This window comes from Cupressus sempervirens, chromosome 4, assembly GCF_028749045.1.
Source record: "Cupressus sempervirens isolate cs-2001-9-10 chromosome 4, ASM2874904v1, whole genome shotgun sequence".
NCBI classification, from domain to species: Eukaryota; Viridiplantae; Streptophyta; class Pinopsida; order Cupressales; family Cupressaceae; genus Cupressus; species Cupressus sempervirens.
The window spans coordinates 651,003,018-651,075,106 of record NC_143121.1 but is presented as its reverse complement, the minus strand read 5'-3'; positions in this window follow the sequence as shown (position 1 = coordinate 651,075,106).

Genomic DNA, 72,089 nt, shown 5'->3' with positions numbered 1-72,089 from the left:
ATCAGACACCCATGGTAGGAATTTTTGTGTGAATACTCCCAAAATGAAGTAGCTGCTACTAACAATTTCCTTTTTCTTCTCTTCCAACACCTAGCTGGAACAAGTATATGTTGTCGATATATTTCCTTCTTTCTTCCTTTCCAATACCTAGATGGGACAAGTATCTATTGCTGAAAATAATTCTTAGCAATTAACTTCATCCAAGTGTAACTTTCATTCTCCTCCAAACTTGTACAACCTAATGCACCTACAATAAACTCAATAATACCATACAAATCTTACTTTGATACGACACATTGCTAACAAGATCCTCATTGAAATCATCATTTTTGTCTTTCAATTCTATCTCAAATTCAACATCCCATGATTCATAAGAATTTACCTCTTCCATTCCTTCATCTTTAATTCCTTCTTTCATGTCTTCAACAAGGCATATAAGCACTTTAATTGTTTGACCTCCAAACAAGGCACTGCTCTCTTCCTCTTTTGCTACATTCTTAAAATCATCTTCATCTACTTCAGGTTTACAAATATTTTTAGCTTCATTCTCTTCTTGTTCTTCTTTTGTATCACATGTTTGACACTCTACTATATCTTCTTTCTTTTTCACATCCAAATGATTATCAACATCTATTTTCTGATGAAGCGTTCTTCTCTTTCACAATTCTGCTTCTAACTCATTCATACACTTTTACAAATCCAAAAATATTTCTTCTTGCATTCTCTTTCTAAATTTATCAAGTCTAGGAATCCTCAAAATCCATCCAATCACAAAAGTCATCTTCTTCTTTCCCTTTTCATTAATCATGTCTTCATAAGAAAAACTTCATGTAACACAAGCACCTAGTACAAACTATCTCACAGTGAACAATATATCTACACTCTTAGTTAAAACCACGATCCTCATGGAAACTGACCCACAGTCGATAATATATCTACACACTTAGTTGAAACCAAGATCCTCATGCAAATTGCCCAACAGTCGATGATCTATCTACACACTCAATAACTTTGATAAAATTCACCTAGCCCAATGTCCTGGTACAAATTGCCTCACGTTCGGCTATTTGTCTACACACTCAAGAACTTCTACTCTAATACCACTTGATGAAGGTCACACCACCCTTACCAACTCACAACCAAAAATACAATAGTATGGAGACAAAGAGAAGATAAAATGCTTCACAAAGCATGTATTAATATTATACTTAAAAATCCTTAAAAAATCTCCAACATGAGAGAACTCCAACTTCTTACAATATAAGAGAGCTTCCACACTAAGAGCTTCTGACTAGCTTGCACACCAAGAACTTCTACACAAGAAGAGCTTGCAACCAAAGAGCTTGAACTCAAATAACTTTACCAAGAAGAACTTCCAAACTAAGATCTTACACACTAAGATCTGTCACCTCCATAGCTTGATTACAAATGCTCATATGCCTTGCTTATATAGGCACTTACCACCCAAAATATTACAAACACAACCAATGTAGGATAAAAGGTAAATGCAACTACCTTACAAAAAATATTAAATTTCCACGATTACAACTAAGTACCACCATGTGGTCTAATTAGAAAATTACATTGCCTTTGTGGATCACAACAAATATTAAATGCATTGTTGGAATTATGATATATTTGTCATTAGTGCAAACACTTATTCTATCCTAAATGCCTATCTTGCTCATCACTTAGTCTCAAGTATATACCGAGCATTCAGTGGTTACCTTATAAGTTCAACAGGCAAATAGTTCTCACCGAACATTTCAAAAGATATCGAGTGAAAAAGGTAAAAGAAGTTCAGCAGTGTTTACCGAGTGGAAAAGGTAATCAAAGATCAACAGTGTTTACTGAGTGAAAAAGGTAATCGAAGATCAACAGAGTTTATCGAGTGAAAAAGGTAAACAAAGGATTCAATGTTTACTGAGCTAAGCAAGGTAAACGAAGAAGATAATTTCTACCGAGTAACACCACATCTACCGAGTCACCAATGGCTACCGAGTTCCAAGAAATGTTCTGTGACTAGTATGAACCGAGTCTCTACTTCTACTGAGTGCATGACGATGCTAAGTAATGTAGTGGATGCCGAGTATCAGAAGGTCATCGAGTTAGTTTAGTGAACCCGAGTTTACTAATGGGCCAACTCAGTAATGTTTTGTTCACTAGTGTTTTGACCGACCTTGTAACTGTAAAATATTGGAATGGTATATATGTAATGTATGATATCATTTTTGAAAGATGAATAGATATATGAATATATTGGCATGAAATGAGAAAGTATTGTTTGCATGTGAAGAAGGTATTGCTATCAGTAGCAGAGCAAAAGGAATATAGCAAGGTCAGCATAAGGAGCAGAAAAGTTATATCTATCACACTAGGTGATCAATGCAAAAGGATCTTATCAGCAAACAAGTTGTAAGTAGATCCACTGTTTCATCCTAACTGGTGAATCAGTTTTTAAATCCTTTAACAAGGTAGACTTAACAGTCTTTTGTAAATCTCCTAACAGAGTGCATACTTCACTGTATGTTTGTAAAATCCTCTAACAAGGTGGATCTAGCAGTCCTACTTGCTCCTAACAGGGAAGATCACCAGAAGTGATCATTGTAAACCTTAACCAGCCAACTTCATACTGCAGTAACGAAGTTTTGTGGGCATCATCCCTACCCCAGTTTTACTTTCTAATTGGAAGGTTTCTGGGTCACCAAATCATGTGTTCATGTGTTATGAATGATTGATCTTTCATTTATGCAGTAGATTAGATGAATGAATGATGAATAAAATGCATAAAATTTTATGTTACTGATTCACCCCTCCCCTCTCAGTAACACATTTCATCCTGAATATTTCCAACATGCATGCTAGTGAGATTGGACTTTCCACAAACTTTTAAAAATGCCACCTACACACTTCGAGAAATGAAATAACACCCTTTTATATAATTTCTTTTTATGCCACCTATGCACCTTGGTACATTAAATACCTTTTTTCTCTTTTATTTTTTTATTTTTTATTTCCTCCAATTTTCATCACTTTCTCTTTCCTCCATTTAAAAAAAATGTCACTGTCCCCTTTATTTTGTGATGCAAGATGCTCTTGCATCATAACAATAGAATGCATCCTATGGAAGCTTATTGGCATTAAGATTTTAAGATTCCTTTTTCTTTTACTTTGAGTCTTATGGGTTACATGACTTTTTTTTTTCTTACATCCACAAGATTCTTGACAATAATTTGTAGCTCTCCCCACTGTCCCCATTGCATACTAACTAATTCTCATATTAATTCTAGAAAACCTTGATTTCTTTTCTTAGAGGGGGGAGTTATTTCTTATGTCACATTTATTTGTTTCTATTTTGGTGAAGCATAACAATAATTTCTTAATATTTAACACGTTATCATCTAATTTTTAAATGGGATTATTGACGATCATACATATCTTGCTAGATTAACCAAGATCCCTTGCTAAATTTGTCTATTTATGATAAGATTTTAGAGTGGAAATTTTATTTAGTATTTGGAAAGATCATAATTTTGCTCTCTTCGTTGGATTTACTTTTGACACCACTTTCCCTACTAGATGTATCTAAAAACATGTTTTATTCAAATGTATTGAGAAATATATGCATGCAAGATGATATCAATTTTTAGTTAAAGTGTTCCACCTATTGACTTTTCTTGATTGTTGGGATAATGCATCTTGCATTGACATGCCCAAGTTTCAACAACCTTTTTTTCCAACAAGGGATAATCCCTTTCTAAGGGTGTCAATGTGGAATCACATGCTTCTCAATATAGAACTTGTGGTCACATAACTCACAAATGGTCTCTAAGTTCATATTACATTTAGCTTTCTCTTAGCCTCATGATTGATATGCTTCTAGTAGGTTTAATAGTAGTAAGTTACCTTGACTTTCATTTTCTATTTCCCCTCCCAAGAATATTGTTCAACCTATTGTAAATGTGCAAGATGAATAGACTAATGATGGTTCTACTACAATCTAAGAACGAATACTACATGATGAAGATAATCTTGATACATGAAAACCAAATTATCCTAAACCCACCTCTTATTACTAATTTAAAAACTTTTATTAATGACATAAAAACTAAAAAATCCTAACCAACTTCTTACTACTAATCCAAGATACTTATAATTCTTAGTAATTATATATTTACATAAAATCACATTTCCATTAACATGGTACAAGAAAAAATGGAACTTCCATATTTCAGGAAAAATTGCATATAATAAACACATGTTTTTGTCTCTAATGTTAAAATCAATTTCCTTGAGCAACAATGGACAATCTCCCCTTTGCTATCTTCCAAGCTTTTCCAAACTTTAAAACATGTTGTAAGAACTTTGAATTGAGTCTTTGTATTCAATCGAATGATAAATTAATCCTTGTGTGGTATGTGGAGACAAAAATAAATATTTGATATTGGTAAATGTCAAAATCGAATATCACCCAACATTACAATTTCAGTCTCTCTCATAAGTGGTTATGATAGATAAAGAGCTTTAAGTGGGGTGACTTTAATGCAAAAATCAAAGATAACAACCCAATATGGATATTGATTGTCCTTTCTTACATTGATTGATAGACAAGACCTGCAGAAAATCGTTCCATTTGATTCCAATCCTTGTCATACATGTCCTATCTTAACTAACTCTGGTAAATATTAAATCCCAAATGCCAAAACAAAGACTAGAAGTTTTATTTCTTTTATCTTTCATTGATTTTAATTTGTTTTTTAAATTAAATAGTTTTCTAAAAACATTAAATCACGGGAGGACAAAACAAAATTGAGGAAGTCTACATGGATATAGACCAATAAATGTAGCCAACAAAGCATGAAGAAATATAGCTCAAAAAGATAATAAAGTATAATAGAAAAGGAATTTGGAGTGATAAAGGCTCTCAAGGAAGGTTTGGTATTAATATAAATATTTTTAACCATGGATTAATAAGTGGAATTTTGATTGTTAATTGTGGAAAACATATACATAAGTTTTTCAAGAAGTTTTAAAATGTAAAGTATTTCATTTATAATAGTTTTATATTTTTACTAGTGTTTTTTTTCTTTTGAGAATTGTAAGGTATATTGATAAGAGTATTTTTTTTTGCCCTTTAGAATATCTTCACAATAATTCGATATATTGCACATTTATTTTATTTTTCTCTTTTTATTCTCAATTTAATTCATTGAAGATTCTAAATGTAATAACTAATTGCTAACTAATATTTATTATGAACATAATTAATGTAATTATCACATCATGACATTGCTATTATTACTCTTTTAAATTTCATTTGTAATCCTTAGATATTTTCTTTCTCAAATTGAAACAAATTAATAGGTTTGGATTTGACTTGTGTTTTTAAACCTTGAACTCTAGATATTTAATTTTTAAACTTAAACATTGTTGACCACTTCATTATTTGTGATCAATCATTTTTATGCATGTTTTGTTGATTTACACAGTTAACTTTATTTAAAGACATCCCTTCACCCATTTAAAATATAAACAATATCATTGTTTAAGCATGTAAATATTTTGTTCATAGTGCATTTAAGTATACTTGTAAATTTTACCAGTGCATGTTTAGAGCACATCATTCTAGATCCATTACATGATTACCTCCTTTTATCAATCTCGATTCATTGTTGTTGGATTGGTCCAACTAAGGGTGTGACTAAGTAGAACTTAACCATCATAGTGCAAAATGCTTCCTAAAGAAGACAAATCTTTAAGAAAATTTAAGCAACAATAAATTGAGTGAGCAATTTCCATAATTCACATTCTATCATTTTAGAACCTTGTTTCATAGTTTGGATATTCATGTAAGTTTACTTCTATACTTATTGTACCATCTTAAAAAGTGTACACTTTCTTTCTAAGATTTTCTAAGCCCTCCTAAGTGTGGTTTGGTACATTAGGACCTCCTATTGCATTTAACAACTTAAATCAAGGTCTTTTCTTCTTCTTCCTGAATCCTATCTTTCTCAATACTTTAGGTTGGCATCAAGTTATATTCACAGATTCCCATTTATTCCTCAAATCATTAAAATCATGCTTTAAATGAATTTATGACCATTTTTACAGTATATCTCATATTTTCTCAATCCTTATAATATGTCTTAGATTCGAGAATTTAGCTTGAAAATCAATGCCTTGCGGTTGAGATTGAGGTCGACCTCATCTTGGTATGTAATTTTTGATTGGTGATTGGGCCCAATGTAAACTATTTTCATTTTCCCACCTTCTATAGTTGACCCTTTCATCTTGATCCTAGAATCAATATAAAAGGAGGCCTTTGCACTTCATTTGATCATCAATGAAAACTATACATTCTATGGGAAATCCACACCCAAGTAACCAAGCAAGCTTTTTCAAGGAATTCTTAAGAAAGCAAGGCATTTGTCATGATCCAAGCATTCACAATCTACATCATCTATCATGCAATTATTCCCCCTAGGTCTAGGTTATTTATTGGAGATAGTAGAGTTGGCCACTAAGGAGGAGATCCAATCTCATTGCATTCAAACATTCACGTTTGAGACAAAATTGTAAGCATCCAAATAGATGAAGTTTTTTCTTACATGTTTTAATTGGTTTTGGTGTTGATTCAAGGCTATTACATCAACATATTTAATCATATATTAAATATAACCGCATCAACATTGTTATGATATTCTTCATTGTTAGATTTAGTTCTACTACATAATATAATTTCTTTATTTACATCTATTTCAATTTAAGGTTGATTCCTTAACCAATGCTTGACCAAGGTAAGCCCCTCCGCACCAAAAAATCTCCTCCTTTCTTATGTAAACGTGTAGGTTTATAGGTCTTGAGATTAGATTCATAAATCTAGGGTTTCATTTTTTTATAGACTTTTCAAATTTTAGGTTTCTATGAAGAGCAAGTCAATGTCAACATCAACCTCATATTAAGAAAACTTGGACCCCAAAATCTGACCTTGACCTAAGACTTCCAAATTTTTTGGGCTTTTAGATTCTGATGCATAGGTTGCCAATATCATTCGATTTTATTTTTTCCTCTAGTTTTATAGTTCATGTATATGCTAGTATCTTGGTGAGGATTTCTTCCCCCTTTTTCATTTCATACCTCATTCTTATGTAAAAGCATTATGATTCCTTCTCTTAGGTAAAGGAGGAAAAAAACCAAAGCATTCTTACACCTAGGGAGATCAGACATTGGTACTTCCTCTTTGTACCAATCAGGTTTCCCTTGTGGAGGGATTGTGGTATTCCTCCCATTGTTGTAATGGTGGATTCTATTTTCACCATTACATTTTGGGGAACTTGCCATTTTTACACATTTTTTATTAGATAGTTAGGTCTTCTTTATTACATCATCTTTGAGCATTACATTTTTGAGAATTAGTTTTGTGTTTATCACCATAGAGCTCTCTTAGATGGCTTTGTGTGTAATCATTTCTATGGTTACCTTTATTATTCTTATTTCTCTTTATCATACGTATGAGGGCTATGAGAGTTTCTTTTATTTCATAATGTTTGTTACATTACATATTTTTCTTGCATATGGTATAATAAGATTAACTAATATAAAGTTTCTTAATAAGGCATATTAATATCTTAGACCACATAAGGAATTTTGTTAATGAACCTAATTTTGATCCTCATAATCATATGTCTCACACTCAAAATCGATCCCCATACTCGTAAAACCTTCCAACATCTTCAAAGCATTGTCTAGGATTAAGATGTTAGACATTTCCTAGATGAACCCTCTTTGCCATCACCTACCTTGAATAATCCTAGTCCTATCCCTCCCACTATTCCTCCACATACTACACATTCTCATTCATACCAAGATAAATAATTTCTCCATGTATCTTTAGAGATACTTATAGTACAAGATATAATATTATTGTTCAACAATGTTATAAAAGTTTGGGACTTGGTATTGATGAACATGGCATCAAAGTTCCCATTAATCCTCCTCAACAAAGACAAAAATATGGTATAGGCTTTTTTCCCCTTCATAATTTTCCTCTTGTATCTACTCCACCATGACCTCTTCATCTTCTTTTACCTACCCTCTCTCTACCCCCTCATGATACTCGTCAAGCTTTAGCCAAGAAAGTATATAATAATCTTATGTCTAAGCCTAAAATATGGTTTAAGACTTTTGTCAAAGATGATATTAATATATTTTCGTGTCCTTTTAATTTTGATAGAACCCGTTTTCTTTGTGACTTTGGTGGTTTTCTCTTATACATTCATGATATTGTTGAATAGGGTAAACTCCCTTATACACAGTTTATTTTATTTCTCCTTCATAAATTTAATTATTATTATTAATCCCTATTTGTTTATCTTCATTATTCCACACAATAAGTTTGAGAGAAACCCAATAGGTCATTCTCCTTGTTTCTCCTAAGTAGGGGAAAAGGTTCACCTTTTTCATATATTTTTTGAGGGTTCTATTTTATCCCTTTATTTTCATGTTTCTTTTTACATTAATATAATTCTTTATATTCATAGCCCTACATCCACTTAAGGGTGTATATTTGGTATTTTGGAGAAACCATTTTGGGAGCTTAACATATTATCCCCCTTTTCATTTTCCTTTTGCACATCCATTTCCCCTTGTGGACTTTCATCTTTTATAATATAATGTCCTTCTTTTGTATAGATTTGTTTTATTACATTCTTACGTTCAATTTTATCTTTGAATTAGAAGTGCATGCATATTATAAAAAAATATATCCTTAGGGATATTTTTTGTTTTCTCTTTCTTTTCCTCTATCTAGGATTCATTATCACTTTATGGTGCTTATTTGTTTTTGTTGTTATATGTATCTATTTGTGGTTTATGATTTTTTTTCATTGGCGAGAATAGTATCCCTTTCGAAAAACATTATCCTTTCCTTAGAATGCATATTCATATAAATGAGATGACCCCTTTAGATTGTATATTTTGGTATCCTTTCCTCTTCTCTATATGGTTTGTATTATTTTATGATACATTCTTAATTTTGACATGTGATACTTTGTTTTATGCAAGATATTATTGTCCCTTCTTCACAAATTATTTCCATTCCCTAGATTTGTATTTTTTTCATTTAATAGTAATCCATACTATCATTCTTTGTATTATTTTCTTTAGATGTGATATATATTCTACCACCTCATGATGTTTGGAATCATATATCCTATGTGGTATCTTGCCTTTGCACTTGGGGGGAAAGGATTCCTGTACATTCTTCTTTCTCTATTTTGTCTAAGGATCTACTTTCCTTATTATAGTGGAATTTATTTTATCACATGAAATTATTTTCTTACATACCAGAGATGTATATTATTGATCATAACCTCTTCTTGATTCTCCCTTACATACTTATAAATAGGGGAATAAATGTGTACATTCTTGTTCTCCTTTCCCTTTTTTTGTCTTGAATATTTTATCCTCGTTCAAACACTCCTCTTGAAGGTAAATTTCTTTCCAACAAGATATCTTCCTTTCATGGGTCTCTTCTCATAAGAGAAATATCCTTTTCCAATAATCTATTCTCTTAGACTATAAGAGTCAATCTTATCTAAAATTTTGGAATACATTATTGTTTAAGGATATATCTTCTTTATGGAAATAGGTATCCTTATTTCACTTCCTTATAAAGCCTATATATACATAGCCATGATAAGGAGGGGGCTTACATAAAAAATCCCTCATACTATACTTATTCATTTTTGACTTTTTTGTTATACACAATCCCTGGTAGGTATAAGTATCCCCTATCCATCCCTAGGATTGATATTCACACACACACACACACACACACACACACACACACACACACACACAAATAACAATCCCTTGTCCATCCACATAGACCACAAACATAGGATGTGTTGGAAATCTAATAGGGAAAGTAAGATACTGAGGGTGGGGGGCGGGGGGGGGGGATCGAATTATGATCTATAAAATTTAACACTGCATGAATAAAACTCACAAACACATAAAACACTTGACACAAAGATTTGGTAACACAAAAACTCTCCAAGATGAAGGTAAAACTATAATGGGAATGACACCCACAAATATCTTCACTACTACAACAATAAAGTGTGCCTATTAAGGCTACAATGTTTGATCACTTTTGATGATCTACCCTATGAGGTGACTTCCCTACTATAGGATTAAAAGACTATTAGGTCTACCTTGATTAAATGATTTTACATCCCAACTAAGTGAGTACCCTATTAGGAGATTTACAAAGGTCTGTTAGGACCACTCTGTTAAGAGATTTCAACCCTAAAACACATGTTAGAATGTACCAATACCTAATCCTTTAGTATGCACTTCAATTTAGATGTTAGATCTCCTCTATCCAATTTAATATCACCTCTTTGTGATTGATCTTCAATAACTCTACTCAAAACATGCATCTGAATAGGAGTTTCCTCCAATTTTTTCTTGACCAATTCACTCTCATCCTTAGGATTATCCACATGTTCATCTTCAATAGTGTTTGTTTCTTGTTGCTCACTCTCTTGAACCTTTCTTTGTATTGCTTCCTCAAGATTCTCAATGTCATCATTATAGTCTTCTTTATTATCCAAGTTAACCTATTTAGTCTCTTCCTGTTCATCGTCATCCTTCTTATCATGTTTAGGAATTAAGCTAGATATATTCTTCCAGCTCATTTTACTTTGTTACATAATATCTTCTATCTTATTCTTCAATACCAAAAGTGCTCGTTTCTTTGGCACAAATATGTTCTTGTACTTCTTTGTGGCCTTAGTGATTTGTTTCTTTGTCAATTTAGGCATTATTTGAGCTAGTGCAACCTATCTAATCTATCTTTTGGTCATTATTACATATTGTTACTTTTCATCTATCTTATTATACAACTCATTAGGAACATTATTTCCTATCTCTAATGACATATTCTTAAAAATTTCTATCATATCAACCAATGCTTCTACAATATTGACCTTTTGTTTTTCTTAATTCTTCATACTTGATAAATTTGAAACCTAATAAGCCAACACTACCTTTGATACTATCACATACCTTTGATACCTTTAAAGTATTTTGTTTCCTAGTAGCTCTCTATTGTAACTTGGGTAGTGTGTCAGGTACATATTCATACACATATACAAATATTTTGTAACCTTCTAGTTTCTTCTTTCTCTCCACATAAACTACCAATTTTTACATTTGCACTTTCAATCATTGTGTTAGTAGCTTTGTTCAAACATTTATATGCATTTCTCTTAGATGAATAGCCAAGGAAAATACATTCATCTCCTTTTGAATCAAATGTACCATTCCTTGCATCCTTATTGAATGTAACACCTACTTCCAAATATCTTGAAATAATTTACATTAGGTGTATGACCATACAAGAGTTTGTAGGGTGTCTTCTTCAACTAAACTCAGTTGAGAGTATAGAATGTAGTGCATATATCTTCTCTCCAAAACATATGTGCAATATCTTTTACAATTAAAAATGTCCTTACACAATCTACAATATATCTATGTCTTATCTCAACAATTCCATTTTTCTGTGGTGTCCTTGGCATAAAAAGTTATCTTTTGATACTATTATGAGCACAAAATTTAGTGAATTCAACATAAATAAATTCACCACCTCTATCAAATCTTTTAGACATTTCAATAGTTTACCAATTTCTTTCTCTACTCTATTCTTACACCATTTGAAAATATCAAAAATATTTGATTTTACATTCATGAACGTGGTAGTCATCCTCCTAGAGTAATCATCAACAAATAATATGAAGTATATGTCACCATAATAAATTTCTACTCACATAGGTGCACACAGATCAATATGCACTAATTCCAAAATATCATTAGAAGTGTGTGACTTTCTTGAAAAACTTGACTTTTTCATCTTATCAAGCTAACATTCTTTGCACATAGCATTCTTAGGTTTATGCAGATTTGATAAGCTCCCAATTCTTTTATTTCTACTAACCCTTACCATGTTCTCAAATTTTACATGACACAACCTCTTATGCCACAACCATAGATCCTTAACTTTAGAAAATAAACATGGATCAATAGTAGGATCAAGATAAAAAAGATTACCTTTTGTTTGTACTTCAGTTCCAATCATGTTTCCTTCATCATCAAAGATCTTGACTTTTATGTTATGAAACTCTAGCTTGTGACCTATATTTTTCAACTAGGCAACACTCAAAAGATTATACTTTAGTCATTGTACCCAGTATGCATCATCACATCTGATTTTATCATTCAACATTAATGATCCTCTACCTTTCAGTGGACATGGAACATCATTACCTAACTTAATAGTTCCACCATCATCAATTTCTTCAACTTTTTCCAACTTACTTATATCACCAATCATGCGATGTGAGCATCCACTACCTATTATTCATCTATCATTCTTTCTAACATGTGAAATAAGGGTTTTTTCACTCTCATACCTTTATCTATTGGGATCTTCCTTGATAGCAATATACATAATCTCAACTACTTCTTTCTCATCATTAGAACTAGACTCGGCGTGCTCTTCTTCAACAATGTAGCATGAATTCTTTCCTTTATCTTTGCAATCCTTGTTCTTTTGGTACTTGTGATATTCTTATTATTTCTATCACTCTTACTTTTTTTAGGATGGTTAGCTACAAAATGACCAATTTCATCACACTTAAAACATATCAAGGGTAATCTACCTTTTCCTCTTGATAATGTCTTTGCAAACAATGCTTCAATATCATTCATATCATCTTTAGATTTTGATTCAATTTTATCTTTACTACTCTTCTCTTTCTTCGAACTACCAATGGATAGTGAAGACTTCAAATAATTTCCAAGTGTAACCATATTGTTATCATAATCACTCAAATCAAATGCAGTCAACTAACCAACTAGACCACCAAGTGTCAGATCATTACCAAGCATAGCTCTAACTTCTTGAATTGATGAAACTTTTATAGCATAAATGGGTAAAATAGTTATGAGAGCTTTACTTACAATATCAAAATAAAAAATAACTCCTTCAACAACTTCAATTTCACTTTCTCCTTCTTTGATTTGATTCACATACTATATAGAATTCTCACCTTCTTTCATTCTCATGTCATCATACTGCCTCTTAAACTTTTGACTTTATCTCTTAGTACATTTGGATCTCCACCATGTACAAGTGCCATTTTTTCCCTCAGTTTTTTAGCATTAGCACATTTTTTGACATCATTAACTTCAAAATCATTTAGGGTAGATGCAATTTCAATGATTAGACTATTATGCTCTTCCTTTTCAGCCACTTGTTCCAAGGTCATAGGAAGTGGAGGTGAAGTATATTTATCTAGCCAGTATGTAGCATTTTCGCCAACTCAAAGATAGGTGTAGCCTCATTTTTTTTTTCTATGAGGAGAAACTTTCCTTGTTCACCTTTGGTACCTCTTTCTTACACATCTTTGAATATTTAGCTCAAGTTTCTTCAAACTTCTTCTTCCAAACACTATGCTCTAATACCAATTGTTAGATAACTAAGAGAGTAGGGGATGAATTAGTTTTGATCAATTATCATACATTCCTTTCAAACAATTTAGTACTAATTCAACTTCATAAACATCAATAGCAATAATTTGGTGATCTCATTCAACTTCACAATTCAATCTTATAATCAATTTACCTCAAATTGTTATCTCATTGTTTCTTTTATTACCAAGTATTAGAAATATAACTTAGTTTTTGCCTTACTATTATCTAGTTTTTACTGAGTTGTAGTATTAAGTAAATATCATGGAAATCAACTTGGATCATAAAAACATTCACATATTTGACACCATGATAATTTCACTCTTCCAAAGTGAGCTATGCTGAAAGCTAGCCTTGTCAAAGGTTTACATGCACATTTTTAGTGTGGCCTAGTTACAGGGTTTTATTACAAAGATCATCTAGACCTGATCACTCCTTGATCTTGTCTAAAGAGTAGCATGCTCCAAAGGACTTACAAGCATCACTAATCGATGTTACCATATAAGATTTAATAGACTTGTTAGGTGTACTCAGTTAAGAGAATTTTCTACTGCAATGGTAAGAAAGTAACACTAAAATGACCTATAAGATTAGCACTACCTTTCTTGTTTAGATCTATGTTCTACTCTATCTTCTTCCTTCTCTAATCTCTGCTTGGCTGATTCACTTCTTCACAGTTTCACTTTGCTCTAACTCTTCTTGATTTTGCTTCTTCTCTACTAACTTCAACTTGCTCCTTTATTTTATTTCTCCTTCTTCGCACAAATTATAAACTTAACAATATCAATCAACAACAAAAAACTTGTTCCAACATCTCCTTAAATAGTAAACTTTTTTGCTTCTAGATCCTTCCAGGTTTTGACATGTAGTCACATATGTAGATATCAGATTCAATGTACTTAGTGACTTATAAAATAGAACTTTCATTGAAATATGTGCTCATCCTTATCTTGTTTCAATCTCCATCATCAGATCTTCACTATATTTTTCTAGTTGTTGATCATGTAACAAACTTTGACTTGCGCCTCTAAACTTCTCAAACATTCTTTATTTTTACCATAAGCTAGCCTCAGATCTCATCTTTCTTAACTTTTTCTTCCACCACATACTCAACAAACATTACATTTCACTTAGGAAATACATTACTCGGTTAACATATAAATTACTCAGTTAACATATGAATTACTTGGTTAACACTATGGTAGCTCAGAAAATACTATACTCCTTCTGTCACCTTGCAACTTAGTGTAGCTTGTATAGCTCGGTGAATACATAAACTTCATAATTTCATTACAAAATTACATGATTGTAAAAAAATAAAACCAATATTACATTATCACTGCCCAACTCATTCAAGTTCCCATTGAATACCATACTTTTCAACTCTATCATCATCATACTTTCTTCAAATCCTATTCATCTATCAAATGAGATGACACTCTACTAAATTAGCATAATGTATAGCTGGCTAAGACTTTGATATCAATGACAACATAACAAATGATATGGCTCTTCCACATACATTCATATAATTCTTAGTTAAGAAGTTGGGGATAAAACTTAAGACCTACTTATATGTGGTCCATTTTAGGTTTCTTATAACAGAAATTACATAGCTTATGATTTTTTTAATCTTAGTTAAAGATATGTTTAATTACACATTTACCATGGTTGATGATACAAAACCTATTGTGATAATTTTCCCTGTGAATTATGCACATACTCTAAGATATTATTTTACATGATATTATTTGTTTGTACCTATAAGATTACCATACTATATCTTAAAGTCCCATAATTAAAATTGCGAATGCCTAATATATATCTAATACAAGGATCAAAAGTTGATCTATAGGAAAAGGCTAATAATTATCCAACTAGATCATTCCAAGGGCTTAACCACTATGAATTATACATCTCATCTCACTTATAGCCAACTTGATAAAACTATGTATATTAAAAGAAAATAGAGTCTTAACAATATCATCATGACCTAAGAATGAATGAGATCGACAAATTAATCAAATTAGTGGTCTCCTTCTAAGAAATGAATTTAGAGGGTTTTGACAAAATCAAAGACACTTCACATTACTTCTTCTTAGCACTCTCAACCTTCATCCTACTTTAATCTAGTTGGTCCAATTTTTTATCTTTTGATGAATTCTTTAACTTGCAAATAATGATGTTTAATATCACACTTTGACCTACTTTAATTTATAACACAAGACACTTTTTATTTTTCATTGTTATACTATGTGTTGGTTGTTAAAGGAATTTTCTATCTTATTGACAATGATGTATCATAATTATGTGTTAAATGAGTATTCATATTGGAAATACAATAGGGAAAGTAAACTCTAGTGGGGGGGAGGAGGGGGGGGGGGGGGGGGGGGGGGGGGAGAGGATGAATCAGTCCATCAAAACTTTAATCATAAAATCATTCACCAAACACCCATCTCACAATTTGCATGTAAATTGAAATACCTAGCTAAACATATTCATCCATAACATGAAAGCAAATAACATTCAACACATATATGACACAAGATATTTGGCTACCTAGAAACCCTCCAATGAGAAGATAAAACTAGGGTGGGGATGACACCCACAAATCCTCACTACTACAGTTCTAAAGTGTATCCAATGAAGGTTACAATGTTTGATCATAAACTATGATCTACCTTGTGAAAGGTTTTCCCTGTTAAAGGCTTACAAGATTGTTAGATCCCTATAAGGAGATTCCAACCCTATTAGGAGTTGTAGTATAATGTATGCAAGAAGAGCCCACTACCCACACATGCAATTGCAACTACAAGAAGAGCTCACTACCCAAACAAGTAATTTACTATTAGTTTCCTCTTTCCTCTATTCTATTAATCAAGCCAATCACTGTTAGACTTTGTAGACTAGGTCATGAACCTCGGATCCAAATATCAAACCTCAGATTACTCAGCAAAACCTCAGGAATGAAGTTTACTCCACTTCTACACTACTCTGCTCAACTTCACATTCCACACTCTCTACCGCTTAACATCAATCAAAAATAATATTTGTACACACTTTATGATAAAGGAAAATGTCCTTCATTTATACCGAGTCCTCAAAACAATTCCTTGAGTTGGCTGTTAGACCTTCTCAATTAATTATTATAGGACCACATTAAGAACATGTTACACTTAGCAATAACATTAATCTTTCACCTTGCAACTTGAATAACCTTCCATACAAATAATATTATGATGAGAAAGCTTAGCCATGTCATCAACAACATGTCTACTCGATGTCCTCAACCTTGATGCTCAAGATACAAATCTTCTAAGAGATATAACAAGTTTACCAGAACATGCCTCTGTAAACTCTATCTCAGAACAAACATTGCCAAAACTTACATAACTTCTTCTAGACTTATCCTTTCTTCTTTCAATGTTAAGAGCATATACTAGATAATCACAAGTATCTCCCATAACCTTGGGTAGTTATAATACTCAACTAGCCATCCAAACCGACTTGATCTTTTTGTTGTTCTTTTGTCAGATACCAAAGAAAACTACTATCTTGAAATCAATGACAAAATTAGTCATGAATGTAACATATCATCATAGTAGTACTCCCCCATAGGAATATCATCAGCATTCATGCTTACAACCAATCTTCTAATGGTCTTCCTAATCTTCCAACAAAACTATGATCTACCCTGTGAAAGGTTTTCCCTGTTAAAGGCTTAGAAGATTGTTAGATATTACCCTATTAAACGATTTCAACACCCAGTTAGAAGTCTTCTTGATTAAAGGACTTAAACTTACAATGATGTAATCACCTTGTTAAATGATTTATAAAATCCTATTAGGACTATTCTGTTAAAAGATTTAATTGATTCACCTGTTAGAATGTCTTAGCAATGATCCTACGGTTAGCACTCTATTGCCAGATAAAAAATCACCTCTTTCCTGATGTGTACTTGATCCTCTCTGATTAGATGTGTCACTTGTGTCCTCTAACTCCTTTCCTCTACTCACCTCTAACTAATTCTATAATGTATAACTCAATTCACAACTCCTTAACAACCATGAATGCTTAACTCCTCTCTTTACACATACAATGTTTTAGGGTTTGTCTTCCTTAAGAAGACTTAGATGACTTAGGGTTAGGTATGAATCCATGATTGTGATTCACCCATTTTGTTGCTTAATCCATCCCTTTAACTGATTGATTGCATGCACTACATAGAGATCCTCAATATAGATTCATTCTTATCATCTAGAATCATAAAACAATCCTTAGGTCAACTAAAAAATGGTTTACATAGTAGTTTGTGCCATTACAAACAACTATGGCCAAAACTATTTTACTTGCCACTTAAAATTTCTAATTCTCAGCATTCACTATGTCTTCAATGTTGTAACTTAGCCTTTGAATGACTTGACATCCATTGATCACTTGACATCTAAATCACTCAACATCAACTGTCTACTTGGCACTTGAGTGACTCGGCACTTACTGGTTACTCAACACATACTGTATATCTCGCTTGACATATACTATCTAACAACTTATGCTCGACATACATTACTTGTTTGACACGAACTAAGTTCTATTTTATAAATGACTTAATTGTATTGTCACTCATATGTCAAAACCAATATGAGATTAACAATTCTTATAAATTTTTTTCAAATAAATTTTCAATTGACTCTTTGCATATGATTTAGTTTTCTCGTAAAACATGATGACATTATCAAATAAGACATAAAGTTTCTTGACCATTTTTATCTACATTCAAGCTCTAATTTAATAGAAAAATATGCAATATTATATTGAATCATTTTCATAGCCTCCTGCCTAAGAATTTACAAGAAAGAAGAAAATCTTTAAATTTTTGGGCATTCCTTTGCATTCCAAGCTTGTCAATCCATCAAATGGTAGTATTTAATTTGAAAATTTGATAAGAAGCTTATTCATTGGATCGTCAAACCACTTCACTAGAAGGTAGATTCTCAATTTTATCTAAAGTCCTTGAAGTATACATGTGATTACTCTTCTTGTTGGGTTCCTTCGAAGACATCATATCACAAGATTAACAAGATTCTATCAAAATTGATATGGTCCAATTTAGACTATAGATATTTTTTCATCATGATACTTGGAACCTTTGTTGCACAAAAATAAATTATGGTGGGTTGGCCACACACACACACAAACACAAGGCAAGAGGAGGATCCCCAAAGGAGATGTCCTAGCCTCCAGAAAATAATCACACAATGAAAACAATAAAACAATGCAAGATCTGATACCAAACACAACTTTTTATTCATGAAATAACTAATTACATGAAATGTTCTAGGTTGTAAGGCCTTCCTAGTTACAACCAAATACAAAGCAATTATAAAAGTTATGCAAGATCCTTCAAGATGCAACTCAAACCCAAATTATTCCAGATGTGTAACACAACTACACTTTGGTAGAAACCTCCAAGATCTCAAAACTTGTGTTTGCAAGCCCATTAAGAAATATCCTTATTTCCCAAGCCTCTACTCCAAGGAAGATCTCAACTTGTACTCACAACGCACCAAGCAATATCCTTGCTTCCCAAGTCATAGCTAGTAGCTCTACTCAAAGTTTGTTCCTCTTCTGCATTCCCTTCTCCAAGATGGATGATTATTACTTAAAGAATTTCCTAAACCCCCTTACTTATACCCAACTAAGCCACAAGTCGGCCTAGCAAGTTACAAATTAAATAAACCCTTACATTAAATACATGTTTAAGCCACAAGTCAGCTCACAACAAATACTAAATACAAAATGTTAACCCTCACATTAACCTATGATAGCCACATGAAAATACTTAGGACAAGCTGCCAAGTTTACAAAACTAATTAAATGCACATAGGAGTGATAACCAAGATCAAAATAGGTCCACACCAAGTTAGCTGATCCAATCTGCAAGAAATCCATCCAGCAAGCCACACTGTTAAACATTAGGAAAAATACAAGCATCATCAAGCTCCCACAAGTATTGTCAAGAAACATAGTATATGTCAAAGAAAAATATATGCCAAGAAACATAGTATATGTTGAGCAATAGTATATGACAAGATCCTTCAGCAACCGAGCACCATGACAACTGAGTACCTCATTCAACATTATGCCTAGTAATGACCAACCATCCATCCTTCTTCTTTGACCAAGTTCTCCAACTCCAATGCCAAAACCACTCCAATGTGCATGATTGCCAACTACCCCAGGATGCTCCTGCATCAAACATCACAAGTGCAAAAAGATGTTCACAATAGCTAGAAGAACATCTTTTGGGATTCAACACACAAATCCCAAACTCATTCTTCACACACATATCCCCCAGGTCTTCAAATTGCACACTCTTTCCTTTGGTCCACTTCAATTTCTTCACATCCATCCTCAGTGTTCCACAAATTTTCTTTCCACACTAATCTCCAACCTTCTTAGAATCCTTCAACTCAACTTGACTACCAATACTCAGGTTCCTCCTACCGAGTTCTTCATTCTGCAAAGGAATCAAGTAATGCTTCATACCACCTTTCTCAATAGTACTCACATTCTTGACACAATCATGCATAGCTCTGCAATCATACTACCAAGGTCTACCAAGAAATATGTGACAAAGTTCACAATATCACACAACACTTGATCCTTATACTGCCCAATCTGAAAATTAACAAGACATTTCTCCCTCACTTCCAAAGCATGCTCATCTTGCAACCAGCCAGCCAATCCTATAAGGACAAGGATGTCTCATTCTTCTCAACAACAATATTATCCATACTACCACCATCCAAAATCACATTGCAGATTTTACCACCAGACTTAGAATGAGTCTTGAACAAATTACTCCTTTGACAAGGTTCCAATACCTTTTTACCAAACAATTCTCTCCTTTCTCATGTTTATTGATATGATCTTTAACCTTATTCATAACAACAAATCTTCTATTAGAAACCTTTTGCGGACACTCAAAAGCTCTATTTCATTCTTCATGGCATCTAAAATAAGTACCCTTAAACTCACCTCTACCTGTCCTTCTCTTCTAATCAATAGGTTTTGGTTCTTTTTCTGCACTCAATTTATCCTTCATTAAGCTCGAGGATTACCTTAATGTCTTCTCTTTATCTTTTGCCTTCAGAGGATACTAATAAGAATCCTCAACTAAATCAATCTTCAACATACTAATCTCATCATGAATATTAAATCTCAACTCATTAATGTATCAAGCCACCTTCTCCTTAGACAATTCTCTATGTCTGGATCAAATAGTCAATTTTTAAAAGTCTGCAGTATAATCCTTCATAGACAAATCCTTTTGCTTTAGATTCTGTAACCTCATAAATATCTCAAGTTCATAATCAATAGGAATGAACTTAGCCTTTGGTTTAGTCACCATTAATCTCCAATGAGTGATTTTCAATTCACCTTCTTCTTCTCAATCTTGTTGCAATTCTTTCCACCAAAGAGCAGCATGTCCTTTCAACTTAGTTTGGGCCAACCTCACTTTGAGTGGATCATCAATATCCTCTAACTCAAAGTAGTCTTCCAATTCACCAATCCAATCAATCAGGTCTTAAGGATTCAAAGTACCTGAGAAATTAGAAACCTCCATCTTATGCTTCAGCTTCAACTAAGACCTAGATCTATCAAACTGACCAACCCTATTCCCCATAGGTCTCTCAACTCGACCAATTCTATCTTCACCATTTAATCCAATAACCTCAAAGTCTTAAGAAACTTATTCATAAACATCTTCAGTACCTGCATGCTGAGGTACACCACCTATAACACTTATGATATCAAGGATCATATCACTCTTCATCAACGTCATATCAGATCTGAATTCTACTTTAATCTTTTTTGAGATCCTCACTTCCACAACATCACATAAATCTTCAATCACCCTAGGGTCCAATTGTCATAGAGGAATCTTCCAAGATCTTTGCAAACCCTATGCAACAAACCAACCAGATCTAACCTTCGATCAGATAATCTTCACTGCAGGTCTTGGTGCAAACTGCCTCAACTTTGACGATCTGTCTACACGCTCAAGAAAAAATGTGCTCTGATACCACTTGATGCAGGGCAAGGTAGGAGGATCCCCAAAAGAGATTTCCTAGCCCCCAACAAATAACCACACAATGGGAACAATCCAATAATGCAAGATCTTATACCAAACATAACTCTTTATTCATGAAATAACTGATTACATGCAATGTGCTGGGTTGTAAGGCCTTCCCAATTATGGCCAAATACAAAGCAATTATAATAGTTCTGCAAGATTCCTCAAGATCCAACTCAAACCCAAACCAATCCAGATCTGTAACACAACCACACTCTAGTAGAAACCTCCAAGATCTCAACTTGTGCTCACAAACCCACCAATAAATATTCTTGTTTCCGAAGCCTCTGTTCCAAGGAAGATCTCAACTTGTGCTTGTAGCCCACCAATAAATCTCCTTGCTTCCCAAGTCGTAGCTACTAGCTCTACTCAAAGTTCACTCCTCTTCCACATCCTCTTCTCCAAGCTAGATGATTATCACTTAAGACTTCCCTAAACCACCTTTACTTATACCCAACTAAGCCACAAGTCGGCCTAGCAAGTTACAAATTAAATAAACCCTTACATTAAATGCATATTTAAGCCACAAGTCAGCTCACAACAAACAAAAAATATGAAATGTTAACCCTCTCGTTAACTCGCGATAACCACATGAAAATACTTAGGACAAGCCCCCAAGCTTAGAACACTGATTAAACACAGATAGGAGAGATAACCAAGATCCAAATAGGTCCACTCAAACTCCCATATCAATCCACATCACGATCATATGCTACATGCATTAAATACACCAAGTCAATTGATACAATATGCAAGAACTCCATCTTGCAAGCCACACTGCGGAACATCAAGAAAACTACAAGCATCGCCCACCTCACACAAGCATTTCTGAACAACATAGTACATGCCAAACAAAAACATATGCCAAGCAACATAGTATATGTTGAGCTGCTTCAGTGACTGAGAACCACGAAAACCAAGTACCTTGGTCAACACTATGCCTAGTAATGATGGAGCACTCCCTTAAGTTTCTCAAAAGTGAAAAAAGGCATCTTCAATATTGATACTTAAGGATAAGTTTGATAAGTTCTATTTTCCTTTTGTAAAAGTGAAGCTTAATTTGGGCCATGGAACAAGAAATTTTCCAAGTGATTATTGAGATCATGCCTTCTAAGCATATACATAAAAATATTTGGGTTCCATCACGCCTTGGTGGAGGATTGTAAAATGATACATTGATATTCATTTTAATAGTTACACTCCTAAGAAAGGATACACGTGGGCTTTTCCCATATTGAATATTAAGTCATCTCTTTAGTCACCCAAATTTACATGATGTAAGAATTTTGAAATAGTTTGAAAAATAGTCACGGAGTCCAAAATTGCCTATTTTTCATGATGTTTGCTCTATGTTTTGGAGCCACGTTTCTATTTTTCTTTTAACACTTTAACGTTAGAATATAGACCTACACCATTTATATTTTAATTTTTTTTGACTATGTGCTTTAATTTTATTTTAATATATAATCTTTTCATCCTCACTTTCGAGGTTCTCCTTCAATGTGGGGAGTGACAATGACACCCACTTAGCCACCAACTACTGCCATTGGTTGGCTAGTGTTGATAGTTCAGGGAAACCCTCATTGTCCAAAGGATTTCTGTGGCTGGCATAGGCTATCCCTCCAAGTAGAGAAGGAAAGGAGGATATGAATAATGCAAATGGTTGGACGTTGCCAAATCTAGAGCCCACTCAGGCATCTAGTTGGGGAGAAAAGAAAGACAATGCAAACTCGTCACCTTCATCTGCTACTACTCTAGTAGCTTGAGGGTATTCCTACTTCTATGCTTGACCCATTTTATCTATTCATATTTGATGTTTATGAGCACTACCCATGTGACCTTATTTTATTGAAACTAAGCCCTTAACTTTTTGATGATTGAAAGATGAATTTTAATTTTAATTTATCTCATCCCAATCTTTTTTTAATCATCATACACACTTTAATAAAATTTGATTAAAACAATTTTGATCCAAATATTACATAAAAGAAATATAAATTAAAATGAAACATAACATAAACATAATTTTTTTACTCAAAACCTTTAATTCATATTCTATGTTTGGAAGTTCAAAAAATGCTTTTAGAGTTGGTACTCAAGCCCTTTGTCATTACTACCCAAACCATGAATTTGTCTTGAAAAGTTTTATGAATTCCATTATTAATATTTCATATAATTAAAAAGGAGAGTGAGTGGTGGGTCTTGTGGGAAGAGAATATAAGAAAATGATATACAACTCACTTGTAAGTCTCTCTCTTCCACCTAAAAATAGGATAAGACAACAACTGTCATCCTGTAGCTGTCTTTGTAAACAACAAGAATATAATGGATAGAAAGCATATTTTATAAGCATGGATTTTAAGTGGTATATCTAAACCACATTAGTTTTTAATTAAAAATAAGCTTAAAATCCTAAGAAATTGGCTCGAGTAAGACAAGAATGTTTCAATAGAAGTTAGTATAAATGTGTATAAATAATTGAGCGTGCCTTATAAGGTGACCAACTCCATTATTGGATTTTTTTTGACATATGTCTTGTTACCGTCTACGGAGGGTTATTATGTTGTGGCCATTTTGGTCATTGCGCTCTTTAGTGAATCCAATAATTTAATAAATTTCTTAATCCAATATTTTAATACATTTAATGGTGAATGCAATAATTTAATAGATTTCATATTTTGAGGTCCTCAAACTTGTACTTCCCAAAGAGAAACATATATAATTTAAGCAAACTTTCCATTCTATTAATTAAGTGCTTGGATTTTGTGGATTGACCGGTATGGGCATGTGAAGGAGTATAATAAAGACTCAAAGTTTGAGCCAGGTTAGGTCAAAGGTTTTTCTAATGTTTATAATTTACAAGTTAGCGAGGTTATATTTGTGACACCTTGTCTATGCTTTTGAGGTACTTGAACACTATATTTAGGAGTTCAATTTGATAACATTAGGGGTTATTTTATGTTTCAGGTATTTTTTAAAATAGGGAAAAAAATATATTAATTATAGCAATATATTTAATGATTTATTTACTCAATTGATCATATATGTAGGATTCTAGTATTTATTATAAGAGATATATCTTTTCTCATTTATCTTATGTTTTTATCAAGTTGTTGATCACCATAAGATTTAATAGAGTTCTTTGAAGTTCCTATTGAACTTTTTCTTCTTCTATCTTTCAATAATTTTTTACCTTTATTTTAGAATGTCAATAATTATTTTTGAATGAAGATATACAGAACATTAAAAAAATCGAATTCCTTAATAATAACCATAACTTAGTATAAGAAGTTTAATTAGTTTTATCAACACATATAATCCTCAATCCATTTGTGCCCACATTATTCTTGATTTTTGAGATGAAATTAAGATAAATCATGTCAACTCTTATCAACTATTTAATTTATTTGAACTTGAAATTTATTGTATTTTTACTTATAAGTGTTTGCATTTTCGTTTTAGTAGGTCTCATTAACATCAATTGTGTTGTTCGTTATCAAATCTTTAATTTATTTCAACCTATACATCATTGTAGTTTTACTTTGGGTGTTTCTCTTGTTTGGTACACTAGACCACATTGTTCCTTAATGCTATAAGAATATCTTGTATAATATATATAGGTAATTAAAAAATTAATCATATATAAATATACAAAATGCCTACATAAAATTATATAAATCCATGATATGCATAACCCACTTAAACAAGAACCACTTTTAAATCAAAAAATTATAATGCATAAAGTTTTACATTCTTGCACTCTAAAACATATATAGTGTGATTAATTTTTCTCAATTACACCATTTATTGGTTATAAAAAACTAGAAGGATATTAGATTATTTGAAAATAATACTATAGTATAAGCTTTATTGACATGTGTTGAATTATAAGTATCAATAGTAATGTTTTTGGTATTATTAGTAATCTTGCTATTGTTTATTTTTAGTTATATATTTTTAAATTTTAGTTTCTAGGTCTAATTCAAAAATTTAATGAAAAGGTTAGTTCTTTTGGTAAACGTGATCATGGTAAATGCTTGTGCTACACTTTAAAGTATAATAACTAAGGTTCCTATATTATCATGTTAGGGATAATTAATTCTTTGAATGGATAGTTTATTAGTTAAAAATGAAATGTTAATTAAAATCTAAATTATACTATGATTTTTTTTTCAAACTTTTACATATAATTTAGAAGAGAAACTCATCTCCTTCTCTATGATATAAATGCTCATTTGAATACTATTACTTACCTTGTACAACCAAAAAGAAGTCTTATTAGCTTCAACACAAAATGGAATCTCTAAATACTATTTGGGGTGACATTAATTTGAAAGCCAAGGTACTATGTTGAATAAATTAAAAGTTGATCTAGACGCATTGGAACTTTGACTTGAAGTAATAATATACTTACAATGACCTTTTTGATCTACTTTTCTTTTGATATGAAGGTTCCTAAAGAGAATAGTTTCTTATAATTAATAGTGGACCATAATGAAATTTCAGTGATACATCCTTGTCATAAAATGTAATTAAAAGGATGGGAGGAGATGAACATGTATGTGTATTGTACTTTTAGACTCAAGATGGTTATCATTTGTGTCGTCATTATATTCAAGTAGCATGAAATCATGTTCCATTAGAAGATGGTATAGTAGAACTGGTATATTTAGGACACAAGGCACATTGATGCGTAAACTCAAAATATACAATTAGACATGGTGGTAGTAAGATCTACCCTAAGCGTAATGATAAAGATCATGTAAGGGGTGACGTTAGGGAAGATACACCATTAAAAAAAATCAATAAGATCTAAGACAATGCAAATACTCGTGCCAAAGGGGAACCCTTCCAATGTATTGCAAACATGTTTCTAATTGATGAGGAGATTCAAATTGATTTAATACAATATTGTGTACTTGTCTAGTAAGTAAGAAATCTTGGTTAGCTAGGTGAACCTCACGATCATAACAGTATGGATAATCAAAATGGCTCTCAATATGAGCAACTGAAATGTTGTTAGAATAGGTGACCATACTAAGAAAGCATCCATTCTCAATGGAATATCAAGTTCATAAATACCTCATGGCATAAAAAAATGCACCATGGTAACATAATATAGAAAGATATGAATTGGAAATAAATAGTCATTTATCATATATCAAAAAGAGATTCCTAATGAACACATCCAAGGGTGGGCGAGATTATAAAATAAAAGGTCAAAATAAAGCACAAACTTTAGGAGGAAAGATATAGCAACCAAATAATAATGAATAGGAGAAAGAAATGTAACAAGATCTAGAAATACATAGCATAAAAAATAATATATTTGAAACATTAAGATGTGATGAAGGTATTCATGTCAGGTAAAACCCTAGGACAATGGATTGGATGGACTGAGAAAAAATGTAAATGAAATATATTTTCCCAATGAGCTATTTTGGGTAGATTAAATTAAGTTTCTATCACTAAACACACAATCGACCCAAATAATAGAGTGAGGTAAATACTAAAATAATTAAATGCAAAGGAAATAAGTACTTAACTCATGAATGGAGGATATGCAATGATTGCTAATTACTTGTAAACATAATTCAACATAGTTAAAAAAATTAGTGAAATATGCACTTTTGTTGTGTGGTTCACTCTTGTCTACTATGGCATAAGGATTAGTAATATTTAAAAATGCATTTGAAAGATCATTGAATCACGAGGGTTCAAATTCTCCTTAATCAACTCCTTGGAAAGGTATATTATATGACCGTGACAAATGTTGTAGGTAACAAGAAAGCATTCACACAAACTAGGATGTGAGTTTTTATGTATATATTCCTTTTAGTATACAAATTTAACATGTTCCTACTAAACACCCTTTTAATGCTATAAAAGCTTGTTGATAAATAAATGCTCAATGTATACCTTCAAACATCAAGACATAACAAATCGTCTCATAAATATGTATCAAGTTTCCCTCCAATAACTATGATGAAAGGACATTGGTTGGTAATTTTAAAATTTTAAATGAGTTTTTGATTAAATTTGGATTGCATGGGATGAGCTTTGAGTGTGTAGAAGTGATCTAATATAGGGGGGTTTTGGTTTTGAGGTGGAGATTGGTTATATTTGAATCAAGGTTAATAATAGTTCACATGTAATCCTTAATATAGAAATAAGATATAATGTGTTAGAAGATTTGAAATAGAAGAAAATGAAAGTAATAAAGAATTAAAGAAATAGTCAAACTTAACACACGAGTGTGCCACATGCCATTATATAATTGCAATAAGATATCCTCTTAAAAGAATCTCATTATAAAATTATAACAAGACATTCTCTTAAAACAAACCTAAAATTAAATAAAACAAACATAATGTATACATTTCACCATCATCTCAAATTTTTTTTTTTGGAAGTTTAAATGCCCACCTCCTCAACCACCTCCTCAACCAAAAGTCATAATGTTTCACTTTTATATAGAATATTCATTACTCTATTAAGAATAAATAACCCCTCTACTTAAAAGAAGAGTGCACTCTCTATAAGGATCTTTGGCCTTCTAAGAATTGTAACATATGCTATGTATTAGTTAGATGTCCAATGACAACCACATATTTAAAAAAATCACACTTTATTTAGTCATTTTTTTGGCCTATGGAAAATGGGTCAACTATGAATGTTTGCATTCTTAATGTATTATGATCTCGTACGAAAATGTCAATGATGATTATAGTAATGGATTTTGAATTCAACAACCTTATTAATAGTGTATTAATCCTTGAAAAAAGATTAGCTTTCATTGAATGCTTAGAAATATTAATCCCAAACATAAAACCACAATATTCCGCTTTCATTGAATGCTTAGAAATATTCTTTTTAATCTAATCCTTATAGATGATTTGCTACGATTCAACTCTGATCATGTTTAAAAATATTTTATAAACTTGAAAAAGTATTACAAAGTCAAAAACCAGCTATTAAAACATGGAGCTAAGTTGGCTATAAATTGACCTCATCAACTTTTCTTTATTGAATTGAATATCTTTCTTTCATTTAATCCTCCTCCACGCAATCTTCAAATGATTTGCTACCATATGAGGCATACTACTGTGAACATAATTGTTTTGGGATTAAATACTCGAGACAAGAATTAGTTGGAGCAAAACACATTAAAATGAATTGAGAAAGAAAACAAAGGCATTTAATTTTAAATCTAATGTAACTAATGTAACTATATTGTGGTAGATGTTATTTTTTCTATTATGTTTACTATTTAATTATAGAAATGACTTATCTAATTATAGATTCAACTCAAGTCTAGGGTGTAAACTTCAATGTGTTTATCTTATTATTATTATAAATGTTTTTGAAATTAAAAGCGACCAAAAGCAAGGGGGTCGGCCCTTAACAGTCAAAAGGCTGGTAACCAGCACATTACGAACCAGTAGCAAAAAATAGTCAGCAAAAACAGGAGAACCAACAGTCAAAGATAAGAACCAAAAACAAGAGAGCTAGAACCAGAAAGTAACCCTAGCAACTAACCAAAGTGCAACGAGGCACCCAGGCCTTAAAAACATAATTACAGCTGATAACCAGCAAAACTATAACTGTCATAACAACATATAAAGTCTTTGGATCCATGGACCCCATAATAGAACAGAAATAAAAAAAACTTAGATTTCTTTTTTTCCTTTTCCTCTTGCATGAAGAAGAATTTGGGCCCAGTCGTCTGCAAGGAACTTAAAGAGCAATTTATTATCCTCCATGTCCAAGCCAACTTCCTCCTTCTCCTGTGCCAGCAATTGGAGGGTAGTTGCAACAGCATGAGTAACTTTAAGTCCAAACTTGGAGAAGGTGAAAAACCCCTCCTCCAAAGCTTTGACTCTTTCCTCCAGGTTTCTGTAATGCTCCTCCACCGTCACCATCTCCTCTTTATGCTCCTCGACCTTTGTAGCAGCAACCTCCTTCATTTTCTGTCCCTTTGGTTTATCATGCAACACCCATGGGTTAGAAGAAATCTTCGAATTTTCCTTAATAGGAGAAGAAATGGTAATTGGGGAATTATCCTTTTTGCTCGTCTCATCACAAAAAGTAAGGGGTTTAAGTGAGAAGCTAGTTGAAACATGGGTTGTCTCAGTATTCCTTTCTTTGCCATCCGACACTTGAGTTTGAGTGTCATCCATGAAAATGCTCCCAGAATTGAAACTTTTTTCCCCCTCCTCATTACCCTCATCCTTTTTTGAGTTGGAAATGCTTTCCTCCTCCCTTCTATCACTATTATTGTCAGAGCTATCTTCTTCAACTTCCTCAACAGGATATCTAATAGACTTCTATTACCCCTAGCCTGGGACTGAGCTAGCCTACCAGGCCTCCTTCTTGCTTTTCCCCCAATATCTTCACCTGAATCCTCTCCAACAACCTCTACCACCTTATCAAATTTTAATTTCTTGTTTCCCTTTTGTTCTATGGCTATGCCAATTTTTTTCTTTTTCTTAGTGTCCTTACTAGGAGATGGCCTAGGAGTATGATTTTCATTCCCGTATTGGAGCTCAGGGGGGAAATCCTACTATGGTGGGGGTTTTCCACAACTACCTCTCTGGGGGGACATAGAGCTAAGTGGAACTGATATAGACGAAAAATTAACCCCTGATGAATAATGATGAAGTTTAGGCCTTTACTTTTTTTCTCCTTAACATCCTTAATCATATCCTCAAGCGAATGTAGAAGATAAAACAGAATGGAAATGAAATCCCTATTTCTAAAATGATTCAACAAGGGAAAATGATAGTAATAGCACACTCCAAACCTGCCTTCCAGGGTGAGAAACTTCATCAGGACCAGACACACATCATCCCAAGGCTCAGGAAGCTTATCCCTTTTAAACCCTCCTCTGTAGCGAATCGGCTTCTCATTCTCCGCAAAGAAGTTTTTCATGCTATTCTCATCCGAGACTTTGGTGACTTTCTTCCACTTTTTTCCCTTCATTGTGAGTCCTGTTGCCATGGCAATAACCTCCTCCGTGACTTGAAAAGTAATGCCGTTGATTGTGACCTTCCTATCATCCCAATTATTCACAAACGGTAATGCACAATTTTCATTGTGCCTAGCCATGGACATCATGTATGGCACAAAACCCCCTTCCTTCAAGAGATACCAGGTCGCCATCCTGTCCTTGAAGTTCTCAAGTCTCATTGGTTCCAGCCAATTCAGATCACCTCCCATATTAATTTTTCCACTATCCTGCCTCTCTTCCTCAGAAATACACATTAGAACTTTGTCTCTTTCCAATTCTCTGTGGCTGCTCTCTTGCTTTGATCCTTTAGGGGAATAGGGATCAAAATTACAAACCCGCATATGATGAGCACCAGAATCCCATAACATCTTATTATGAGATTCGTGGGTATTAAAAAACCTAATTTTCTTTCCCCATCGATTTCTGACATCCCAATCCATCATATCTATCATACTTCCATTTGGGAAGCGATTCGAAGCTTGCCCCAAGTTACCATAATTGCGAAAAGACAAATTTCTTAATTTGTAATTACTCCACTTGTCATTTGTACGGCCACGTCTGTCTCTTATTTCCAAAATGCTAAAGTTAAATTTAGCGACAAAGTTCTCCATCTCGCCAAAATTGGCCTTGCTTTTAAATTTAGTAATCATCATTTTGAATTTTGCCACCTTTTTCCTTGATTATCAACATCCTTAGATTTTTGTTGATATCAACTAAATTTTCCCAGCACGTGATTTCCCTAACGTTAAACCCCATGGCAGCCGCAGTGTCTGCCACTTGATTACCCTCCCTGTAGATATGCTACAGGTGGACCATTCTCATTTCATCTAATACATTTTTAATATCCAGGATGATATTTCTAATCTTCCATCCCAATTTTGCCTCCCCCTTGACCCAATTGATCACCAGTTTGGAGTCCCCTTCTATAGTTAACTCTAAAATGTTTCTTTCCCTAGAGAGTTGTAGAGCCCATAATAACGCCATAGCTTCTACCACATTATTGCTACCAATCCCCACCTGGCCTGCATAAACCAATAGAACATCACCATTCCTGTCTCTCAGCACACCACTAGGCACTCCCTATCCTCCTTTCATAGCTCCATTAAAATTCAGTTTATACTGTGTGATGGTGGGTGGTCTCCATATTGTCTGTTGTCTCCTCCTCCTAGCAGAGCTATCAAAAAGGAAGAAGTCCTCTTGACAACCCCAATTCTCAGCCACAATGCCTTCAAGTCTCCTGGGTTCCTCCTTTGGCATCTTGTATTTAGCTACTCTTATATTTTCCTTCAACAGTTTGTTCATCACTCCAAAAACCACTTCAATCGTCCTATTTTCTCCCCTAAATATCCTGTTATTCCTTTCTTTCCATATGTGCCAGCATATATATGGTGGGATAAACTTCCATAAGAGGATTAGTCTTGGATGATGGAATGGGCAATCCCAATTATCCACAACTGTCCCAAGTTATCTTTCATGATCCATACCACCCCCAATCTTTCCCAAACCTTAGTCCAGATGTCAACCGCAAACTGACATTCAATGAACAAGTGGTAAACACTCTTCCTTTTGTTCACAAAGGCAGCAACGGTTTGTTATGTAGAATCCCCTTTTTTTCAAATTATTGATTGTTAGGATTTTTCCATGTTGAATCGTCCACCAAAAGAAATTAATCTTAGGTATAAGGCTACTGATCCATACCTTACTCTACATGGTTGGACATAGTTCCTTACTGAACATTAGGGTATAAGCAGATTTGACAGTGAAGTTCCCAGTCGGAGTTAAATCCCAAGCTAAAACGTCTTCCTGTGGCAGCATTGGGATCCTCTGTTCCTTTATTAGTTCTTCCAGTTCCTCTATGAGAATACCTATCTCCCGTGGATAATCCTCCTTCAACAACTAGTTTTGTTATAAATGTTATTGTTTATAGGTTTGTTAATATATCTATAATTTATTTTAGTTAGCTAGTTTTGTTTATATATGTATTGGAGGATTTAGTTTGGTAATATTGATTCTTTTAGTCAAATCTATATATGGATTGATTTAACAACTATAATTAACTATCAAAGGAAACATGTAATCTTGTAGAGGATTTCTTAGAAGACTACTTTCAAACAAGTAATAGAATAATGAATTCTTTGATTCAATGCTAGACCCTATTTGAATGTTCTCTTTGTTCTAATTGTTAAACATGGAAAAAATAACTTGGGTCACTCCTTAAATATAATTCCAAAAGTGGTATATAAAGTGCTTCACCTTAAGTTGGTATCTGATCAATAGATCTAATGGTTGGATTGGTTCTAAAATAAATAAATAAAAGTTTTTGTTTTGAATCTACAAATCACACAATTAGCATGAGTCAATGTGAATCATGGATTTCAACTTGGATAGAAAAATTGGCAAAACCAAGGATCAAGGATGGTCCTTAAGAGAGAGGGTAGATGGAATCAAGTGAGAACAAATTTCATTGCCAAATTTCAAACAAAATTACTTTGTAGAGTTGTCACTTCATAGGTAAAAACAAGGTCAAAATGAAACAAGGAAGGGGAGAGGGTAGATGGAATCAAGTGAGAATGGGTTTATTTACTAAATTTTAAGCAAAATTGCCTTGTGCACTTTTCACTTCATATGGAACAACTAGATCAAAGTGAAAACCAAATACTTTGGAAAGTTTTAAGGTACAATTTTTTCACTATTAGACATTTTCCATAATTCAAATTGCAAGAAAACTACCTTGAGAAAGTTCAAAGAGGAATCAAGTAGCTAACATAAAATTAAACTTATACAATATAAATAGTTTGACTATTTTATATGTGAATAGATTCAAAGAAGAAATATTTTTTCTCGAATCAAGTAGTTCTTCTAAAACCCAGAGTTTTAACAAGTGACAAACTCTCTCACCTTGGGATCATAGATGATTTCAATTGTGTGTTATGTATCTCCACAATGGAGATAATTGATCATCTTCTCTTACAATGTGACTATATGCAAAGTTGTTGGGTTTGGGGCCTCAAGGAAATGAATGAAGTCAACTTTGCCAACCCATCTACCAAATTCTCTCATTGAAGTGCTTGAGAGTTAGTCTCCTCTATCTAGAGGCTTTGTTTGCAACCCTTTGGACAACCATCCTTCCATTATGATTTGGAATATTTGATGGGGGTATAATATTAGGATCTTCATAAAAATATCTTGTTTTTGATAAGGTTATTACAAATATTGATAACTCAAAAAAGATGTCAATACCTTTAGATCTACAAGTAAATGTGTGAGAATCATGTTTACTTTGTGGGACTCCAACATTCTTTCTATTTAGGAACAAATTTCTCTTCCCTTGAAAGGTAGTCTTATGAACAATGTTCCTTAAAAAATTGACATAATTTATTTCAAATGGCAAGCCCCTCTACTTGGGTTCTCTAAACTAAATTTAAATGGATCCTCTAGAGGAAATTTGAGGTCTTCTGTAGTGGGAATTTTCCTTAGCAATTCACCAAGAAGAATAATATTTTTTATAGCCTAGAAAGTTCAAGATTGTACAAATGATGTTGTTAAGACTTGGACACTATTGTTAGATTTTATGCTAGCAAAGAAACTCTCATTATCCATTTTGGTAATTGAAGGGAACTCCTTAATCATTATCAATCCATTAAGCACAAGACAAGAGCCCTATTAGACTTTTCACTATAGACTTTTACAAGCTTCAAATCTTCTATTAAATTTTTAATCATACCAAATATATTATACTTATAAAGAGGGAAAGAAGATTGTTGAATTTTCATTTAATAAGGGAAATGATTTGACCTTTGGGGAACTAGTTTTCATTCATGATGAGCTTGTACCTTCCCATATTTGCTCAAAAATGTCAACCTCAAGCTCTTGATTATTTCTTCCTAACATGTTTCTATGTGTTTTGCAACCTTTTTGGCCTATTGGGGATGTGTATTCATTCTTGTTCTCCATTTTTTATGATACTTCATGTGAAGATGTTCTAATCACACATTCTCCTAAGTGAACCCTTCAGGGATAAATATTTTTCTTGGGTATGGACATGTAATCTCCTATCTGTGTACGATTGATTTTTACTATGAAGGTGTTGAGTTTTTGTTGGATCAAGATATGGAAATACTAGAATCTATAGGAAAATTTTTATTGGGTTGCAATATGCTATAACACGATATCCAATGTTGAATATATTTGTGACAAGGACTCAAAAAAGTTAGTTTTATAATAGGATGTTCGTTCCTCATCTCTTTGGATAAAAAATCAATTAGGTATTGATTGATGGAGGTGTAAATAGGATAAAAAAGATACTGAGAGGGGGGGATGTGAATTAGAATCTTAAACACTTTTAACTTTTCACCAATTCATTTGCATCTATCAATAAACTTGTGTATATAAAAATTGTATTGTAAACTTTTTGTAACATGTAAATATGATCTATCACATGCATGAAAATAAAGCACATAACAAAATATTTGTTACCTAGAAACCCTCCAAGGTGAAGGTAAAGTTGGGGTGAGGATGACACCAACAGATCTTGACTACTGGGGTAATAAAGTTAACCAGTTAAGGTTACAATATTTGATCATAAAATATGATCTACCTTATGTGTGGTCTGCCCTATTAAAATTTTAAGAGACTACTAGGTCTCACCTTGTTAGAGGATTTAACACTTACAATAAAGTAAGGACTCTGTTAGGATATTTACAAAGATATGTTAAGATCACCTTGTTAAGAAATTTATGCTAATTCAAATATGTTAGAACTAACTCAGTACCTGACTCTTAGTATGCTTTAAAAGCTAATTTCAAGTCTTCTCCTTGTTAACCGATTGTCTCCTTTGATCTAATAATACCTATCTCCCCCTTTCACTTCACTACTATGAATAGGTCACTTTCTCTGTTAAGTGATAATAGAACCCTTCACTGACTTCTAATCTGATATCAATCATTTAATACTCCTTGTTCACATACTCTTCTCATCTCCCTTCTCCTCTCATCCATCATCACTCTCATTCTCTCTCAATCTAGGTTAAGATCATTGCTATTTGAAGAGTTTCATAAATATTTTTCTAGATGCTTCCATATTTTGTCTCTTCATCTGAATCATTGAACACACAACACAAGGATCTGTGATACACATCATGTGAAAATTCTATAACAACCTTTGCATGTATTAAATGTTCTCTATCAACCTCTGCAAGGATTAAATATTCTATAACAACCTCTACAAAATTCAAATGTTCCTTCCAAGTCATGATAATAATCATTTTGCCTCAAACTTTGTTCCATTCCAAACTTTTATGTAAACTCTGCATTCCTTGGTCTTTATTGTTTCCTGATGCTCAACATTTTTGTTGCTTGATCTATATTTGCTCTTATGATGCTCAACATGCATTATTCTCGAAACATACTATATATCTCTACACTTGTATCCTTGGAATTTTCTCGGTCATTGTTGAGCTTGACTTGTATAGAAAATACTCGGTGACCATAACTTTCTCAGCTTCTATGGAGCTTGGTACATACTTGCTTATGTACATGACTTGACCTATCTAGAGTAGATCATCTGCAATGATGATTATCTGACTTTGCCTTGTAATTGAATAAGTGGTTGACACTAATAGACAACAATGGTTAGAGATACCAACAATCTGCCCCTTTGACATTAGTGAAAAATACTTTGTCATATTTTTATCTATACAATACAATCTGATAAATGAGTTCTCCCCCTAAGTCTTATGACTTATGCCAATGAATAAAAATGTAAAAATGATTTAAAATTTCATTTCCCCTTATTCAAACTTATTTTTTCTTTGTTACCTTTTAACAAACCCAATTTCCTTCAACACTCTTTCCTCCTTCAATACTCTTTCCCTCTTGTTTTTGAACACTATATGTCGCTTATACTGGGGTAAAATGGGTGGAAGTAATCCATATATTTTTCAATGAATTCCTTGTGAACTTTGGTAATCATGGATAGTGCACAATCCCATGTGGTTTTTTCTTCTTTTAAATTTTTATTTTGCAATTGCAGTTTTGCACGCAAATCAATTAAACTACTAGCCACTGATAAATTATAATCTTCTATAATAAGATCCTAAGCTATTCTCAGCTCTCTCTTCATGACCTCTAAATGAGGTATCATCATAGCTTGAATAGAGATCAATTCAAATCTCATATTGCTATTAGCGGCCTAAATCTTGGCCAATGTGCCTTGAGGATTCAATAGACTATTACAGTGATCAATGCTTGATCCTATTGACTTAGACATAATGCTGCTAGATCTCTTTATCTCAACCTGAATTTGATTTATTTGTGCTTGAATATGATTAGTGAATCTTGGCACATTTGAGAAAATTATGTATAAATGTTGTACCTCTTGTATAAGTTCAATCATAACCTATACTTTCTCTTGTAATAGTACTTTCTACTTGGCAATAGTTATGGACACTCATCCAGAACCTTATCTTCAAATCTTCTCACAGACCAATCCATTAGTTTTTTATTTGACTCCATATTACCAGTGTTAACTTGATCAACCACATTTGCATGCTTGTTGATGATTGGTGCATCTTCATCAAAATTTTGAATGTCAAAAGCATCAACAAGAACATTCTTTACATCATGTAGTATCTATTTCTACTTTAGATCTCTTCTTAGCTCTTCTTGTCTCTTCTTCTTTGCCAAAACTTCTTCTAGCAAAATTGTTTGCTCCAAGGTCAGATTTTCTAGATCTAATTGTGGCATCTCAATTTTTTATCCAGACCAACCTCAATATCTGGTGAAACATCTTGTATTGTTATCTTCTTGCTTGGTGAAGGAGTGTTGCTACTCGACACTACCTTAAGAGTTGGTGAAGGGGTTTCACCACTTAGTCATGCTTGTGCATTTGTTCTCAAGACAGCAATAGTTGCACTCATTTAATCTTTATTTGATTCTTTGCCTTGCTTAATATGAGGTACTGAAACAATCTTATTTTCTACACTTGTTTCTTTCTCTTCATCATCTTCTTTTGTACCTATGAGCTTTGACTGCTAGGCCTCTGGAGTGTCAGGGGTGTCACCATGTACTGGTGACATGCTTTCTTGTGGACTTGACACACCTAAAATTTCTCCACTACTATAATCATCTTTGATGTTCACAATCTCTATCTTTGCTATCTTTCTTGCTAAACCAAAAATGACTTTCCAAAGTAGCTCATCTTGCTATTGTACAACTTCATCTTTATTTTGCAATATCAAAAACACTCTTTACTTTGGAACAACTATGCTCCTATACTTTTCTAAAAATGTGTTCTATTAATCTTGTGACAGATTAGGCATAACTCTGACTAATGTATCAATTCTTATCTTTTTCTCTACTACTTTTTCCTCCTATCATCCTCTCTATAGTCTAGCATAAATATCTTTAGGTATCTTCTCCTCTATTTCACTAGGAGATAGTTTGTTATTTGCAGTCATGTCCAACATAGCCTCCTCAACATTGTCTCTATCATCATTGTCTAATGTATCATACTTTACAAATCTAAAACTAGATAAACCTATAGATCTTCTTAGTAGTGGGCCAACATCCCTCACAAGATTCATGACATGGCTTAACTATCTCCTATGGTTCTGTAAGGCCACGATGAGTGACAACCCTGGCCTTTCTAATGATTGGTATTAGAGCTTGGTCATAGTTTCAAATCTTGTAGGCCATGACGAGTGATGTTGGGAGGGGGATTGTTAGCAATGGTCTAGCATCCCTCATAGGATTCACGACATGACTTAGACACCTCATGTGGTTCTATAAGACTATTAGTTGTATTGGGCATTGATAGGTCAATATTTTGGTGCAATGACAACTTTGGCCTTTCTAACACTTCTTAGGTTTTCACATATCTCTTCAATAGACTTAGACAACCTCATAGATGGTTCCTTGACCAATCTCCTCTTTTGGTTTTAGGGGCACTGGGCTCTATAGTTTTTACAACTCTCTTTATAGTCTGCTCAGCACTAGCAACTACTCTAGTCCTTGGCTTTTTTGGTGGTGGAGGAGAGATGGGTGCAACTGCTAGCTTCTTTGTTTCTTGAGCCTTTTTTCTCAGTGGAGTAACAACAAGTAGTTCTTTTCCCTTATCACCTTCTTCTTCTTTCTCTTCCTCATCACCACTATCTTTTTCCTCATCTTCACCAAGACCTTGTGTTATTTGCAATGGTTCTTTTCCCTTGCCTAAGGTGCCCAATTTAGTTTCTAGGTCTTCCATCATTTACATCCTTTTCTTTTCCTCAGAAGAAATTTTGATGTTCACAATTATTCTTGCTTTAGCTTCCTAAAATTTACTAAAAGGTTCTACCTCAACACCTATCTTCTCATTCAATAGTGCTTCAATGTTTGCACTTACCACATCATTGTCTACTTCATAATCAAAACTCTATAACCAAGCTTACCTTGGCTTCACTTCCTATACAAAAGCGTTGTCTGTATCTACAAGAAAACATATGTCACTATAATACCTTGTGACCAACTCTTTAGGTATCCTCATCCTCATTTTCATCCTTTTCTTAAATTCACCAAAATAAGCATACATTACATTTTCAAAATTTTCTCCCAATTGAGTAATGTACTCATTGATCCGTCTTGTCACTGGCTTGTCTTGCTCCCATACAACATCACCAATACTAGGAAATTACTTATAGATATAAAAGAAAATACAAACTATGAGAGATCCAAACTTACACATTGAATTCTTCACTTTTCTTATGGATGTCAAGTTCTCTGCAAGTTGTAGCCTCTATAGCTTAGCATGATCATACTAATGATCTTTCATCACTATCTTCCATGCTTGATCCACAAATATACAAGTTACACTATTCCTGCTGCTTGATTGATATAATTTGTGAGCTATGACTCTCATTGAAAATTCAATTAGTGGATTAGATATGTTTGTAATTGACAAACTACATCCATTCCACTTGGTTCCTATGTTTGCCTCAATTTCTTCATGGCTCAAACATCACATGGTTTTGTTCTTTTATAGGGTTTGATAGCTAGTAACCCTATGTATCATTTTCTTCTTATCTCTATGGGTCCATTATGTAACTAGTACATTGTGTTATTAATTCTTCTCAAAACAACTTTAATCCATTTGATCTTGAAATTTCTTGAGAATTCTAGGGCACAAGTTAACCCTTTCCTTTCAACAGCTTTAAATTTATCCTTCAAGATTCCTTCATTGCACAACTTCTCATAAGATTCTTTGATATTGTAATTTCCTACTTCTTTGATTTTACACGTGTAACAATTTCCAACATCATGAATCATATTGACTTGAGGTGGTATCGAGGATAGTGCACCCATTGAGTCTCATTTCATTGCAAGTGTCACTCTTCACTAGTTGAATTCTACCAACCTCTTGAATTATTCCAGTTTTAGATGAAGCTACCATGATCATTGTTAGGGTTTGGAGTTCTTTCCTCTCTGAATTACTTGACACAATTATGATCTTTACTCATTCAAACTTCTTGTTCAAGTTGTTCTTGATTCAAGTCTATTAGAATTGACTCAGTACCTAACTCTTGGTAAGCTCTTTAATTTGATTTCAAGTCTTCTCCTTGCTAATTGATCCTCTCCTTTGATATGATAATACTTTTCTTCCCCTTTCACTTTACTTTTATGAATAGGTCACTTTCTATGTTAAGTGATAACGAAACCCTTCATTGAGTTCTGATTTGATAGCAATCATACAATACTCCTTGTTCTCATACTCTTCTCATCTCCCTTCTCCTCTCATCCATCATCACTCTCTCTCTCTCTCTCTCTCTCTCTCTCTCTCTAGGTTAAGATCATTTCTATTTGAAGAGTTTTGTAGATGCTTCCATATTTTTTTGCTTTATTTGAATCGTTGAACACACAACATAGGGACCTATGATCCACATTATGTAAATGTTCTATAACAACCTCTGCATGTATTAAATGTTTTATGACAATCTTTATAAGTATTAAATGTTCTGTAACAACCTCTACAAAATTCAAATGTTCCTTCCAAGTCAGCCTGATAATAATTTTTCCTCAAACTCTATTCCATTCTTGATTTTATGTAAAGTCTACATTGCCCAGTCTTTACTATTTTATGATGCTTGACATTGCTATTTCTCTGTCTTTATTTTCTCTTTTCATGCTCAACATGTATTTTTCTTGGCACACACTGTAACTTGACACTTGTATCCTTGGAACTTGCTTGGTCATGATTGAGCTTGGCTCGTATAGAAAATACTTGGTGACCATAACTTACTCAGCTCCTATAGAGCTTAATACATACTTGCTTATGCACATGACTTGGCCTATATAGAGTATCTTGGTCAAAATGATGATTGTTTGACTCTACCTCATAAATAACTAAGTGGTTTACACTAATAGACTACAATAGTTAGAGATACCAACATTAGCATGGTCGAAGATAGTTTTGGACAATGGTATTATGAATCTCAAATTAACTATTACCTAAGGAATGGTTGTTGGTGATTAGTATGGAGCATAAAATTCTTCATGCAAATCAATCTCTACTTCATAGAGGACATTGGGATATAAACTAGAATGAAACAATATGCCCATCCAAATAGGATAATAATTTAGACAAGGAACATAAAGTGGTCAAATCAACTCTAGATATAGTAAAAATTTCATTTTGAGTAAGTAGAATCCTTAATAGAAATCAATCAATAAGCTCCATCTAGCATAGAGATGAGGTATATTTTATAAAGTGAGAGTTCAAGATTTTATGTGTATTCCATTTAAAAAAAAACTAGAATACGTGGCATTGACAATGGTACTGAAATACATGATCTTTTTTTCTCAAAGATGAAATTTAGATACATGAGAGTAAAAAAATAGAAATTAGGGTTCATGGAAAGAGAAGTGGATAGTGAGATTGCCAAGAGTTTTCTACTTTAATTTCTTATATAAGTCGTTCTTTACGACCCAAAAAATCTTTCACTTAGAGGGAAATTGGATGTCAAATACCAATATTCTTGGGATATAATGGATGATGGAGTGCATAAATGGTTTATCTTAGATCCTTTGGTTGGATTTTGGAATCTTTTCCAATTCACAAGTTTTGAAAAAGAGGCTCTACCAAACAAGAGTTGATATTCCATACAAGAACCATATAGTTGTGAAAACATGTGTATATATGTTTCTATCTTGAAATAGGTAATTATCACTTCAAATAATTTTTTAGTTAAGGATATGATCTTATATTTTAAATTTTTATTTCTCTCTTCCACTTGTCATTGTCAATTTAGGTCCTAATATTTATTTTCTTTTAGGACAAGCTATGATCTCTTCTCATTAGGTATCCTTTTTTTTTTATGGGTAAGCCCAAGCATAACACTACTCTATCAATCTCTATTTTATTCTTTTTCTCCTCATCTTTGGTATGTTATTTGTGACATTTTTATCATATATATATATATATATATATATATATATATATACTCCTTGCACATCTTCTTGAAAATAAATAAATATACGATAGTGGTTATCAAACTTAGAAACAAGACAATATCATTAGTTGTAATTGTCAAGATATTTGAAGATCTAATAGTATCACAATAAAATATCTTAAAATTCCATTAAAACATCAAGAATAATTTGAGATTCCCAAACAAGAGTTATCAAATTATTAAAAAAATACATAGAATAAAATAAATCAAAAACAAGAAAAACAAGAAAAACAATAAGGGAACAACACAAAGAAACACACACACAAGAATGAATAAAGATCAAATCTTATAGAAGACAACTAAGTCAACAACTAAGTCTTCCTAGGTTGTTAATGGTCAAAGAATTTAAATAATCTTAATGCAAAATAATATTGTTAAGTGTGATTATGATTAGTAGAATTTAATAGAGAACCATGGAATTTTTTCATCAATATATTGGAAAAATGCTCAATTCCATAAAGGATAATGCTAAAATTGGAATTCATTATCTATATAATGTATGTACATAGATAATAGATTATATAAATCTTAGTTTGATCAATAATACTATTAGTGAATTAATTTATTTTTCTACTTGCATGGCTTGTAACCACCTTCAAGGAAATGAATTTCATTGTGACAAGATAATTTTTTTATTAAATGTAGATATATGACCAATGAATGTTCTACTTTAGTTGTAGATTTCTAATGAATTTTTAAAGGACTTTCCAGATACCTTGAAATGTATTTATTCTTCTTTGGAACCCATGTGGGGATGTGCCTTTAGAAAGTGTGATAAAGGGATTGCCAAAGTTACTTCCTTAGGTTTCTTTAGGCGACAAGGATGAGACTTCCTTTTAATAGTGCATTATGAATGGATTTTTTTTTAGGGTTCTGTATGCACCCTAAAATGGTCACCTAGACTATGGGCCCCCATTATTCAATTTATCAATTTATCAAATTTTCTGAATCAATGGTGTGTAATATTTTATTAAATCAATTTAAATCAATTTCTTTGATCAAATTTAATTATTCTATTTTTCTAAAGTTGATCATTTTATCTTAAGTCTTATTTAATTAAAAGAAAATCTCCTCTTTTAATTAAATAAAATAAGTCCCCATTTAATTAAAAGAAAACCTCTCTTTTAATTAAATAATTCATCCACATTTAATTAATTAAGAGAAAAATCACTCTTTTATTTAATTAAATATCTCATATTTAATTAAAAGAACTTGCTCCCTTTTAATTAAATAAAAATCCCACTTAAATATCTCTTTTTGATGAAAAAAGAAATAAAATAAATTCTTTTATTTAATTTCTCTACACTTAAATGCACATATTTCTAAGTGGGACTTATCTTTCCACTTTCTTCTCAACCACTCCTCTTTTCTCATTGGTGGATCCTTATTTCACATGGATCATTATTTCTCCACCCTTGATTAAATCTTTTTCCTCTCAATCTAGATCGTCCAATTTTTTTAATAAGGGAGAGCCCTCTTCTCATTTTGGAGACCCATGATTATGCTATTGTTATGCTGCAGGATTGGAGAGCAAATTTTAAAGAAGGAGTTTTGAATGCTAAAGCTTTTGTGGAGAACTTCTATTTTCTTGTCTCATTCTCTCTTGCACCCATGGCTTTCATCATGGGCTTTTATCATTGCATTTGCATATTAGTTTAGAGTCATATTTGCTTTCATAGATTAGATCTTGCTTTGTTTTGCATTGTTATCATTTAGATTAGCTTGCATCTTCATTTTCATAAATATTTGATGATCATGAAGACTAGCACTCTTGCTTTTCCTCTTTGAATCTCTCATTTCATGGTGTACTTGCATGGGCATGAACTAGGTCAAACTAAGGGCCTCCATTGCAAACCCTTGCACTCCATGAATAAAGAGCTATGAGTTGCCATTCGAGACCTCACTTTTGATAAATCTTGGATATAATGACCCATAGTAGTATGCTCACATTTTAGGAATACATTTTTGGCACCCACCATGGGGAAACCCACCTTTGCTTGCTGATTTTTATGTAGATCTGTTTGTAGACTCGAAGAAACCCTAGATTTGAAAGATTTCATCATATCTTTCAAACGGCTAGGTATTTTGATCTGAATTTTATTTTACAAGGTGATGATATATCGGAAACGCTTTGGTCCAATTTTTAGATTTTTCCAAAATAGTTTCAATTTTTTATAATTTTTCCTTGATTTTTCATAAAAAATCATTTTCGGGAGTAAATCAGCACATTTTTTGGAAAAAATTATAGTTTCAGAATTCTCTCTCAATTTTAAATAGAGTTGGTTCTTTGTATTTTGATTTTAGAGGTCATATTAGGGGTCAATAATTTGATTTATAAAAAATATTCTATTTTGATAAAATGACTCCCTAAGGCACAAATTAAAAGATCTTTTCAAAATTCTTACATTTTTGGAAAGCCCTTTGATTTTTGATAGGGGTTACTTTTCTATATTTTGAGTTTTGGATTCGAATTCATATCATGTAGATCCAATCTTTATGACTAGGTCAAAAATCAATTGAAAAAAATGCATTTAATGAATAGTTTGCATTTCATTTTTACAATGAATCAATGCATGATGTGGGCTTTCATTTGGGTTACTAATTATTATCAGTCTTAAAATTTATATTTTTAGAGCTAACCCTAGTTTTGCATGAGTTGGACATATATTGCATATCTTGTGTTTGCTTGTTTTGTTTGTGGCTTTGTTCGTTGTGAGTGAGCGTTCAAGCGTAAACAAAAGGTATAACAAAGAAAAGACGCATTGCAAGGATTACCAAGTATTTTATTTGAACTCTAAAACATTTAGATTTGGAACTAAAATAAACATCTCATGTGTTTGGCTTGAGTGTTTTTACATGCTTTCATAGATTCACAGTTCAATTGGGGCTTTAAAATTGAATCTAGATTTGCTTTCACGTATTTGTGTTTCACATAGTAATTAGGCCCTAAGAACACTATTTGAGAGATCTTGAGAGACTGAGCTTCATTCGCTTGCTTTACATGTGAAGCTCCTCTTGACGACGGATCCTCTTGTAGGTAGGGAAGGATATTTGTTATTATCTTACTATTCAGATTGGATTTGTCCTCAACATCCATTAGTCTTGTCTCTTTTGAGATTGGTGGTGTTTGTTGTTGGATTTTCCAAAAAGTTGGTGAGGTAATTTCAAATTAGCATGTCAAAAAATATTGTTTGCTATGTTTGGGTAAGGTGAAGAGGCTAGAGGAGTATGCTCTGCTCCCTTTTGAGCACATCAAAAACTTGGAACCCTTGAATCCAAACTAAGTCCCCATTTGGTACAATTTTGTGAGTCTACCTTGATTAGAGAGGGTTAAACCAGAGTGGACATTCCCTTTATTGGGTCAACCACGTTGATGGTATCTCAAGCAGTAATAGCCATTTTTGACATGGTAGTAGCAACCGCTATATAAATGTCCTTGTGGGGGAAATCTTTATAGGTGTAGTCTTTTGTTGGGCTGTCAGATCTCCTCAGTATCTTCGATTGATTAAATTCTTGAAATATGTCAAAACCCTGGTGCGCCAGGATTGGATTTCGCCCACTCTAGATTGCAAAAGCTGTAGAGTTGAACATGACTAAGAACCATAGTGCTACCAAATTTTCTTTTCTAGGACTATGTGCATGATTGAAAAATATTTTGAGAACATACACAGTAGTGATTTTAGGGATTAGATTGATATTACAACACTATTTTGATTAATGTGCAAGGTTTCTTTGTCCCTTTCTCATTTTTTGAAGACATTTGCTTGAAATCCCTAATTGCTATCTCGCATGCTTGGTTCATGATTAAGAATCTATCAATACATCTAGTTGGACATTTAAAATAAAAAAAATCTGAGTTCTTGAGTTGAGACTTTACGATCAAATAACTTTTTTATCCCATTATTTCTAGTCTCCCTAGGTTGATCCTATTTGGATTATGCTACTTTCCCCATTGTTAGAAGCCTTTTTGCACCTTAGGTTATTGTGCTTTGACCTCTTGAATTAGTAGTCATTGATTTCACAAGAGACCTTGTTTGGAGTTGGTGAGTTAGAAACTATCCTTGTTGATAAAGATATACACTTGGATCCTTTGATATTACACTTGGATAGTCTTATAATCTCTTGTCTATTCACTTTCATAAAAAAACAATTTTAATTATTTATAATTTGGGTAAATCATCCTCTTGGTCCATATGTGCTAGGGTATTCACCCAAAGTTGTGGGCACCTCTATGGCAGTGTTGGTTTATGCCTATTGCAAAATTCTATCTTATCACATCTCTTTTGGGCAAGTGAGAGCTTTTACTATCCTAGTTTGGTACCAATGTTTCTTAGGGTTATCCTATCAACTAGTACCTTTTTTTTCATGTTGATTACAAGTGCTATTACATGTTGCTCAACATTCAAATGATCTCAAATGGTATCAAATTTCCCAAAATGACTCTTGGTCTTCTTTCTTCTTCATCTTCCATGTCTTTCTAATCTCCCATTTCCATTCTTCCTCTTCTTCATGTCTTCTTGATTCTTTTCCTCTTATTATCATATAGTCTACCTTCTTCTATTCATTCTTTCTCTTCTTTCATGCTTGATTCCTCTTCTTGTAGAACCATGGATCTTGGACATCTTTTTAGGGATCCTCATTTGAGCTCAGATGAAATCCACCTCCTTCTTGAATTTGAAAAGTGTTGTCGCTCCAATAGATACATGAATGCTAACATTGCAACAAAAATGATTAAAAAAATTGGATAAATCAGACACCTTTTCTAGGATCATGTGGAAGATCAAATCACAATATCCTTCTTCCAAATATTCCTTATCTTCCAAGTCTCACTATGATTCTTCTAAATATCATTCAAATTCTTCATCTTCTAAGTCTTATCATGATTCTTCTAAATATCGTTCACATTCTTCATCTTCTAAGACTTATCATGATTCTTCTAAATATCATTCAGATTCTTCATCTTCTAAGTCTTATCATGATTCTTCTAAATATCATTCACATTCTTCATCTTCTAAGTCTTATGATGATTCTTCTAAATATCATTCAAATTCTTCATCTTATAAGTCTTATCATGATTCTTCTAAATATCATTCACATTCTTCATCTTCTAAATCTTATCATGATTCTTCTAAATATCATTCTCATTGTTCATATTCCAAGTCTTATAATGATTTTTCTAAATATCATTCATGTAGGTCTTCACCTACCTCTTCTTAAAAATATCATTCTTCTTATATTTCTACCAAGAGTCTTATTCCTCTTATTGAGATAGACCATAATGAACAACATGAAAAGTCTTGTGATATGCCTATCTATAATGCCTATAATGACAATGATTATGATGATGATGACTATTATATTTCTACGCATCCTAAAAGTCCTCGTAGTCCTATGCTTGTGCTTAAAGGGGATGAGTCACATATAGATATTGATGGTAATCCATATGACTCAAATATTCAAAACAACATTGATAAATTTTGTGAACAATACCTAAATGACAAATCTACATTTTTTGAGGAAGAGAAAGCATTTTTTTTCAGCTGAAATAAAACATCAATGCCACAAGAGTTTCTCTTCTCAAAATCCTCATGTTTAAAATAAAGATTATACTCTTGAGAAAGATCATGTTAATGTTGAATCTTTGTCTTCTAATGCTCCCCTTCCATCTTAGAAATGGAGGCCCTCAGTTTGACCTAGTTCATGCACATGCAAGTACACCATGAAATGAGAGATTTAAAGAGGAAAAGAAAGAGTGCTAGTCTCCATGATCATCAAATATTTATGAAAATGAAGATGCAAGCTAATCTAAATGTATGTAGGAACACTTCCAATGTTGAGCCTATTGAAAATCAAGAGAACAATTCTATGCTTATGTTCTCCAAAGATCCTTGTCAAGATCAAAGTCTTCTATCTTCTTGTTCTACCACACCATATTCCCTTACACTTTCTACTCTTCCTAAGTCTTCTCAAGCTTCAAGTACTCCTATCAAAGAAGTTTCTCCTATTCAAGATGTTCATGATCCTATTGGAAATCCTAATGCTCACTCTAAATATGCTAATGTCCTTGATTGTCATATAGATGTTGATGAACTTATTGATTATCCTTTTGCATCTTCCACATCCATTCTTAGACCTCCTCCATCGATACTAAATGATTCACATCTTCCTTCCATCTTGGGTCCTTATGTCCCTTCACTTTCCCCTCCCAACTCTCCTAATTCATCATCCATCTTGGGTCCTTACGTCCCTCCCTCTCCTTTTTTTCCTCAAGATCAACGTAGATTCATATCCTTAGATCCTTTTCATCCACCCACTCACCTAAACCAGTCATATCATCCTTCTTCTTCCACAAGTCCCAAATCTTTTGGAAGTAACCTAAATGTTCAATACAAGAAAAAGAAGCAATTCAAGAATCCATATAAAAAAGACCATTGTGTCTCCTCTAATCGACATGAGAGCATAAAGTCAAAAGAGATATCTAAGAAAAAATTTATAAGACAAGTATGGGTTCCAAAATATATCATTAAAGATATTATCTCTAAATCATCAAAAAAAAATGAAAAGAGACCTACGGCTATATGGATTCCAAAGTCTCTCTTGAGAGGGTCTAATGTTGAACAACAATTGAAGTTGACATTCAAGCTTCCAAAAAATTCCACTTCATCTTCTCCCAAACACATTCTTCCATTCCATGTGCCTAAACCGCAACCTCTTCTATCCACTCACCATATTCCTTCATGCATGTTTTTTCTATCCTCTCGCCACCCTTCAAGGTGTGTGTTGACATTGATCTTGCCTTCATTTCCATCTTCTAGTCTCCCTCACTTGCATAAATCCATATCCTCCATTTTTGCCTTCCATCTTCTTTTCCCTGTCAACATCTTTGAGCATACCATTTCAAATCCTTTTCATGTCATGGTTTAAACTTTCAAGAAGTAGTATCTATAAAGCTTGACTTCTTCCAAAAAACTTCAAAAAAATAAAAAATTCTAAAAAATTGAAAAATTTTGAGAAAAAAAAGAAAAAAATGAAAAAATGAAAAAAATGAAAATGTGCCTTGGTGAAAACTTGGTAATCAGGCACCTTGGTAGCAAAAGTAAATTCATCCTATGGTGAAAACCACTTCCTTGTGGCACCTTGGATAAGTACCACGATGAAAACCTGGCAATCAGGCATCATGCTAGTTCTTCTACATCTTCATCCATTCTATCTTCTCTCTTTGATCTTGACAATGTTGACCTATAGACAAACATTTGGCTATCTTGTGAGCTATCTTATGATTATCTTGTTTTCATTCCATTCATGTTTAGCCTTCACATCTATTGTCCTCCATTCATTCTAGTCTTTCACTATCCTTTCTCCCTTTGATCTTGATCTAATAAAAAAAGTGTAAAATACGATGCTATGAAGCCCCTTGATATGCCTACTCCTTTGGACTGCATCTTTCCCACTTTTACATTATGCTTCATGAATTATCCTATATTGGCCTTTCATTTCTTGTCCAAATGTGCTTTACATGACAATTTTTCCATAGCTTGGGTACTCCTAAGGAGTTAGTCTTCGAAGATAACTTTCACTTGCTTCATACACTCTTTTCTTATCCATCATATCCACCAGCTTGTTGCTCCATCATGTCCTCTACCTTGCTAAACATTGGGATTGCATGATATGATGCTTGAGAGTTTGGTCCTTGTTTTTGTTTGGGGGCATTGTATATTATTTGTACATAATTATTGATCCTGAAAAAATAAAAAATAATGATATATTTCAAAAAAATACAAAAAAAATGATATATTCCAAAAATCCAAAAAAATGATATATTGTGAAAATTCTAAACATTGAAAAATGTCCTAAAAAAAATGATCATCTTAGTGACAACCTAGCAATAGGAACTTTGATGTATCTTCAAAAAAATTATATATTCCAAAAATACAAAAAAAAATTCAAAAGTTCAAAAAATCAAAAAAAAGAAAAAGAAAAAGTGCCTTGGTGAAAACCTAGAAATAGGCACCTTGGTAGCAAAAAATACAAAAAAATTATAAAAAGTTATGAGAAAAATAAAAAAAATAAAAATCCAAGTGGTGAAAACCTGGAAACGGACGCTACTTGAGGCCTTTGCACCCCTATTTCTTAGTGCATGTCCTCGACACTTAGCCTTTCTCCATCATGCCTTGTCCTTGTTGCCTTGCTTTGGAATTGGTCTTTGTCTAGGGGGCATAAGTATGTTAGCTTTGGTCTCTTGGATGTGTTAGTCTTTAGGACACCTTGCAAATGGTGTTTTTCAACACCACCCCAATTGTATTTTTCAATACAACAGTTGACATCGAGTGTTTTTTAACACTTATTAGTTTGGTCTTACCCAATATCATCATGCGATCTTCCCTTCTTGCAAGCATTTGATCCTTATCCTCAGAATTTAGTATTAGTTAACACACTTAAATTTTAAATGCAACACTTAATGCTTGACTTATGTCATGATTTTTTCTTTGTGTGCTTACTATTATTGATTTTTGTTGAGTGTCCTTGTCTGATAAGTCTCTCCATGATGCATCGCTAGAGGACTTGGGGCATGAGACATGTTTTTATTTGATTTTTGCTTGTAGGTGTGGTCTTGAAACTCTAGAGTGTCTCTTGTTGTCCCCTTGAAACACTTAGGAGGTTTGAGGCATCATCCTTGATTTGTTTTGCACAACCATTCTTATGGTCATCTCGGCATCTATGGCTTGATGCGAGCATGGTTTTGCTACATTAAATTGGGTAAGCTAACATTGAAGTCATCTTGACCTTTATGTCTTTGATGCATATGTTAGAATCTTTCCACATTCCAATCCGATATAAATTACATTCATATCTTCATAGTTGCACTTGTGACTAGTGATGATTGTGTGATTTTTCGATGTCTGTTAATAATGGCCCAATGATGAAAATAAGTTCTTTTACATTTTCTAATGAATGATGAACACAAAATCCTATGTTACAGTTTCTCTTTTGCAACTACATCATTGCATTTTCATGTAGCTTGCATGATTAGACTTCATGTTAGTTTGCATTTTCAAGTTACATTATGAGTTTGAGAGGGTTCTCTCTTCATCTTTATTGTGGACTTTTAATCAACTGTGGTCATGTTTTGATCTTCATTTCCTTATCTTCTTTCATGATCTCAATTGAAATTTCTATCTTAAACAGTTGATTTATTTTGGGGCATTTTCTTTTCTTTTTTCTATTTCTTTCTATATCTTTCAAACTTCTATCTTCCATTTTCTTTTCTCCCACTTCTTTTCTTCTAAATCACCTTTGGGGCATAATATTTCATGCTTGATGATCTACCTTGGTTCTATGATTCTTATATCTTTCATCTTACATCAAGAACCTTATCTTTTGTTCGATTTGATCAAATTTATCAATTTTTTGCTTCTCCTCTATCTCATTTTGATTTTGATCACGAGGGGTAGTAATTATCAAATTCAATCTTTGATTCAGTTTTATCAATTTTATCCTTGACTTTTTCAAGTCAAAATTTATTTGTATTGATGTGTTCCCGATTCGACCACACATCTGGGTTGTTTTGTGATCCCAAATCGACCTCACACTTCAATTTCTTTCTTTGACTACATGTGTTCCCAAATCAATCACACATTAGTCAAAGAGGTGCAAATGTATGCACCCTAAAATGGTCGCCTAGACTATGGGCCCCCATTATTCAATTTATCAAATTTTCTGAATCAATGGTGTGTAATATTTTATTAAATCAATTTAAATCAATTTCCATGATCAAATTCAATTATTCTATTTTTCTAAGGTTGATCATTTTATCCTAAGTCTTATTTAATTAAAAGAAAATCTCCTCTTTTAATTAAATAAAATAAGTCCCCATTTAATTAATAGAAAACCTCTCTTTTAATTAAATAATTCATGCACATTTAATTAATTAAGAGAAAAACCCCTCTTTTAATTTAATTAAATATCTCCTATTTAATTAAAAGAACTTTCTCCCTTTTAATTAAATGAAAATCCCACTTAAATATCTATTTTTGATGAAAAAGGAAATAAAATAAATTCTTTTATTTAATTTCTCTACACTTAAATGCACATATTTCTAAGTGGGACTTATCTTTCCACTTTCTTCTCAACCACTCCTTTTTTCTCATTGGTGGATCCTTATTTCACATGGATAATTATTTCTCCACCCTTGATTAAATCTTTTTCCTCTCAATCTAGATCGTCTAATTTTCTTTATAAGGGAGAGCCCTCTCCTTATTTTGGAGACCCATGATTATTCTATTGTTATGCTGCAGGATTGGAGAGAAACTTTTGGAGGAGTTGTGAATGCTAAAGCTTTTGTGGAGAACTTCTATCTTCTTGTCTCATTCTCTCTTGCACCCATGGCTTTCATAATGGGCTTTTATCATTGCATTTGCATATTAGTTTAGAGTCATATTTGCTTTCATAGATTAGATCTTGCTTTGTGTTACATTGTTATCATTTAGATTAGCTTGCATCTTCATTTTCATAAATATTTGATGATCATGGAGACTAGCACTCTTTCTTTTCCTCTTTGAATCTCTCGTTTCATGGTGTACTTGCATGAGCATGAACTAGGTCAAACTGAGGGCCTCCATTACAAAACCTTGCACTCCATGAATAGAGAGCTATGAGTCACCATTCAAGACCTCACTTTTGAGAAATCTTGGCTATAATGACCCATAGTAGTGTGCTCACATTTTAGGCATACAGGTTCCTTGTTCTAAATGTATGTAATATAATCATAATTATTATAAAGATATTATTGGGGACTCTCTCTCTCTCTCTCTCTCCCCCCCCCTCGTGTGTGTGTGTGTGTGTATGAAATAGATTGGTTGAAGTTTTCCTTAGTTCCTCAAGTCAAGGCTTTTCAAGTCACATAGAAAGTATATCTAAATATCAAATATCATGAATAATATGAATTAAAAAGCTAAATTCCCTCAAGGATTTAATAGAGAGGTAATATTATGCATCATATAGTATAAATGATGATATTGTTAGTCATATTTGAAGTAAAATGATTGAATACACATAGTTATCTTATGGTGAATGACAATCATCTAAGAACCCTTTTATACAAATATTAAAACTAATTTGTTTGGCATATAAAGATACTATAATATATGGATGATCATGTATAGTACCAATAATATATTATGATACTTGAAAGTTATTGTGAGGATCCTTCTTATCATGAAAGGAAATTATTCAAGGTGTTGGAGGAAAATAACTTGTATCATGAGTAATGCTTAAATAATTACCCATAGGATAGTGGAAAGATGAGAAAACATGTATATCCACAAAATAAATATCATTAGCAAGATGTTAAGGAACTTGTTAAAAATATAAATGAGATAGAAAGTTTGAAGGAAAATATTTTATATAACTCAATATAATTTAATTAGCTGGTAAAATAAAAGTATTCCCCACATTATTGAGATCGTCAATAGTTATAACAACAATATCTCTTAAGTCATGGATGTTATGCTTTAGATTCATACAAAGCAGTGCGATGACCACTAACCTTTTAAATTTTTTTTTAATCATTATATCCCTTAGGGAAACATATAGATAGATCTAATGAACTAATATGAGGGAGAGTGATCATCCTATCCTTTAGAGGTTATGTCAATCTTGTAAGTTTTATAGTGGTTTAAGGATTAAAAAAGAGCATTAGAATTGTTAGTCACGTGATTAATACTCTGATTGTTTTCTTCTTTTCATTATCATTTTGTAATGAATTTATGTTATGGAACTTAAAGGGTAAGAAGACATAAAGTATGTATGGGATGTTATAGCTTTTAAATAATTCAAATCAAACAAATTGAGCTAGAAAATGTTAACATGAATACAAGGTTCATAAAATAAGTGTGAGGAATTCAAGGATCGTAGAATAACTTCTTAAACTAACATTGAAATGAGAATTATGAAAAAAACATAGATCATCAAAATATATATATAAAATTAACAAAAACAAACATAAATAACATGAATGCCATAAAACAATTATTTACATGGGTATGTTGATTGTCAAATTGTTGGGTTTTGAAAAGCTATGTTTAAAAAATTAATAACTATAAAGAAATCACCTACATTAGGGGACCCATAACATAAACTATCATTTAGGTGAAAAAAGAGAGAACCCCCTATTAATTCAATATATATTCCTACAACCATCGCTATCAACTAAAATAAGTGTTCTAGTCAATAGGTAACAACAAGCTCAATTGAGGAGTCAATTTCGTCCAAACTACTCCTATTATCCCATATTATTTTAAGGGACATAATAAGTTGTGTTCTCTCATGTTTTAATCATTATTTATACTCCAACTTGTGAGCCTACTATTCTATGGGTGTTAGAAGGCAATTTATTGTTGAAAATAGATTGATACAATCATGATAAATGTGTCTCAATCATTGTTTTGTCACTGATGTCAAACCATTATTTTGCTCGTAATACAATTGCTTATATGATTTAAGTACTATCACTTGTTTTATTGATGAAGAGGATTTGATGAAAAAGATGTAAAAAAAGCACCTAGAGGAAAAGTTGAGTTATGATATACAAAGGAGCACAAGAATTAGCTAAGACAATGATATCATAATGCATTGATAATCTACTCAAGGATGCAAAGGTTGTCTACACTAAGAAATTTCAGAAAAATAAGTTAAACTAAGTTAGTCTACCAAGCTTGACTGAATGGATAGTGGGTGCTGAGAAAAGTTAGTGTAAGTTGAGTAGAAAATCAGTTGGAGCTAAGTAAAAGTCCATCTTAGTGAATGCTAAAAAAAATAGTGGATGTTGAGTAAAGTTTAGTTGATGCTGAGCACCAATAAACTTTAGTTCATGTTGAGTGATTTTTTTAGTGGATGCCAAGCAACGTAGTATGTGTCGAGCATCAGAAGCAAGTTAATGATGAGTGCCAACTTTATTAGAAAGATCGTGAATTTGATGGATCTGAGCTGACAATTTTTTTTTCTTGGATTGTGTGAACTAGGTGGAAGATAAGATTGATGAGTTGGTGACACAAAATTCATGGTAAACCATTTTAAGGCACATTCAAAGAGGATTGAAGGATAATTTTCTAGAAGTGATATGGAATTAGGGGTAGATTCATTGAATCCTACCTAATCTATCCTAACCCTAAATTAGACGATGGAGAATAAATGACAAAATATCTTAATTCTCTATTTATAGGGATGGCTAGTTAGAAGCAAGGGTTGTCATGTGTGAGAACCTCAGGAAGACAAGGAGTCAAGGGGTATTGCTTCATCAAGTGACCTAAGTGAAGAGTTTGCATTGGCATGTTAATCAAGATGGCTTAAGGGTTCTTAGCTGACTATGGTGATGATTATTGGTTCTTGTAATTTGTAATTGAGTTGACTTGACAATCTGGATGATATAAATGAAAGGTCAAGTTGAGATATTAGTGTGTGTGCAAATATGTTGATTGAATTGAGAAAGAAAGAGTAAGAGCGAACTTGAAGGATAAGAAGGTATCCTTGTGGATCAAAAAAGTGTTATTCAATTAGGAAGGATCAAGTATGAAGCAGAATAGAGATCTGTAATTAGTAAATTAGTTACATCACAATCAGGTCATTTCATTGTTACTTTCTTACAATTGTAATAGTGATCTAAATCTCTTAATAGAGTTGTTTTAGTAGCTAGTTTTAAATCCTCTAACAAGGTGACAGTTCCATTGAATTTTTTTAAGACCTCTTGCAAGGCCACTCCTTACAAGGTGATTAAATCCTCTAATAAGGTCGCACCTAATAGTGTGTTTTGTAACCTTTAACTGGGTTGGCTCCTAATAGGGCTCACTTTAGAAGAGCGAAAATAGTAACTAGTTACATGGTAGTTTTTTCCATATTAGGTTTCCATATTAAATCCTGGTGTCTCATGTGTTCATGATATTTATCTTATGTTTGAAAATTAATCACTGTAAATATTTTAAGATCAGTTAAAAGTAAATCACACTCTGCATTTACTGAGTTACAACATGTTCTATGTGTTTACTGAATAACAACAACAATCAGTTTTATTTGACATCTAAAGGATCTAGGATATATTTTAGTGGTAACTGATTCACCCCTTCCCTCTCAGTTACTCCTTCTATATTTCCAACAATTGGTATTATAGCTTTTGGTTCTCCTAAGAAAGATTTCAAGGACCTAAGCTAAAGATCATGATGTCTTACAAGAGAGAAATTCCAAAGCTAAATAGAGACAACTTTTCAGCATGTAAGGGACTCATGAGACTTCATCTAGCTTCCATTAGTGATTCAAGCTTGAAATACCATGATGAAGAATACACAACTCCCACTGGTACATTATTTGTTAGAGACATTGGTAAGAAAAAGAACCATAACACCTTGATGATCGATATTGCATCTACTCTTCGCTATGATAAATTTGATGATATCAAGGACAACAAAATTGCATTTTTTATGTGGAACAAGCTAAAGGACATCTATGGTGGTGATGATAATGTGAGGAGAGCCAAAGTAGAAAGCCTTCGAGGATAGTTTGATTAAATGAGAATGAGAGAAGATGAAAATGTTTCCAAATATGTGGAAATAATCAAAGCTAGTGTTAGTGGAATCAGAGCTTTTGGAGGAGAAATCAAGGATGAAACCATTGTAAGTAAAGTTCTTGGAACATTACTTCCTATCCATGCAATTAGAGTATCTTCTATTCAAGAAAGGAGGTGTGAGAAAAATCACAAGGTAACTTTGGATACCTTAGTAGGAAGATTGACAGCTTTTGAGCTAGACAACTATGACAATTATGTTCCAGCTTCTAGGAATATTTAATCTAGATTTAAGGCCAAAATTTCACTTAAGGAGAAAGGAAATAAAATAAAGGAAATTCAATCAGAAAGTGAAGAAGAATCAAAGGAAAGTTTTGATAGTGATCTTGAAGTTGTTGAAGCTTTACTTGCTAGGAAATATTTTAGAGGTAGAGGAAAATACAAAGGCAAAGTTCCCCTAATTCATTTTTTGTGTGAAGAAATTGGTCATATTGAGACAAGAATTAGTTGGATCAATACACATTAAAGTGAATTGAGAAAGAAAACAAAGGCATTTAATTTTAAATCTAATGTAACTAATGTAAATATATTGTGGTAGATGTTATTTTTTCTATTATGGTTACTATTTAATTACAGAAATGACTTATCTAATTATAGATTCAACTCAATTCTAGGGTGTAAAATTCAATGTGTTTGTCTTATTATTATTATTATAAATGTTATTGTTTATAGGTTTGCTAATTCATCTATAATTTATTCTAGCTAGCTAGTTTTGTTTATATATGCAGTGGAGGAGTTAGTTTGGTAATATTGATTCTTTTAGTCAAATTTATATATGGATTGATTTAACAACTATAACTATCAAAGGAAACATGTAATCTTGTAGAAGATTTCTTAGAAGACTACTTTCAAACAAGTAATGGAATAATGAATTCCTTGATTTAATGGTAGACCCTATTTGAATGTTCTCTTTTTTCTAACTGTTAGACATGGAAAAAATAACTTGGGCCACTCCTTAAATATAATTCAAAAAGTGGTCTATAAAATGCTTCACCTTAAGTTGGTATCTGATCAATAGATCTAATGGTTGGATTGGTTCTAAAATAAATAAATAAAAGTTTTTGTTTTGAATCTACAAATCACACAAATAGCACGAGTCAATGTGAATAATGTGAGAATGGGTTTATTTACTAAATTTTAAACAAAATTGCCTTGTGCACTTTTAACTTCATATGGAACAACTAGGTCAAAGTGAAAATTAAATACTTTGGAAAGTTTCAAGGTACAAAATTTTTACTATTAGACACCATCCCTAATTCAAATTGAAAAAAAAAACTACCATGAGAAAGTTCAAAGAGGAATCAAGTAGCTAACATAAAAGTAAACTTGTACAATATAAATAAATTGACTAATTTATATGCTTATTCATTCAAAGAAGACATATTTTTTCTTGAATTAAGTAGTTCTTCTAAAACCTAGAGTTTTCACATGGACTTCCCTTAAAAAGAGAGTTTTAACAAGTGAAAAATTCTCTAACCTTAGGATCATAGATGATTTCAATTGTGTGTTATCTATCTCCACAATGGAGATAATTGATCATCTTCTCTTACAATGTGATTACATGCAAAGTTTTTTGGGTTTGGTTGAAAAAAAAAAAATTTGCCAACCCCTCTACCAAATTTTCTCATTGAAGTGCTTCAGAGTTGGTTCCTCCTCTATCTAGAGTCTTTGTTTGCAACCCTTTGGATAATCACTCCTTCCATTATCATTTGGAATATTTGGTGGGGGTATAACATTAGGATCTTCATAAAAATATCTCTTTTTTAATAAGGTTATTGCAAATATTGATAACTTGGAAGAGATGTCAATACCTTTAGATCTACAAGTAAATGTGTGAGAATCATGTTTACTTTGTGGAACTCCAACTTTCTTTCTATTTAAAAACAAATTTCTCTTCCCTTCAAAGGTGTTCTTATGAACAATGTTCCTAAAAAAATAGACGTAATTTATATCAAATGAAAAGCCCCTCTACTTGGGTTCACTAAACTAAATTTAAATGGATCCTCTAGAGGAAATTTGAGGACTTCTATAGTGGGAAATTTCCTTAGTAATTCATCAGGAAGAATAATATTTGTTATAGCTTAGAAAGTTCAAGATTGTACAAATGATGTAGTTAAGGCCTGTACACTATTGTTAGAATTTATGCTAGCAAAGAAACTCTCAATCTCCATTTTGGTAATTAAAGGGGACCCCTTAATCATTATCAATCCATTAAGCACAAGACAAGAGCCCTATTAGACTTTCACTATATACTTTCATAAGCTTTAGGTCTTGTATTATATTTTTAATCATACCAAATATATTATACTTATAGAGAGGGAAACAATATTCTTGAATTTTCATTTAATAAGGGAAATAATTTGATCTTCAGGGAACTAGTTTTCACTCACAATGAGCTTGTACCTTCCCATATTTGTTCAAAAAATTTACCCTCAAGCTCTTGATTATTCATTCCTAACATGTTTGTATGTGTTTTGCAACCTTTCTAGCCTTTTGGGGATGTGTATTTATTCTTTTTCTCCATTTTTTATGATACTTCATGTGAAGAGGTTCTAATCACACATTGTCCTAAGTGAACCCTTCAAGGATAAATGGTTTTGTTGGGTATAGATATGTAATCTCCTATCTATGCATGATTGGTTTTTACTATTAAGGGGTTGAGTTTTTTTTGGATCAAGATATTGAAATAATAAAATCTATAGGACCAATTTTCTTGGGTTACAATATGTTATAAAATTATATCCAATGCTGAATATATTTGTGATGGGGACAAAAAAAAATGGTAGTTTTATAGTAGGATGTCCTTTCCCCATTTATTTGGATAAAAATTCAATTAGGGGTTGATTGATGGAGGTGTAAAAATAATTAATAAGATACTAAGAGGGGGGGTGAATTAGAATCTTAAACACTTTTAACTTTTCACCAATTTATTCGCATCTATCAACAAACTTGTGTATGTAAAAACTTGTAATGTAAACTTGTTGTAACATGCAAATCTGATCTATCACATGAATGAAAATAAAGCACATAACACAATATTTGTTACCTAGAAACCCTCCAAGGTGAAGATAAATTGGGGTGGGGATAACACCCACAAATCTTCACTACTATAGTAATAAAGTTAACCAATTATGATTACAATGTTTGATCATAAAATATGATCTACCCTATGAGAGATCTACCCTATTAAAAGCTTAAGAGACTACTAGGTCTCACCTTGTTAGAGAATTTAGCACTTACAATAAAATAAGGACTCTATTGGGAGATTTATAAAGATTTGTTAAGATCACACTATTAAGAGATTTACTCTAATTCAGGTCTATTAGAACTGACTCAGTACCCAACTCTCAGTATTCTCTATAAGCCAATTTTGAGTCTTCTCCTTGCTAACTGATCCTCTCCTTTGATATGATAATACTTATCTTCCTCTTTCACTTCACTTCTATGAAGATGTCACTTGCTCTATTATGTGATGAAAAAACCCTTCATTGACTTTTGATTTGATACCAATCATACAATACTCCTTGTTCACATACTCTTCTCATCTCCCTTCTCCTCTCATCCATCATCACTTTCATTCTCTCTCTCGATCTAGGTTAAGATCATTTATATTTGAATAGTTTCATAAAGAATTTTCTAGATACTTTCATATTTTGCATCTTCATCTGAATCATTGAACACACAAAATAGGGATCTATGATCCACATCATGTAAATGTTTTGTAACAACCTCTGCATGTATTAAGTGTTCTATAAAAACCTTTGTAATTATTAAATGTTCTGTAAAAACCTATACAAAATTCAAATGTTCCTTCCAAGTTGGCCTAATAATTATTTTGCCTCAAACTCTATTCCATTCTTGACTTTTATGCAAACTCTACATTGCTTGGTCTTTACTATTTCTTGATGCTTAATATTTTTGTTGCTTAATCTTTATTTTCCCTTTTGATGCTAGACATTTATTGTACTTAGCACATACTATGTAGCTTGAAAATTGTATCCTTGTAACTTTCTCAGTCATTGCTGAACTCAACTTGTATAGAAAATTCTCGGTCACCATAACTTACTCAACTCCTATAGAGCTCGGTACATACTTGCTTATGTACATGAATTAGCCTATATAGAGTAGCTCAGTCATAGTGATGACTTTCTGACTCTACCTTGTAATTGGATAAGTGGTTGAAACTAATAGACAACAATGGTGAGTGATACCAACAATCTACCCCTTTGACATTAGTGAAAAAACACTTTGTCATATTTACATATATACAATACAATTTGATAAATGAGCTTCCCTCTAAGTCTTATGACTTATGCATATGAATAAGAAATTTAAAAATGAATAACAAATTCATTTCTTGTTATTAAAAATCATTTTTTCTTTGTTATCTTTTAACAAATCCAATTTCCTTCAACACTCTTTCCCCCTTGCTTTTGAACACTATATGCCACTACTCCTGGGGTTGAATGGGTGGAAGTAATCCATATATTTTTCAATGAATTCCTTGTGAAATCTGGTAATCATGGGTAGTGCATGATTCCATGTGGTTCTTGCTTGTTTTAAAATTTGGTTCTATAACTATAGTCTTGTAGCCAAATTGATTAAACTACCAACCATTGATAAATAATGATCTTCTATAAGATAATGATCTTAAGCTATTTTTATCTCTCACTGCATGACCTCCAAATGAGGTATCATCATAGCTTGAATAGAGATCAATTTGGATCTCATATTGTTGTTAGCTACCTAAATCTTAGCCAATGTTCCTTGAGGATTCAATAGATTATTTTAGTGATCAATGCTTGATCCTACCGACTCATAAATAATGCTTCTAGATCTCTTTATCTTAGCTTGAATATGATTAGTGAATCTTGGCACATCTGACAAAATTATGTACAAATGTTATACCTCCCATATAAGTTCAATCCTAAACTATACTTTCTCTTTTAATAGTACTTTCTACTCAACAATGGTTATGGACACTTTATCCTACCTTATTTTCAAATCTTCTCATAGACCAATCCATTATTTTGTTATTTGACTCCATATTACCAATGTTAACTTGATCAACTATATTTACAAGATGGTTGATGATTGGTGCATCTTTATCAAAATTTTGAATGTCAAAAGCATCAACAAAAATATGCTTTACATCATGTATTATCTATTTCTTCTTTTTCTCTCTTCCTAGCTCTTCTTGTCTCTTCTTCTTTGCCAAAACTTCTTCCATTAATTTTTTTTTCTCCAAGGTGAGATTTTCCAAATCTAATTGTGGCATCTCAATAATTTCATCTCGACTAACCTCAATATTTGGTGAAACATCTTTTATTGTTCTCTTTTTTCTCAGTGAAGGAGTTTTGATGCTCAACACTGCTCTAAGAGTTGGTGAAGGGGTTTCACAACTCGGTTGTGCTTGTGCATCTATGCTCAGGACAAAAATAGTCACACTTGCTTTAGCTTTATTTTATTCTTTACCTTCCTCAATTTGAGGTGCTGAAATAATCTTATTTTCTGCACTTGTTTCTTTCTCTTCACCATCTTCTTCTATACCTCTAAGCTTTGATTGCTCACCTCTAGAGTGTCAGGGGTGTTAGCATGTACTGGTGACATGCTTCCTTGTGGACTTGGCAAACCTCAACTTTCTACACTACTATAATCATATTTTATGTTTATGTTGTCTATCTGTACTCTCTTTGTTGATAAACCAAAAATGCTTTTCCAAAGCAACTCATCTTGTTTTTGTACAACTTCCTCTTTATTTTTCAATATAAAAAAAATTCTTTACTTTGGAAAAAATATGCTCCTATACTATTCCAAAAATGTGTTCTATTGATCTTGTGATGGATCAGGCATAACTCTAACTAATGTGTCAGTTCTTATATTTTTCTCTACTAATTCTGCCTACTGCCAACCTCTCTCTAATCTAGCATAAAGATCTTGAGGTATCTTCTTCTTTATTTAACTAGGAGCTAGTTTATTATTTGCAATCATGTCCATCGTAGCCTCCTTAACTTTTTTTCTATCATCATTGTCTAATGTATCATACTTTACAAATATGAAACTAGATAAATCTATAGATCTTGTTGGAAGTGGGAAAACATCCCTTGTAGGATTCATGACATAGATTAGCTACCTCTTGTGGTTCTATATGACTATTGGTTGTGTTAGGCATTGATAGGTCAATCTTTTGGTGCAATGATAACCTTGGCCTTTTTAACAATTGGTATCAGAGCTTGGTCACAGGTTTGAATCCTATAGGCCACAATGAGTAATGTTGGAAATTGTTGGTAGTGGGCCAATATCCTTTGCAGGATTCACGACATGGCTTAACCACCTCCTATGGTTCTATAAGACTATTGGTTGTATCAGGAATTGATGTGTTGATATTTTTGTGCAATGACAACCTTGGCCTTTCTAACACTTATTAGGTTTTCACATACATCTTCAATAGAATTAGATTGCCTCATAAGTGATCCTCTAACCAATCTTCTTCTTTTGGTTTTATGGGCACTCGGATCTATAGTTTCCATTACTCTCCTTATAGTCTACTCAGCACTAGTAGCTTCCTTGGTCCTTGGCTTGTTTGGTGGTAGAGGAGAGATGGGTATAGTTGTTGGCTTCTTCTTTGTTCCTTGAGCCTTTTGCTCAGTGGAGTAACAACAACTAGGGCTCTTCCCTTGTCACCTCCTTCTTCTTTCTCTTCCTCATCACCACTATCTTTTTCCTCATCTTTACCAAGACCTTATGTTATCTGCAATGGTTCTTTTTCCTTTCCTAGGGTGCCTAGTTTAGCTTCTAGGTCTTCAATCATTTTCCTTCTTTTCATTTACTTGGAAGTAATCTTGATGTTCATAGTTATTCTTGCTTTAGCTTCCTAAAATTTACCAAAAGGTTCTACCTCAACATCTATCTCCTCATTAAATAGTGCTTCAATGTTTGCACCTACCATATCATTTTCTACTTCATAATCAAAACTCTATAACCAAGCCTATCTTGGCTTCACTACCTGTACAAAAATGTTGTCTGTATCTACAAGAAAACACATGTCACTATATTACCTTGTGACCATCTCTTCAGGTATCCTCATCCTCATTTTCATCCTTTGCTTAAATTCATCAAAATAAGCATCCATTATAGTTTCAAAATTTTCTCCAAATTGAGTAATATACTCATTGATCTATCTTGTCATTGGCTTGTCTTGCTCCCATACAACATCACCAATACTAGGGAAATACATCTGGATATAAATAAAAATACAAAACAATGAGGGATCCAAACTTACACATTGAATTCTTTTCTTTTCTTAAGGCTGGCAAGTTCTTTGCAAGTTGTAGCCTCTATAGTTTGGCAAGATCATATTGATGATCTTTCATCACTATCTTCCATGCTTGATCCATAACCGTAAACGGCACACTATTCAATTTGCTTGATTGATAGAACTTGTGAGCTATGACTCTCACTAAAAATTTAATTAGTGGATTAGATATGTTTCTAATGGAAAAACTACATCCATTCTACTTAGTTCCTATGCTTGTCTCAATTTCTTCATGGCTCAAACATCACATGGTTTTCTTCTTTTCTAGGGTTGGATAGCTAGTAAGCCTATGTATCATTTTCTTTGTGATCTCCATGGGTCCATTCTGTAACTAGTACTTCATGTCATTAATTTTACTCAAAACAACTTTGATCCATTCAATATTGAAATTTCTATGGAATTATAGGGTACAAGTTAACCCTTTCCTTTCAACAACTTTGAATTTGTCCTTCAAGATTCCTTCATTGCATAACTTCTCATAAGCTTCTCTGATATTGTAATCTCCCATTTCTTTGATTTTACACATGTAACAGTTTCTAACATCATGAATCATGAATTTAGGTGGTATTGAGGATAACACACCCATTGAGTCTCCTTTTATTGCAATTTCTAGAATAATATGAAACTTTGGCAGAGGACAAGTGCCACTCTTCACCAGTTGAATTCTACTAACCTCTTGACTTATTCCAGAAGTAGATGAAGCTTCAATTGTTTTTGTTAGGGTATGGAGTTCTTTTCTCTCTGAATTACTTGACATGATTTTGATCTTTATTCATTCAAGCTATTCTTTGAATCCTTTGCATCATCATTCAAATCACCAAATCACTATGTGCTCTTGAAATTTGTATGCAAGGTATGAAATAATGTCTTAAAAACTTGATATATACCTTCTTTTGGTTGATTTAGGGTCTCCATTAATGTTGTGTACTCAGGTAAGAGGAAGCCAATTTTTTGGGTCGATATTGGTGCCTTTTACCTTGGTCTTTACTTTACAACTTAGTCTCTTCCATATCATTTAGTCTCTACCATATCACTTCTAAAGTGCTTGGTCTATGTTGCAATGCTCAGTTAACATAGACAATTTTACTAACACTCAAAAACCATTCACAATTTTTTTCTCATGCATCTTCACATATGCAAATATGAACTTTTGGTACATTTTCATTTAAGGAACTAATCTATGATATATCAATTAAATATAAAGTTCTATAGATACCTCTCTTACTTAGCTTGAAATGACATGATCACCTTCTTTATTGGATTGGGTGACCTCAGCTTCATTAGCTCCTCTATTGCATCTTCTTCTCCACTTTTTCATTTTTGATTTGTTTCATTCCTAATCCACTCAATATCCACTTTTCCTTTTCCTTTGTCCATTTTAGATTTGTTGAATGTACTTGAGTCCTGTAATTCTTTCTTAGATGTCCAAACTTGTGACATTTAAAACATGTGTTATTAGGTACATAATTCTTCTTCTGATTTGTCTAGCAAGGTTTTTTCTATGATTTGCATTCATGTGCTCTATGCCCATACTTATAATAGTTATAGCAATGTCCTTCAAATCTAGGTGTAGCAGATGCATTCCTCATCCTTGATCTACACTAATGTATTTGAAGTCCTTGTTTCTTGCAATACAAATAGTAACCGATAAAGTTAGGCTTATAATTTTGCATACCATTTTTTCTTCAAAAGATATTTGTAGTATGACCAAATTTTCCAGAGTGATAGCATGTTGGTTTGTCCTTTGACCTTGCATTCCTTAGTTCTCTATTCCTAGATGATTCTCTTTGTTTAGTGCATGAATTTCCTAACTGTTGTGGTGTCCACAACACACGCTCCATTCCTCACTAGGAATGGGGACCCCCTACTTTTTTTTGACTCCTAGACTCATAGTTCAGGAGTTGGGAGAAGAAGTCTTAGTTAGGAATTTTAGAGTAAAAAAATAAAATAAATAATAATAATAATAATTAAAAAAAAAAAAAAAAAATCAAATGCACTGCCAAGGGTAGTGCATGCGCCATCGAAGGCTGTGCATGCTGCCAAGGGTAGCACGCATGCCACCAAAGGCTACATGTGTTTGCTCGAGCACCATGCATGTCAAAGTGGTGTGTGCGCCCAAAGTGCATGCCTGCTCGAGCGCTGCACACACTACCAAAGGCTGCGCATGTGCCATAAGTGCTGCGAGCACACCACAAGCAGTGCGTGTGCCATCAAGTGCCGCGAGCATGCCATATCGCACCGCACCTCCCATTCACCTCCCATGCACCGCAAAGGGCCATGCATGCCATTATGTATCAGATGCTCACCTGCGCACTCTACGCGTGTGCCAGGCCGCCCATTCACCTCCAGTTTTGTTAAAGTAGCTAGTTTTTGGGATTTTTGTTCCAGTTTTATTAAGGTTTTCCTTAAATTAAGTATTTTTTCATCTCTTCGAACTAATGTTTACTTCTTTTTGTAGGTAAAAAAGGTATCCTCAACTTTTCAGGGTCATAACTTTTGACTCAGAGCTCAGAATTGGGAACCGTTTACACCGTTGGAAAGAAGAACTGAAGATCTAATTCAATCCCTAAAACAAGAGTCTTTGGTTGCCTAGTTTTAGGGACCGATGAAAGTTTCAACTTGAAATTTTGAGTAGAAGACCTTCGAAAAAACCATTTAAAAATGCGTAGAAATTTTTTCGAAAAAATATGAAAAAGTTTTGAACATTTGATCACCTAGATCACTTGGTTTCTTGCCGAGAAGGATAGGGTAGTTCGAGAGAAGACAAAGGATGAAGATATAGAAGTTGGACACATTAAGTGGAACAGGTTCCTCATCTTATGCAGCTATTAATGATGAAATTCAAACCAAGTGCCTTGGGATTTTAGATTGAAGAAGTAGGAGTGCAAGTTTATGAAAGTGATTGGCTATAAAGAGAGTGTAAATCATAAAAAAAGGGAAAATAATGTATACATAAAATGATCTAAAACCCCATTTGAACAAAACACAGAAACCATTTTCAAAATTGAGAACTTTGATTTTTTGGTGAATTGAGCTTTCGAGGTCCACAGGTCCACAGCTATGTAGGTCCACAGGTTCGCAACTACGCAGGTCCCCAGCTTTGAATTTTCATGTAGCTTCTCTATTTAGAGGTGCGCCGACAGTTGACTGCTAGTTTCAAAAATAGCACTTTTCATGCATTGGGAGCACATTCTGATGGCAGTTTAACTCCGACACATGCCTAGTGAAGGGGTAACTTCTATTTTTGGTGTCTCCATGCACTTCTATTTTGACTAATGGCTTCCTCCTACTTTCTCTCTCATGCTTTCATTATTTTTGACATGTAAAGTGCTCATGCATCCAATTAATCAATAAAATATGGATGGAGTCCCTCTAAGCATCAGTTAGATTATTAGTTTGCATATATTTAGTTTTTTAAAATGTTTTAAAAGCATTTTATTGCATTAAGATATCTCTCACTCTCAATACAAATTGAGGAGACGATTTCTTATAAATACCCCATTGTAAAATGTAACAAAGGCTGCTGTTATTATGCAATAAAGTTATGCTTTTGGTGCTAGCATTCAGAGTGTAGTTATTCTTGCCTGAATGTGTCATTGTTTTGTGGATTTTATTCATGAGATTGTGATTGAGCCAAAGGTTTATTGTGTTGTTTCTCATTGTGTGATCTTTTAGTTCTGGTGTTTGCTATAGATATATGAATTTTGTTGATGTAACAAGCTTGAGAAGAGATCACCCGATTGTGTCTACATATCTTTTTGTCTCACATGAGTGCACTTTCTGTAGCCTTGCAATTTGATGGAGAGTGAAACATCATTCGATTTGTTAAAGATTCTCACCAATGATTGCATCAGTGGATTCTAGGAAGCACTACTCCTGTTTTCATTAGTTCCCTACCGATTTCTTCCAAGGTTTAACTGGCAGCTTGTTGTGTTTTGTAGCTTATGTCCGTTTTGGAATTTCAATTTCAAGTTATTTGATTTCATGTTATTTGCTTTTAGTTTTGTTATTTTCTTTGCTAACCCCCTTGTTAGAATAGGACCTCATAGTAGCTGCATTGTTAGAGTTGCATTCATTGAAAAATAGAAAAACATAAAAAGTATTATTCTTTTGGTGTGATATTTTGAGACAGTGAACAGATTTTACTTCAATTCCAAGATAAGAGAGTTTTTAGAACCAACAAAGGCCTCATCGTGAACAATCACATTTATCTTCTACTAAGTAGATTTTGGTATGTCGCAAGAAAAATACTGAACCTTGGAGTGGATCCTTATAATATTTATTTTTCAAGAGAGGAATTACACTATGGATTTCTACCGTTGACCTCGTGCAAAATGAACGCCCAACACTAACCCTTTAGAAAAACTAGATGAATTCATAAGTTCTTTAAAGTACTTCATTACCTCTAGTTTTTTGAATTTATCCATGGAGTCTTTCTCATCTTTTAGTTCATTCTTTAGTATGCCCTTTTTTGATTTGAGATTTGCAATTTCCACATCCTTGTGGTTCAATCCCCGATTGGCAAGCATTAGCTGATTCATTAGATCTAGGTGAGTGTTTGTGAGCTTTTGCACATTTGATATCATTTCTTCAAGTCTAGTAGCCATTACCCTTTTTTATTCTTCATCCATAGTCATGTCTTCTTCAACTTTCTTTCTTTTTTTAGTCACTTCACATAGTCTTACTGATTGGATTTCATGTTCTCTTTTTAGAGCTCTTATTTCTTCATTCAAGAGTTTGTTCTTTTCAAGTAGATCTATAGATGCGTTATCATTTGGATTAATTGATTAAAATAATCCTTCAGTCTCAACTTCTTTATAGAAAAATTATTTTATCTAGACGAAAATTTTCCTTTGTCCCTTTTTTAGAGAATCCTTCAGATCTTGTCTTACCTTCTCAAGTTTATCCAGTGTGAGTTGGATGTCAATCACTTGATTATCAATAACCTAGTCCAATTTAAATGCCTACATCTCCAAGATATAATCTCCAAGAGATTAATATTCTCTTAGAGAACCAATCTTCTGATACCAATTGTTGATTGATGGAGGTTTAAACAAGATTAACAAGATACTAAGAGAGGGGGGAGGTTTTCACCAATTCATTCACATCTATCAATAAACTTCTGTATGTAAAATTTTTGTAACATGTAAATATGATCTATCACATGAATGAAAATAAAAAACATAACACAATATTTGTTACCAAAAACCCCTCCAAGGTTAAGGTGAAATTGGGGTGGGGATGATACCCACAAATCTTCACTATTGCAGTAATAAAGCTAACCAATTAAGGTTACAATGTTTGATCATAAAATATGATCTAACCTATGAGGGGTTTTCCCTATTAAAAGATGAAGAGATTGCCAAGTCTCACCTTGTTAGAAGATTTAACACTTACAATAAAGTAAGGACTTTGTTAGGACATTCACAAAGATCTATTAAGATCACTTTGTTAAGAGATTAACCTTGATTCAAGTCTATTAGAACTAACTTGATACCTAACTCTTGATATGCTCTGTAAGTTGATTTTGAGTCTTCTCCTTGCTAATTTATCCTCTCCTCTAATGTGATAATACTTTTCTTCCCCTTTCACTTCATTTCTATGAATAGGTCACTTTCTCTGTTAAGTGATAACAAAACCCTTCATTGACTTCTGATTTGATATTAATCATACAATACTCCTTGTTCTCATACTCTTCTCTTCTCCCTTCTCCTCTCATCCAACATCACTCTTGTTCTCTCTCAATTTAGGTTAAGATCATTTCTATTTGAAGAGTTTTCTAGATGCTTCCATAGTTTGCCTCTTCATCTAAATTGTTGGACACACAACATAGGGATCAATGATCCACATCATGTAAATGTTCTATAACATCCTCTACATGTATTAAATGTTCTATAATAACCTATATAAGTATTGAATGTTCTGTAACAACCTCTATAAAATTCAAATATTCCTTCTAAGTCAGTTTGATAATAATTTTGCCTCAAAATTTATTTCATTCTTGACTTTTATGTAAAACTCTGCATTGCTCAATCTTTACTATTTTCTGATGCTTGACATTGTTGTTTCTTGGTCTTTATTTTCTCTTTTCATGCTAGACATGTATTGTTCTTAGCACATACTATGTAAGTTGAACTTGTATCCTTGGAACTTGCTCAATTGTTGTTGAGCTCAACTCGTATAGCAAATACTCAGTGACCATAACTTACTCGGCTCCTATAGAGCTTAGTACATACTCACTTATGTACATGACTCAAGTTATATAGAGTAGCTCAATTGCAATGATGACCATCTGACTCTGCATTGTAAATGACTAAGTGGTTGACACTAATAGACAACAATGGTTAGAGATACAAACATTAGCACATGGTAGAAGATAATTTTAGACAATGGTATTGTGAATTTCAAGTTATTAGCTAAGGAATGGTTGTCGGTGATTAGTATGGAGGATAAACTTCTTGATGTAAATCAATATCCACTTCATAGAGGGCACATGGATATAAACTAGAAACAATATGCCCATCCAAATAGGATAATATTTTAGACAAGGAACATAAAGTGGTCAAATCCACTCTAGATATAGTCAAATTTTTATTTTGAGTAAGTGGAATCCTTAATAGAAATCAATCAATAAGCTCCATCTAGCATAAGATGAGGTATATTTTATAAAATGAGAGTTCAAGGTTTTATGTGTATTCCATTTATAAGAAAATAGGAATACATGCCATTGACAATGGTACTGACATACATGATCTTTTTTCTTAAAGATGAAATTTAGATACATGAGAGTAAGAAATGAGAAATTAAGGTTTATGAAAAGCAAAGTGGATAGTGAGATCAACAAGTGTGCTCCACTTTAATTCCTTATAGAAGTCATTCTTTATGACCCAACAAACCTTTCACTAAGAGGGAAATTGGATGTCAGATACCAATATTATTGAGATATAATGGAGGATGGAGTTCATTTATCTTAGACCCTTTGGTTGGATTTTGGAATCTTTTCCAACTCACAAATTTTGAAATAGAGGCTTTACCAAGCAAGAGTTAATATTCCATACAAGAACCTTATAGTCGTGAAAACATGTGTATATCTATTTGTAACTTGAAATAGGTAATTATCTCTTCAAATCATTTTTTAGTGAAGGATATGATCTTACATTTTTAATTTGTATTTCTCACTTCCACTTGTCATTGTTAATTTATTTCCTAATATTTATTTTCTTTGGGGTCGAGCTATGATCTCTTCTCATTAGGTATCCTCTTTTTGTGGGTAAGCCTAGGTAGAGCACTACTCTATGAATCTCTATTCTATTCTTTTTCTCCTCATCTTGGTATGTTATTTATGACATTTTTATCATTTGTATATATATATATATATACACTCCTTGTACTTCTTGAAAATAAATAAATATAGGATAGTGGTTATCAAACTTAGAAACAAGACAATATCATTAGTTTTAATTGTCAAGATATTTGAAGATCTTATATTATCACAATTAAATATTATAAAAGTCCATTAAAACATCAAGAATAAATTGAGATGCCCAAACAAGAGTTATCAAATTATAGAAAAACTGTGTAGAATAAAATAAAACAAAAATAAGAAAAGTAATAAGGGAACAACACAAAGAAACACAAACGCAACAAAGAATAAAGATAAAATCTTATAGAAGACAACCAAGTCTTCTTGGGTTGTTAATGGTCAAAGAATTTAAATAATCTTAATGAAAAATAAGCTTGTTAAGTGTGATTATGATTAGTATAATTTAACAGAGAACCATGAAATTTTTCCATCAACATAGTGGAAAATTGCCCAATTCCATAAAGAATAATTCTAAAATTGGAATTCATTATCTAAATATTGTATGCACATAGATAATAGAATATATAAATCTTTGTTTTATCGATGGTACTATTAGTGAATTAATTTATTTTTCTACTTACATGGCTTGTAACCACCTTCAAGGAAATGACTTTCATTGTGACAAGATAAATTAT